The sequence below is a fragment of the Sminthopsis crassicaudata genome, chromosome 2 (assembly GCF_048593235.1).
Source record: "Sminthopsis crassicaudata isolate SCR6 chromosome 2, ASM4859323v1, whole genome shotgun sequence".
NCBI classification, from domain to species: Eukaryota; Metazoa; Chordata; class Mammalia; order Dasyuromorphia; family Dasyuridae; genus Sminthopsis; species Sminthopsis crassicaudata.
The window spans coordinates 556,682,781-556,754,869 of record NC_133618.1 but is presented as its reverse complement, the minus strand read 5'-3'; positions in this window follow the sequence as shown (position 1 = coordinate 556,754,869).

Sequence of the window (72,089 nt, the reverse complement as noted above, 5' to 3'; positions counted from 1 at the left end):
CCAAGGAGGAATTTAAAGACATTGATCGAAATTTGAAATCATAAGTAGTTCTTGAAGGTTTATAATTATTAACTGCTCAGTAGAATGAAGGCTCCTTTTAATAAAGATATGATGAGATGAATCATGCTGGAGAGCAGCCTCAGTAAATAAATGTACTAGACTTTGGAGGGCAAAGGGGCTCATTTATCAAAATTTAAAGCTTAAACTTTAATTTGTTTTCAGATTTTTTTCTTTTATGTAGTCAGAAAGTTAAAATTTTGCAAATACTTGAAGTCAGGTCACTATGGGAGTGATGGAACAGGGGAAACCAACTTAAAAGTGACCAAAAATTGATCAGAAGATTTTTCTTTGATACAAATAATTTCTGAATTTTTTTCACTATGCAAATATGGGGATTTTCTGAACTTATCCATAGGAACTACCTCCACCAATATGATCAACTGATATATTAAAAAAATATATAACTTCCCAATTTGTAGTTATTATTCTTTAATTTCCCTCATTATAAATTATTTGGGAATATTATTAGACCAAAGTGAAATGAGATCTCATCATTTATCTTTTTTATTTTAAAGAGACAAGCAAAAGAAAATTTCACTCAAAAAGGGGACCCAAAGCACAAATGCCTGAATATTAAGTTTTTTTTTTTTCTTCTCACTTTGTGCATTAACATTAGAAATCTTGGTCCAATTTAAAATAAAATATATTTTGCCTTTTATTTTAGTGAGGAAGGAATCAAAAGAATGAGAGTGTTGGCTTTTTTGGAGAGTATTTGTACTGTCTTTTCCTATACCTACCACTGAAAACATATTATCACTTACTTTAAGTAGAGTCAAGTTGCCATTAAAATATAAAATGGACAACTATAAATCTCTTTAAAAAGTTTTCTGCCATCCTAAATATCTTATCTAAGTAAATTATTTATACCCCTCCCTAAAAACACACCCAAATCAGATCTTATGAAGAAATGGGCTGCCTATGAACTTTGGGAGTGAAAGTCATGATAGTATTCCTCTGGTAAGTCAGAAATAGGGACTCCTCTGACTCTTGGGCCATATAAGGCCTACAAAATCATTTGCATAAGCTAGGTAGAACAACTTCCAACTACTTGAATTGTATAAGTTGACAATTTTGTATGGTCCAGGAATGTTATAATTATGCAAATAGATTTTAGGAGAAAAAAAGATTTCATAACCCTGCTTTAGAAATAGGTTAGTCATTATATGTATTGAGGAGCAGAGGACCATTTTTGCTATTATTCCAAATAGACTTGGAGATATGACACTGATTTTCAATTTATTAATCAGCTAAATTTGGACATATTTGATGTCATGGATATATTCAGCTGAATATTGTGATATGGTCCTGAGGAAAGTTGATCCTTGACAAGCTACGAAAAGAAGTACTGGTAATAAGCCTTCTCTGGTGAGGCCTATTGTCACAGGCTTGATGAATCCCTGACCTCAGCTCATTCCTGTTAATAATGCTAATTGTAGGGCAGGTAGGTGGTGAAGTAGATAGAACACCAGCCCTGAAATGAGGAGGACCTGAGTTCAAATCTGACCTCAGACACTTATCACTTCCTAGGCGTGACCCTGGGCAAGTCACTTAACTTCAATTGCCTCAGAAAAGAAAAAATTATGCTAATTATAACCTATTCATATTACTATTCAAAGATCATAGTTGAGAATGGACAGGGAAAGAGGCTTATCCCAATAGACTGGCCAAAAGGCAAATTGGTTTATGGCAAATCATGAAACAAATGAAAATATAAAATAATCTTCATTCCTGTGCAGGCATTTTCTGCAGCTTTAGTAATGGCAACAGAGTAATGAAAAGGAGATGAAGGTACTAGAACTACAAAGTGTTTATACTATCAATAAATATTATTTAACTATTAGTAGCCTAAATATCAGATTCTTGTTCAATGACCAAATGAGGTAATTCTTCAATAGTGTGAGGAACTGAATGATGCTAATGTTTACATATTCATGATAAAAGAAATCAGGAGAGATTAGGAAGTTGTATTTAAATGGAAAGATGGATCATAGAATTTTTTTTTGGAGAGAAAATTAAAGCATTTGGCAGATTTGGCAATTGCCATTATCAGAAGAGATAATTTTATGGAACATTTGCTTATTTCAACTTGTAGTGACTTCTGATGAGCATAAGAATAAGTAAAGACACTACCACGGAAACAGTAGAAGTTTACATATCAACATTTATTAATATGAAAAGATAAAATAGAAAAATCCTCTGATAACTTTACAAAAGTTCTTAAATCAAACTAATATTTGAAAATATCAATGCAAAGATGATATGGGGAAGATGAGGAAAAATATGATTGAAAAAAAAAGTAGAGAATTAAGAAACAAAGGGGGTCAAATAAATGTAGCATATATATAGAAATACTTTCTCCAAAAAGAGAGCCAAAAGATATGACAAGCATCAAATGATACCACAAAATTTACATTTACTCTGTTTTAACAAGAGGCAACTGGCATCTGATGTGAGAATTATTTACATAGCTTCATACAAGTAAGTCCACTTTGAAGGAAAAGGTAAAAAATTAGAAGATGAAAATAAATGGCTCTAAACTTTCCTACTGATAAAAAAAATGGAAATGAATTAAGGAACACTCATTAATTTGATTTATAACCATCTTTCATGTTTAGCTGAAATAAGGCTACAATGAAGAGGTTTAAATTATTTAGAGGGGCATCTAGGTGGCACAGTGGATAGAGCACCAGCTCTAAAGTCAGGAGGACATGAGTTCAACTCATTTACTTAACACTTCCTAACTATGTGACTCTGAGCTAGTCACTTAACCCCAATTGCTTCAGCAATAAATAAATAAATATGTAGAAACCTTTTCGATCAGCAATTATTTGATTTTGTTGCTAAATAGAGAGGTAGAATAACCAAAAGCAATACCATTTTAAAATAAAAATTAATTAACAACAGTTTATGAGGGGGATAGTGGAAGAATATGAGTAATACTGGTTTATTCAAGGATCAGGGGAGAGAAATACAAGTTTGAAAAAATGTTTAGTGTGATACCCAGTTAAGCCTAATTATCCCAAAGTATTTAAAGATGAAACAGGAAGGTATACTACAAAGAAATAAAAAAAAATGTCAATATTTCTTTGACAGACTGTTTTTCTTCATCGAGAGTGGAGCTACCACATTTGAACTCTAACATCATAGTCCTTGATGTGCTACAAGAGAAAGTGAAAAAAGAAGCAAAGAAAACAAAGATGGAAAAAGTTTCTGGACCATATCAAATAGTCACAGAGGAAATCTGAAGCTGCAACTATTTTAAAAGCAATAAGGGATCAGTTCCCAAGATATTGGCAAGATGGGAAGGCAATGAATAACTTGAAGAATTATGGTTTTTTAAGTAACTAATTAAAACCATCACATTGGTTTATTTGGGCTTAGATCAAATAAATAATCTACCTTTTACAGAGGTATTGTTGATAGTGCTCTTATTGTTTTTATATCATGTTATTTTAAGAAAGATGTACGTTTGTATGTATGTTATAATTTTATATCATTTCTCAGGTATTGATATTATCATTAATTTGTTCAAGAGGGCATTTTTGATTGGAATTATTATATTATGGTGATGATTTGGATAATTTTAAAATATATTAATTGAATAAAATCAAAATTCTGTTACCATGATAATATAACACCTTGCCTATATGCCTACAAAATCTGTATGAAAAATACATGAATCAAGGCATCCATGATGAAGATATGAGGAAGGAATGAGTGGGCTTTTATAAATGGTATTTGATATGACACATTGTTACAGTCAGATAATTAACTAAAAGGTGTAGTGAACACTATGCTCATTATTTGTTGACCATATAACAGTCTTTGGTATGATAGAAAAAAAGTTTTACTAACATATATCAGGGTTGTACAAGATTCTTTGAGATATAAAATAACAGGTATGTAATTATGATGGAATATTATTGTGGTATAAAAAACAATGAACAGGATGGTTTTAGGAAAAAAAAACAAAACTGGGAAGACTTAAATGAACTGATGCAAAGTGAAGTGAGCAGAATCCAGAACATTGTACACAGTAACAATAATATTGTATGATGGTCAATTGTAAATGATTTAGCAATTCTCAATAATACAATTATACAAGAACATTCTGAAATTCCAGCATTGATATGCAGATCATATCTGATATATCTGAAAATGAGTAATCGTTTCCCATAGAGTGAAGGTGAGCCAGGAAAAGCTTAAATAAAAATAGCATGGATTTTGTTCAAATGTTAGAAAATCCTTTGATAAGATTATTGCCTTTAGGTCTTTAGAATCTCTTAAGAAGGAACGTGTGTGTATACACATACACATATATGTAAAATACTTTGGAAATTTTTTTTTGTGTACATGTAGTTTCCAACTTTCTTATAGGCAGTTAAAATATTTCATAGTAGTAGTTTATTTCCACTTTTGTCTTATTGGTCATTATAAATTACTATGTTTTTTGATAAGGAACTCCCAGGCCAGGAAACTCCTTTCACAAGTATAGGTCAGCACTTAGACTATAATTTCTAGTCTCAGAACTCTGAGAAATTAAGAGATTTTGCCTAATTTCAACTCAATATATGTGTAAAGCAAGACTTAAGCTCAGATCTTCTTGGCTTTGAGAATAGCTCCTAAAATATTGTGCTATGCTTATTTCCTGGAAGTATTAAAATAGTATCTTTAACAAGATATACTATTTCATAGAATCTTAAAATATATTGTGCCACAAACTAAATACTCTCTATAAAAATGCTATCAAATTTAAGTTTGATAATAACAACTCAGGTTTGGATATTATTTCATAGTTTAAAAATCCCCTCCCTTACAAGTCTGTTCTCATTTTATATTCCCATTTTAGAAAAATTAGGTGATTTGTCCACAGTTACACAAGTAGTAAGTAACAAATATTGGATTTGAACATGTCTCTCCTGATTTAAAGCTTCATGCTTTCCCTACAATATCATGCTGAAGAATTCCCATGTGAGTATTGACTCTGTCTCCTAAAACAAGCATTATGACTGAAATATAGTGTTATTCCTTTGGGAATCATTTTCCTTTAGTATTGGCCAGACACCAGTTTTTAAATGGTATATGAACAAATATCTATTTTCAAGTTTGCCTTAAGAAGCTATTAAGGGACATTAATAAAACTCAATTTTAAAATAGATGAAATAAAGCTAAATAACACAAGATACAGTTGAGTGAATTTTCTTCTATTCATATCTTCAGAATTAAGAAGGAAAGTAAGGGTTAACCATAAAGTATTCCACCTTGAACCCCTGCACTCTCTTTATCTAGCACACCATAATAAAAGATCAAGAGTTCCTGCTTATTATCTTATTTTTCCTGCTTGTTCCACTAGGCTAAGGCCCAGACTAGTTATGGATTAACACTGTGATCAATAGTAAGCTTGCTGTCTCTCTCTCAGCAGGGGAAAATGAACTCAAAATGCAGTCAAACTCTTATTGATCAAGGATATAGGTCTCACTTTCATTACCTCTGTCTCCTGATAACCCACAAATAATGTGATGAGTTGCTAATCTCTCTGATTTTCAATGGACCCTTCACCCCTCTTGTCTGCAAACTACAGCTTTTATTTCCATCTGGATACTTTCTCAGTGTAATTCATGTAGCATTGACTCTCACTCTTTTTACCATCAGACCTGGTCAATCAAATCTAATAAAATCGCTCTTCACTGGAGATGATCCAAGACTCTTTATCATAAACTCGGTAAGCAAATAGATGTGTAAGCTGCTTCCACTCAAAATATAGTATGGCAAGTTCTCTTTGAAGAAGGATGTTAGTATTGATGGCAGCCATTTCAGAATTGGAACTGTCCATAACCAAAATTTAAAAAAGTTCTCCCAAACTTTTCTCAGCTATTCAGTCCTTTTTAATACCTGGTGAACATACTGAACTATTAAAGATGAAATAAGATGTCAGCACAACTTAAGTTAAATCTAGATTTATCTGTAAATACATGCACATATTATATATATATATATGTATATATATATATATGTATATATATATATGTAGGTCCCTATATATATAATATATGGATATGTAAAAGTAATTATATATGTATTCTCCACAAATATTTTACAGCACAAAATCTAGCATAATATAAAAATGGAAGTTATGTACATTGTCTTTTTTAGGGTCATTACTATATAATGCTATAGATGGTACAACCTATGGCATACAACTAAAACACTGTAGTCCAATGCCCTGGGAAAGCACAAGACATAATGAATAGAGAGGAGACTTCAAAGTGAACAAGATTTAAATTCAAGTCTCATTGCTGATACATACTGGCTCTGTGAACCTAGGCAGGTTAATTTAACCTCTCAGTGCTTAAGGAAACCCTCTCCATTATAGATTGCAGAGAAGGTACTGACCTGCATTGAAAGAAGGTATTTCTTCACTAGTGTTCCCTCCACTTGTGAAATCATATCACTAATCCCAATCCCAATTCCATAATCCTTACTTTGCTTCCCACATCTATATCACCTAGTAAAGAACCCAAAGACCTTTTAGAGAGGGGTAAGATTTTAGTGTGTAAGGTGATTGCTATTTTCTTTATGTGTCTGGAATGGCTCAGAAATTACCTATGAAATGGGCATAAGAAATAAAAAAAATGTAAAATTCAATAAAGTCAAGGTACCCTGAAGATGTAAAGGTATTGCTTCCTGTAGAATTCTACAGTGAATATTATGTATTCAAAACTTTTCTGGAGACTTTTTGGAAAACTTTTTTGTGTGTGTGTGTGTTAATAGTAACAAAAAAAAAATAACAATTCTAAGTCATATTAATTTTTTTCTTTCCTAGTCTTCTAAAATTATGTGTTTTAATTGGCAAGCAAAAAAGGAAAACAATACTTCTTTTTAAAGTATTATTGCTAAATAGCTTTACTGACCTCACTTTCATTCTTCTCTGTGCTCAGTCAGAGCATAGTCAGGCTGTGCTCCTGACTTCCTTCTGGAGCCCCACAATCAGATACCTCCTCTTCCCTCTCCTTTCCAGCTTCCTTTCATGTACTATCTCTTTCTCCATCCTCATGCTCTACTCCCAACTAAGAGGTATCCCCAGGATTTAGCACTGTGCTTGATACATATTAAGTGCTTCATAAATACTTGTTGAATTGACCATTGTCTTTTAATAAACTAACTCAATTTAACAATAAAGAACCATGACTCTATTAACTTTCACGTACCATAATGTGTTTGTCTGCTTTTTTTTGTTTGTTTGTTTTATCCTTAACTTTGTGTCTCTTACTCAAGTTTCTGTCTTATGAAAGATCAAAATACTCAAAACAGCAAAAAATGAAATTAAAGAAAGATTCCCCTGGAATTGTTTTTTCCTAGCTTAACCAATTTCCATTATTTATCTCTTTGAATTGAATCAGAGCATCTTGAGTAATTAAAGCAATTTGATGCAAAATTCGTGAGACCCCTCATAATAACATCTCTTTCAAGGAAAAAAAAAACCTATAATTTTAGCTGTAGTTTTAAAAAAATAAAACATCAAAGTGAACTAAATTTCATTTTGGTGACACAACCAACAGATGGCCAAGAACCACTAATGAAATGGAATAATTCATCAATAGGCAAAAAACTGTGAAAATAGAGTATTGCCTTAAAACTCAAGTCCAAGCAATTTGTATACTTGCTGAAGGAAGTGTGAAATATGACAATGGTACAAAGTCAGGAGATTAACATGATTGGCACTGTGCTCTTAAAGCTGAAATAATTGTAGGTCTCACTTTCTTCTTTTGTTCTTTAGAGCCTCATTTGGAATTCAACAGGAAAGTTTTCTTCCATCCATGATCTGGGGACTGACCAAAACTTTTACTGTATTCCTCCTTCCCTACTGACATATTTCCAGTGTTATGTTTTGTTTTTGTATAGTATTAAGTGGTGAGAAACAAGGCTCCACAATGCAAAGCATTTGGCTGTTTGGAAACCCTGGGCACTGTTTTTGATTTATCCTTTTTATATATGACTTTAAAGTATGAAGGGGGGAAAAAGGAAATATTTAAGAAAATTCATTTGTGTAAGTCCTGAAAGAAATCTTGTATTGTGGCACAATGTGAGAATATTACAACTGAATTCTCTCCTATCTGCTTGCTGGTTTTCTAATTGCATTCTGTTTCCTGGCTATTCAGTGTTATATACATTCAGACATTTATTTGATATACTTTTCAGTCTGGGAAGATACTATGAAGTACCTTTGATGTCAATATAATTGTTTGTGTGATCTGCAGCATGGATGTCATCAAATTTTATTAAACTTAATATAGATAAAACTAAGACATTATTGATTAGTTCTGCAGCGCAAAGGCCCCAGGTTTCATCTATAGTGGTTTTCTTCTATGGTAGTTCTCTTTATCCTTTCGATAATACTCATGCCCTCAGAGCTATTGTGGATTCTGAGTTTTCTTTTGAAGCCCACATCAATCATATAATTAAGACATCTTAATACTACTACAGCAATCTAGCCATATTGAGAGGCATGCTCTCTTGGTCGGCTTCTGAAATTTTAATTCGTCTTCTTTCATGTGGGTCATAATTACTGCAATTCTTTGTTTATGGGTCTTTCACTTAATATTTTTAGTTGATCCAAATTTCACTACATAGACTTTTATTTGGTTTTAAGCTTTTCCACCTTATTAATAAGATTAATTGGATTCTAATAAAATAAGCCAATTCTTTCCTCTTGCTTTACTCATCTTTCTAGTCACTATGGGAAGTATCCCTCTGATGTTTTACCTATGAATTTAAGTGATACAAAGATCCAGGTGTAATGGGAATATTTCAGTTGTATATCCAGATGTTATCAAATTGCCAGGATGTTTGGTATCAGGCAGGAAAAATGCCTGGTCTCTTGAACATTTTTCCCCTCCTTCTTTGTGTTTAAGTATATTTTAAAAGTATTTTACTTCCTCCTCTTTTAACCTAGGAAATTTATATTTTTGTAAATTTTCATCCATTTTGATTAGATTGCCAGACTTGCTGCCATAGAGTTGGGCAAAATTATTGCTTTAAGTTTTTTTTTTTTTTCCACTGGTGGTTAATTTTCCCTTTCATTTTTGATGGTGGTGATTTATCTATTTTGTTCATTTTTTTCATAAAACTCTTTGTTTTGTTTATTAATTCAATAATTTTTTTTAGTCTCTATTTTACTAATCTCTCCTTTGAGTTTCAAAATTTCTAATTTGGTATTTGAGGATTTTTAATTTGTTCTTTTTCTAGCTTTTTTAGTTATATGTCTAATTCATTGATCTCCTTTTTCTCTATTTTATTTATGTAGCTATTTATTCCCTCTCCTTTGTGTATGTGTGTTTTGGTCTTGTTAAGTCATATTTCTTAACAAGACCAAAACATACATACATGCACTCAGTGCCTTCTGCATTTTGTCAATATTGCTGCTTCCTCTGAATCTGTTTTTTCTATTGGAGATCCTTGTCCTGGCACTGCCACCAGGTCATTGTATTTTTGTGTTTTATGGTACAAAGCTTTTGGATCTGAATGAAATACTTGCATATCTACTCCAATAAACATTTGTTAAATACTTATTATGTGTCAGGCATTGAGCTAAGTGATGGAGATACAATTAATAAAAAGAAAAACAATCTCTGTTCTCAAGGGGTCTTGAATTTAAAGGGGGAGACAAACAAAAAAAAAGTTGGAAAAATAAGGGTGGAGTGGGACAGTATTGGGGTGAAATGCCATAAGGGTATACTTTAAAGGCATCTTGTTCTCAGAACATATATGTACTTAAGAAGACACAAAGTTGCTGCCTGTGGAAAATAATAACTTTGTAGTCTTGAGAGAGTTTGATTTTTGTATGGGCTAGAATAAAAATCTAAATCTTAAACTTTCACAATAAAATGATAACTTTTCCCCATTCATTATCCAGTATCTAAATCTCATTTTCATCAACAATGGAGATTATTTAATTCACATTAATTTGTGAGAAAATTTAGTCAAGAAGTATGTATGACAACCTAATTCTTGTTATGACCTTTTGAGATCCTTGATGTTTAAAACAGACAATATAATGGACATATTATCTATACAATAATCTATATTCTCCAAGTTCTGTTCTTATATTAGTGAGAGATGAATAGGTAGAAAACACAAGAATCACAGAATTGAAAGGGATGAACTAGGCCATCGAGTTCAAGATATGGTTAAAAAAAAATTCTTCCCACATCATGCCTGTCAAATAGTCATTTGTTTTTATCAGTACCTTCCAATAAATGAGATCCATTAACTCTGGAGGCAACCCAATATGACTTCTAACTAGTTATAATTGTTAGCCAGCATTTGCTTCTTTATAACTTCCAGCCACTGGTCTGAGTTCTACAGTAGGTCAAATACTACAAATTGAATCTCATTTCCACATGATAGACCTCCAATTACTTTAGATGACTATTAAATGTTCAGACTGTTTTTTTCCTCCCCCCAACCATACTGAAAGGTAGATTATGCTAATCTTTCTCAATTCTAGAACTGCCCCTCAAATACCTTCATTAAATTATAATTTGTTCAAGACTACAAATTCATTATTTTCTGTAGGCAGCAACTTTTTGTTCTTAAGTACATATATATTCTGAGAACAAGATGCCTCTGAGGTATACCCTTATGTCACCTCATTCTAATACTGTCCCATTCTACCCTTATTTTCCCAACTTTTTTTTTTTTTTTTGTTTGTTGTCTCTCCCATTAGATTAAAGTCTCCTTGAGAACAAAGATTGTCTTTCTTTTTATTAATTGTTATTTTTGTTATTCAAGGACATTTTCAGAACAATCCCATCTGAATCCAGTACCTCTATTTATGATGGTGATTGCTAGGTTCTCTTTTTAATTGACAGAATCATATAAAATAACAACTACATCATTATGCAGGTTATTGATCTCTATATGGATTTATGTATTCTGCAGGCCAAATCATGTTCTTTAAAACTTTAAGAACATGTACACATACTTTAAGAACACAGAGGCTGAGATACTACTGCAAAATGGCTGGGAGTTCTGATGTCCAACACTATTCTTACAAAGAATTTCTGTGTTTTTATTTGAATTTGTCCTCTGTTTGTCATTAGGTAGATCTGATGGTCTGAAACTATATTTTCTACCATTTCAAATTTCCAAAAAAACAATGTAGTTTTCTGTTTGCAGTGAATGCATTAGATTTTGGTGACTAGCTGATTTATAAGTCATTTATTATTTTTCTTATACTTTAAAAAATTATTATTATAACTTTTTATTGACAGAACATATGCATGGGTAATTTTTTACAGCATTATCCCTTGCACTTACTTCTATTCTGATTTTTCCCTTTCCTCCCTCCACCTCCTCCCCTAGATGGCAGGCAGTGTTATAGATGTTAAATATGTTATAGTATATCCTAGATACAAAATATGTGTGCAGAACTGTACAGTTCTCTTGTTGCACAAGAAGAATTGTATTCAGAAGGTAAAAATAACCTGGGAAGAAATACAGAAAATGCAAACAGATCACACTCATTTCCCAGTGTTCCTTCTCTGAGTATAGATGATTCTGTCCCATCATTGATCAATTGGAAATGAATTAGATCTTCTCTTTGTCAAAGATAACCACTTCCATACAATATTGTTGTTGAAGTGTATAATGATCTTCTGGTTCTGCTCATGTCACTCAGCATCAGGCCATGTAAGTCTTTCAAAACCTCTCTGTATTCATCCTGCTGGTCAATTCTTACAGAACAATAATATTCCATAACATTCATATACCACAATTTACCCAACCATTCTCCAATTGATGGGCATCCATTCATTTTCCAGTTTCTAGCCACTTCAAAAAGGGGTGTCACAAACATTTTGGCACATACAGGTACCTTTTCCTTCTTTAGTATCCCTTTGGGATATAAGCCCAGTAGAAACACTACTGGATCAAAGGGTATGCATAGTTTGATAACTTTTTTGGCATAATTCCAGATTGCTCTCCAGAATGGTTGAATTCGTTCACAACTCCACCAACAATGCATCAATGTCCCAGTTTTCCCACATCGCCTCCAATGTTCATCATTATTTTCATCATATTATCCTGACATATGTGTAATGGTATCTCAGAATTGTCTGAATTTGCATTTTTCTGATCAATACTGATATGGAATACCTACTTTTCTTATACTTAGTGAGATTTCTTATTTCATAACAATTAAGGCATGGCTTATCTAAAATAGCCAGCAAACCTTATCCCCTCCCAAATAAAATGTAGATAATGTGCAGATTAGGTAGATAGACTGGTCGACTTGGGAAAGCTAGGAAGCCCTCAGTTTGAATGTAAATATAAACATGCTGTGTCCTTGGGCAGTTACTCAAGCCTTTTTAGCTTCAACTTTCTTTTCTTTTCTTTTTTTTTTTTTTTTTTTTTTTTTTTTTTTTCCCCTGAGGCTGGGGTTAAGTGACTTGCCCAGGGTCACACAGCTAGGAAGAGTTAAGTGTCTGATTCCAGATTTGAACTCCGGTCCTCCGGAATTCAAGGCTGGTGCTCTATCCACTGTGCCACTTAGCTGCCCCTAGCTTCAACTTTCTTAGATGTAAAATTGTAATAATAATATCTGTTGCACCTACTTGCCTATTCTTCTTGTGATTATGAAATGGAGGCAATGCAAATTATTTTGCAAACTTTAAAGGGTTATGCAAATGTTAAGTTCTTATGATTATAAAGATTATCTTTTTTCTTACAAGATAAAAGTAGTTTAAAAACTCTTTTGTTCTTGCTCATTTTCTCTCTTTTTCTTGCTACTCCTGTACCACAGGGATATTTATATCTATATCTGTCTGTTCTATCTCTTTCTCTTTCTCATTCTCTCTGTCTCTGTCTCTGTTTCTCTCTCTCTCTCTCTCTCTCTCTCTCTCTCTCTCTCTCTCTCTCTCAGTCTTTCTCTGTCTCTCTCTGTCTCTGTCTCTGTTTCTCTCTCTGTCTCTCTCTCTGTCTCTGTCTCTCTCTGTCTCTCTGTCTCTGTCTCTGTCTCTCTCTGTCTCTCTGTCTCTCTCTCTCTGTCTGTTTCTGTCTCTGTTTCTCTCTCTGTCTCTCTCTGTCTCTGTTTCTTCCCTTCTTCTCTCTCTTTCTCTTCCCACCCCACTCTCTCCCCCATCCTCCTCTCTCTCTATATATTACATCCCCCTCCCATTTAATCAGAAAAAAAGAACAAAAGATGGTGTGCATAGTTCTTGTATCTAGGATTAAAAAAAAAATTCTTAAAACCTGATTCTACTGGCACCAGTTGACAGATATGGACAAGAATTCCCAAGAATGAAGGTTTATGGATAGGTTTCAATCAGCATTTATTACAAAGAATGGTTATGCACATTAATGAGATTATAGATTCCTCCAAGTATTGAAATGCAATGGATTGAAGCTAATGGCAAAATAATGTCTTTGGTAACTCAAAGAGTGATACAATCTTATGAAATTAGTGCATAAGTTTTTTTGGTAGTGTCAATAAACTGGAAATCGAATGAATGCCTATTAGTTGGAAGTGGTTGAATAAGTTATGGTATATGAATGTAATATAATGTCATTGTTTCATAAGAAGTGATAATCAGTCTGATTTCAGAAAGGCCTAAAGAGACTCTTATGAACTGATGCTGAGTGAAATAAGCAGAATCAAGAAAAACTGTATACAGTAACAACAAGATAATATGATGATCAACTGTGATGGACTAGGCTATTTTCAATAATGAAGTGATTCAAGGTAATTCCAATAGACTTGGGATGGAAAGAGTCATCTGTACCCAGAAAGAGAACGATGGAGACTGACTGGATCAAAGAATAGTATTTTCACCCTTTGCTGTCATTGCTGTTGTTGTTTACTTTTTTTTTCTCATTTTTTTTTCCTTTTGATTTGATTTTTCTTGTGCAGCTTGATGAATATGAAAATATGTTTAGAAACTGTTCATGTTTAACCTATGTTGAATTGCCATCTTGGGGAGGGGAGAGGTGGGAAGGGAGGGAGAAAAATTTGGAACAATTTACAAACAATTTACAATTTACAAAGGCAAATGTTGAAAATTATCTTTGTATGTATTTGGAAAAATAAAATATTATAAAAGAAATTAGTGCATAGTCAGTGTTACCGGTGTTAGTTTTTCTAGTAATTGATTCATAGTTTTTAGTTATTTAGAAATGTCTACATGTTTAGTTGGGTTTATATAATGCATCCTTTAGGGGTTTATAATGATGGTTATCTACTAAAAAATTCCATTAGCATGAACAAATCCAGAAGAGTCATTCTGTTATTCTTAAATTATCTGGACAACTATAAGATAAATTACATCACAGTAACAATGTAGAAATAGTTCTGCAAGCTAAACTGTTAAAAAGTTGCCTGAAATTTGTATATTCTGCAAAATATCTAGTGTATTAGATAATTTAAAAAACTACTTACTAATAAATCAAATAACTCCAATAACTCTATCTATCCATCTTTCTATCTATCTATCTATCTATCTATCTATCTATCTATCTATCTATCTATCTATGTTTCCATGGAAACATTCATCAAGATCTTAGGCAATACTGAGTTACAAGCTTAGGATACTGTAACTAGTTTATTGTTGCAGAATAAAAAAGCAAATCAAACAAGATTTTTTGGGAGTATAATTTCATTTGACTACTGAATTTTATTCTTTAACTTACAAAATAGGATTATACTTATTATACACTTTGTATTTTTGAATTAAAAAAAAATTGGCATAGTAGATAAAGACCTAAACAGTGAATTAGGAGAACATTTGTTCTGATCTCATCCCTGATACTTAATAGCTATGTGGCTATGGGCAAGGCTATTTAATATCTTTAATCCTCAACTTTGCCATCTGTAAATGGGTGATAATAAGATCTGTAATCTTCACCTGATAAAATTATTGTGAAGATGAATTAGAAAATATTTGTAAAGGGCTTTGACAACTTTAAAGAATTATGTAAATATAAGTAATTAGTCATGTCATTAAAATTACACTTTCTTTAACTGGATTTCATATTTATTATAATGATGATAATAACAATAATATAAATACTTTCAAATCAGATGGAGATATCAGGATTGAGGGATGTAACATTCAGGTTTCTATTCCCATGAAATTTTTAGTTCAGCATTTTATAAATGAAATTAAATGAGATAACACATGTAAAGCATTTATAATATAAATATTAGCTATTTTTTGTACATAATAGAATTTCAACAAATGTTTGAGCTGATCAACATAAAACAGGTCTTGAAGTAGCAGGCAGGTTTATCCTGATGGTTTTAGCACCTCATTGAGACAATAATGCCTCCAGTAAAATAAATGTAAATGTAAATGTATAGTTTTTGTAATTTCCTCAAGAGATCATCTGGTCCCCTGTTTTCAAGGTTATTATTATCTTCATTTTACAGATCAGGTAATAAAGACTCAGAAAAATTAAGTGTCTTGTAAAAGATCTTTTAACTTGAGTCAGGAGGTCCTAGAATTTAGTCTCTTTTGCTTTAATGTTTTGTTTTTCCCACTATGCCATAGTATTTTCTCTTCTATGACTTTTGTTATAGTAATTAAAAAAATAGTATCTGGCAGTATAAGACTAAGTTTAGAATGAAAAGATTACACATTTAGACTTTGAGTCTAATCCCTCTCATTTTAAAGATGAGGAAACTGAGACCCAAAGTGACCGGAATTCAAACTCTGGTCTGCAGATTCCAAATCTTGTATTCTTTCCAATGGACCATACTCTCTGCCCCATAATGATTACTAACAGAGGGATGACCTAATATCTATTTTCATTTCAGGATTTTAAATTTTTTTCTTCTTTTTGGTCATGTAACTTTTATATTTGGACTGCTAGGTGGTAGTGGATAGAGTGCCAAGTCAGGAGGATTCATTTTCATGATTTCAATCTGCATTCAGACTCTAGCTTTGTGATCCTGAGCAAGTTATTTAACCTTTTTACCTCATTTTCTCAATTATAAAATGATCTAGAGAAGGACATTACTTCAGTATCTTTGTCAAGAAAACTCCATATGGGGACACAAAGAGTTGGACATGATTGAAAAACGATTCAAACTTCCAACTTTTATATTCATAAAATTAGTCAAATTTTAAGTAATAGTTTTGATGATACATGCACATACACAAACCTATGACAAATGGTAATAAAATTCAATCTGTTCATTTAGTGAACATTTGCCACAGTAAAGTGGAAAGAATATTGTCTCTAAAGTCAGAAGACTTAGATTCCATCAATTGGAGAATGACCACACAAATTGTGGGATATAAATGTAACTGAATATTGTTGTACAATAGAAAATGACAAATATGAGTAATTCAGAGACATATGAGAAGGCTTCTGAAAAACTGATCATTGTGCACTAAGAAATTCAAAGACATTCCCTTCCACCTCCACTCTTCTACTTAGCAAGTCTTCTCTTATAATTGATTTTTTTTTGCTTGTCCATATACTTTATTTTTAAAAATAGCTTTTTATTTACAAGATATATGCATGGGTAATTTTTCTGCATTGACAGTTGCAAAACCTTTTGTTCCAACTTTTCCCCTCCTTTCCCCACCCCCTGCCCCAGATGGCAGGTTGACCAATATGTTAAAGTATAAGTTAAATACAGTATACATATACCTGAAGGTCTCAGTTTTCAAGGTTATGATTAACAATCCTGTGAAGTTGCTATTGTGGACAAATGACTAGATAAAGTCTAAGATACCTGATTTTAAATTCTTCTTTAAGGCACTTGGTAGCCATGTTGACCCAGTGTGCATTTAGCCTCTCTTAGCTTTAGTTTCTTCATATAACATGCGGAAAATAATAGCATACCTTACATTTTTTGTTGTTGTGAGGATCAAAGTAGTTAATATATTTGTAAAGGGCTTTACAAAGCTTAGAATGCATAACTAGCACACTTGTGTTATGATTGTGATTATGATTTAACCATATTTTTTGAAGAATTTTGAATTTATTAAAGCAATAATACTGAGTAGGTAATTTGATGAGGATTATTATCTAGCATAAATATTTAGTATGCAACTACTCCCTCTGATAAATATACCTGCAATTTATCAAAAACATGGTTTTGAATTTCATCTCTTTAGATACATTCTGCACCCTACAGCATTCTGCTATTCACTATGAGTATGTTCCATCCATAATTTATATAATCAACTACTTGCTATGATTAGCAGAAATGGAAGAGATGATATTTTTTAAAAGTCATCTTTTGCTTTTGAGAAAGTAGTGGGCTCTGAAATAGGTGCCATGCCACCAAGGTAAAAGCTATATCTGTCTTGTAATGTGCTCTCCTGGCAGTTACAATTACTAGTCTGTCCTAGACCCACCAGAGTACCTTTGACCACTGTCCTTTGCAGTGTGAGCTCTACCCGGCTCGCCTCCTCTGAGGCCTTCTAAGGTCTCTGGCCACAATCTCTTGAATCTATAGCTTAATAACCGGTAGCGCACTCAAGAACAATCACGTGTAATCTTAAAAGCCTTTATTATACCTACTCACATAATGCCCTAACTGATGCCCTGACTTGTTGGTTCCCTGGTGAACACCTGGTCAGAAGACCCATGTGTTCACTACCAAAATCCTTACCTCTTTCGGCTACCCATCTTGGCTTGGCCACCCAGGCTAGGAGCCAGGGTGAACAGCAGGAGGTTAAAGAGGGCAGTTGCTGCCTGCAGTGGGCTTATATAGGGCCTGTGAGGTCACACACACAGCCAATCAGCGAGAGAGTCACCCATTACGAAGCTATCTCAATATGGCCAGGATCCCGCCCAAGGGCAGTCCTAATATCCACAGAAATTATTTCTGGGCCTCAATCCCGATGCACTGTGTCCGCCCATTTAAAGGGCCCTTACAATTCCCTTTCTCTTGTTTTGCGGGAACCGCACATCTCACCAAGCTAAACTTTTAGCACCAGCTCTAGTTCACTTGATCCATGAGATGACAGAGTGTTATGCCCAAGGAGGTACAAAGCAGCAAATCAGTAAACAGAAGTATGACAATGAGAACCAGGCTCAACAGTGGCCCAAATGTTCAACCCATTCATCAAAGTCATACTCGAGATAATAGGCCAAAGAGGTTGGATGCCAATGAGGTAGGATGTCAACACTGAGGTGGGAAGTCAACAAGGTAAAACATCACAATTCTAGTTAACAAATATTAGTAGGTAGGTTGTCACAATTCTAGTTACATTTATCACAGTTCTAGACCAATTCTAGTTTCTTACAATTTTCTGTTGCACTTTTCACACTCCTAGAACAATTCTAGCTTATCACAATTCTCAATTGCACTTGTCACAATCCTAGAGCAATTCTAGTTTATCACAATTCTCAATTGCACTTTTCACAATTCTAGAACAATTCTAGCTTATCACAATTCTCTATTGCACTTTTCACAATCCTAGAGCAATTCTAGTTTATCACAATTCTCAATTGCACTTTTCACAATTCTAGAACAATTCTAGTTTATCATAATTCTCAATTGCACTTTTCACAATTCTAGAACAATTCTAGTTTATCACAATTCTCAATTGCACTTTTTCACAATTCTAGAACAATTCTAGCTTATCACAATTCTCTATTGCACTTTTCACAATCCTAGAACAATTCTAGCTTATCACAATTCTCTATTGCACTTTTCACAATTCTAGAACAATTCTAGTTTCACAGGTGCACATAAGCAAAGTCATGTCCAGTAACATTGTCTCAATAACAATGGCAGGTGGGTGTGTTGGTTTTTCACCCACTAATTTAAAAGCATAGTCCTTCAATAGAAAGCATAGGGCAAAGCCTCTTCCCAGGCCACCATATGGCAAGTGGCCACGGGAGAAGCAAGCAGGCCCATTGTCCATGTACAGTCTTTATATTGCATATCACCCAAAACAGTCCATTTCAGCTGCAACACTGGAACTGTGTCTGCTGTCTCTGGTGTCACGGTCAGGAGGGGCATCGCTGCCATCAGCGTCTGAAGGGCTGCGGACATCTGGCTGGTCTCTCTGGACTGTTGTCTGGTCCTTCTCTTGGATCCCCAGGTTACAAATGTCTCTGGTGGGGATGAACTCTGCTGCTGGATCTGCACCTAGGAAGGAATGTCCCCGGGGCCCAACTTGGGCCTTTCCAAATGCCATCCAGGCCTTTCCACATCACAGTGGAAACAAAGTTGTTGTCAAAAAGATTAACAAGTCAGACAAAAGTCAGTCTGTCACTCAGCTGCACTTTCTGTGTATGCCCGAAGTGCATTGCTAAGGTAAAATGCAAAGAATTTAAAAATGTAAAACCAAAATAATTTAAAAGTGTAAAACCGAAATAGATTAAAAATATAAAACCAAAATAACTTTAAAATGTAAAATCAAAATACTTTGAAGATGTAAAATCAAAAATGTTTAAAAATGTAAAATCAAAATTTAAAAATTGTAAGCAATCACATATCCCAAAATTCCCTTCTCTTGTTTAGAAGAGATCTTGGGGATAGTCTGTGCAGTAATGACTTTACTAGAACACTCGGCTATATCCCTGAATTCTTTTGCCTAAAAATCAAAGTTTGAGTTTCTGATACCGAATTGTACTCCAGGAGTGTGAATCAATAAATCTGATATTACTTTTCCTCCTGGGTCAAAGATCACACACTGTCTATTTATTCTAGTGATTAAAACAGCAATTTTCCAACCCATTCTAGACATAGACACTGTTTTATAAGTACCCGTAGGGGGTTGGGAAATCAAGCTCACCTGTGGAAGTGGAAAATCCACGAGGTAAGAAAAGAGGAGTTCCAACTCTCCAAAGACGATCCTAGCAGTTTTAAAAGTATAAAACTCCACTCTCTCTAACTGCAAGGTCTTGTCCCTGTAAGGTTTCTTAGAAATTAACTCAACTGTATTTTTAAAACTTTTCTGATTATACTCAATACCCCACAATTCCTTTTTGCCTTGGGGCATAAAGCCTACTCCTGTCCTTTGAAATGAAGACACAGGAGTTTTGAATGGATTAATGGGCAGTGCTGATAGTATTATCGCCCTTCCTTTTCCTCCTCCCCCTTCTCCCTTGGCCCAAGAAGGTGAGGCAGAGGGAAGAAGAATTGGAAAATCCCCCAAAGGCTGATTCCAAATCAAACCTGAGCTTTGCACATAAAAAGAACTAAACTTCTTCTCAATGGAAGAGTAATGGATAAATTCCTTAAAACAACAATGCAGGAGGTAAACCAACAAAATGCTAAGAAGAATTTCTACAACTTTAGTCCATGTGGTTCGTTTATTTCCTTCCTTAGTTTCAGCCACTGGTTTGAACTCTTCCTGTTCTATCTGTATTAACCTAGCTTTTTCTTCTTTCTCTATCTCCATCTGTAGTTTAACCTGCAATTCCAGCAACTCTTGCTGTGGCATTTTATACTCTCTACTGTCATACAATCGCATTAGCTCTAGGTTGCTCCCTCTCCGAGCTATATTTACTGGGTGTGGGGATAGCCTTCTGGGAGCTTGACTACAAGCTTCCTGCTGTTCTTCAGTGGCGATCTTTGTTAAAAGATCTTCCATCTGGCTCTTTAACTTCTTGATATAAGCATTATGTTCAGCTGTGTCCTTGAGTCTGATCCCAGATTTACCTGGGTCCATATTGCTTCTCTGTCTTCCCTCTTAAGTGGCGTTTCTACCGGATCTTTCAGAATCTTAATTCTGAATATTAAATATTTTCAAAACCTGATAATTCCTGATGCGTCCACCACGTTGGGCGCCATTTGTAATGTGCTCTCCTGGCAGTTACAATTACTAGTCTGTCCTAGACCCACCAGAGTACCTTTGACCACTGTCCTTTGCAGTGTGAGCTCTACCCGGCTCGCCTCCTCTGAGGCCTTCTAAGGTCTCTGGCCACAATCTCTTGAATCTATAGCTTAATAACCGGTAGCGCACTCAAGAACAATCATGTGTAATCTTAAAAGCCTTTATTATACCTACTCACATAATGCCCTAACTGATGCCCTGACTTGTTGGTTCCCTGGTGAACACCTGGTCAGAAGACCCATGTGTTCACTACCAAAATCCTTACCTCTTTCGGCTACCCATCTTGGCTTGGCCACCCAGGCTAGGAGCCAGGGTGAACAGCAGGAGGTTAAAGAGGGCAGTTGCTGCCTGCAGTGGGCTTATATAGGGCCTGTGAGGTCACACACACAGCCAATCAGCGAGAGAGTCACCCATTACGAAGCTATCTCAATATGGCCAGGATCCCGCCCAAGGGCAGTCCTAATATCCACAGAAATTATTTCTGGGCCTCAATCCCGATGCACTGTGTCCGCCCATTTAAAGGGCCCTTACACTGTCTACCACTCATATGGCTAATATTAACTTGGCTTTCAAAAGTGAATGGATCCTTTATAGTCATCTTTATTATTATTATTATTTTCAAATGCAATGCTTTTTATTTTTGTCAACAAACTGTGTCATTTGCTATAGTCTGAAAACTCCTGTTGTTTGAGGTCTTTATCAGAGTTCTTACAAATCAGGTTAATTGGGGATCAACAGAGCTTTTCTGTCTTTAATGAGGCCTAGTAGCCCAAGGCAAGGCCCACCTCTTGATAAGGGACTTTCCTTTTCCTTATTCTGGATTCTTTGATCAGTTAAAAAAAAAAAAAAACATGGAAGAACAACCACCGGGAATGTCATTGTTTTTTAATTGCCTGATTACCAAATGTTGGAGATAAAAGATAGATGTTCTCAATTAATAACATTTACATAGATTAGCATCACTAACAAGCCTCATTAGTAGCTGCTGACTTTTGTTTAGACTGTGTCCCCTGTCATTTGCACTCTCCTATAGTACAAGGGAATGTACCTTCTTTACTACAAACTGGTTTTTCCCCAATCTATTTCCATTAATCAAACTATAAGGTGTTTTAATGCACAGCCAGATTTTTCATTAATTAAGAGTTAACTATTACTGAATATAGATTTATTGAAAGGTTAAATACATTAAATGAAATTCCAACAAATTTTGAACTCAAGCTTCATTGAATATGCTAAAATACTTTTTTCCTCTACTTAATTATACATGTTTATCAACCCTCTACCCTCATTTTTTGGTAATAGACAAAACTTATCAGTATGATCAATATTTCCTCAAATGAGAATAAACATAAACTAAAACTTCCATCTATATTTACTTCTCTATAGTAAAATACTCAAATCCTCATCTGAATCTATATTTGTATCCACATCCATATCTATCTATACATTTACACCTACATTTAAATCTACGTGTACATCTATATCTACTTATGTATCATTATCTACATTCTATATGCATATATCACATCTATATCTATTCATGCACATTTTGTGGAAAAACAAAAATAAAAATAAAAAAAACAAAAAACAAAATCCTGGAAAGTTAGCATCCTGAAAAGTTAGAAATCGTGGAAATGATAGGAATAGAGACAGGATCAGTGATTTTATAGGCATATGAAACTCATGTATGGGGAAAGATCCACTTCCTATGCAGGCACTTTGTCACCTTCTTTGACATTTAATAATCTCAGAGAGTTGAGAATACTGTTGAGTTTAAGTGACTCAATCACTCAGCGTTACATAATAAGTACATGTCAGAACTTAGATTTAAAGCCAGGTTTTCCTGGCTGGCTTTCTATTCACATTCCATGTGGTCTTTTTTTAACTGTGATAATATTTACATATTAGGAAATTCAAAACCATCAGAAAAGGATATATTTAATTCATATGAATATTCTTATATGTACAATTCAAACCAAAAAGCTTATCTTATATGTCTATCTATCATCTACCTAGCATTATAGAGACACTGGCTATATCAAGAAGATGGTGAAGATCCTTTTCAAAATAACTAAATAAGGATTTTACATTTACCAGTACTTAAGGAGAAATAAAACATTTTTATATCAATGTATTTGCTTTACTGATAGGTTTATTTCAGGGTGCAATTAAAAAGAGTGAAAGTGTAGTGACACACAAAGTTTCTAGCTATATGAGGTATCAAAACAAAATTTCTAATTAAAGTATGCTGATAGAAATTGATCCTATAATCAATCAATAATGGAGTAAAAACATTTTTGGGAATAGAGCTCCAACTACTAGGCAGAAATGGATACCAATTTTGAAGGACCTTTTATTTATCTGAAAAGTTTTTCTATTGACTTGTGTTGAATTCTGAAATAGATGTAGCTTCCATTTCTACAAGGATATTGACATAGCTCACCAAAATCATGCAATAACAATGGGCAAAAACTCATAATCCAATTGGTGATAAATTTACTTAGAAGTAGTGAAGCCAATATAGTCTTATCCACTTTAAAATAATGCATAGTTACTAGATAATTTCAAGAGCTACAATGCCATTTCTGAAATCCTATTGCTTACTCATGAATTTATTTTCTAGAGGATTATTTTATCTTGGATATTTTAAAGGCAGAATCAGTCACCTCAAATACATGGAAGCATATAATTCAATATAGGGACTATGTTTCTTTTGATAGGAACTTCAGTTGACCATAGGGTGATGTTAGGTTCTTACTAAGTACTAATGAGATAATGAGATATTGGGTTTTTACTAAGTGCTAAGTCGGTACTTAACAATTTTCTAGTTTTGACCTTTCCTGGTAGTTTGACTTGTGAATTCCTGGGGAACGGCTTGCCGTGCTTGGGAGGAGCAAGCTCATTGGTTGAAGTGGTTCTTCCCAGAAGCTCTTGCATTATCCCACGTCCATTCTCTAGGAGGCTAAAGAGGGCAGCACTCCAGAGATAGAGAGTCTCTGCTTTAGACCAGGCTTGACGCAGCTCTCCGCAGGAAGGGAAGTCATTTCTCTGGACGAGAGTTAATGGCAACTGTCTGGAGACAACGGTTCTCCACAGGTAGAAGAATCTGTCCGAGAGATTTGAGTTGACACAGCAGATCTCCTCCCAGAGAGCAATCAGCAGCTTCTGGAGACAACTGCACATTACAGGATGACTCCAATTTTATTATTCTCTAGCACATATTGCTTACTCTAAGGATAATTTCAACAAATGCCTTATAATTACATAGCAACTGTCATTGAATGGCTTGAACCACAATTTATCCCCATTAATTTTCACTCTTTTTCTATTTGATAGAAGAAGGTAAAATTTCATATAACCAGAGGGCCTTGGGAAGTTATTCTTCCTAAGTTGTTGGTAAGGAAATTGAGAAAAATGGAGGTAATTTACCCCAAAGTCTGAGGAAAATGCGAGAAATAAGACAAATGGGTCCAAGATAAAATTTGCCTGATGTGAATGAAGTTTTAAAAAAATATGTTAAATAAAATTGGAATTTAGGGGCTAGGAATTTCCAGCAAGAATAGGGGGTGATATTTCTGTAGCATACATTTCTATCTAAACCAATCTTGAACAAACCCAAGTCTTCCTTTGTTCAGTATAAGAGAACACAATTTCTCATTTACTCATAACAGATAAGGTACAAAAGAGGCTCATGCCTTCCAAAATGTGTTCTGGAATCCTGTCCAGCTATCTAGCAGTTTTTCTCTTTGTCCATCCATAGTCAGTCTATGATTACCTTTCTTTTATGTACAGAAAAACATCTAATTTCTTATTTTGGGAGAATGTGGTTAGTCAAACATTTTTAAAAAAATCTAGTTATCATCATGATGCATAATAATCACTCCCTCCCCCAAAGAACTCAAATACAATAAAATAACACTAAATTATACTTGATGATTTAAAAAAGACTATTTAAGATCTTGAAGTATCTCCAGGTCATCAACATGAATTTAGTTATCATTGCAGAGTTAAGTGTACCTAAATGCTGTTTAATAATGATATTTAGTTAATAGAAATTCAGATGAATTTTTATTCAATTTCAAAATCAACACATACATACATATCATCTAGCTATAACTGTGACTACTGTGATAACTGCTACATCTCCTCACAATCTTCTAGTCAAAAAATTGGTAAAGACAAGTGAAGAAAACAGGTATGCTGCAATAGTCCAAGAATGATGTCAAAGTATTTTAATGCACTGGTTAAGGGAAAAATAACAACAACAACAACAACAACAACAACAACAACAACAACAACAACAAAACAACAGTTGCTTCCTAGCATTATTCACATAATACTTCTACAACAAAGTTCCATCTTGGATTAGTAAAACTGAGTCAACATTGATAATATCATCATTTCTCTTGTTGAACTTACAGGGTATTATGTTGTTATTATTATTATTATCATCATTACCAAAGTAGACCCTTGCTTACAGGGAATAAACTCTTAACATGTGAAATAATTGCAAATGTAGTGCCTAGTTATTAGTAACTGCAATTGGCTCTAAGAATGGTTTTGTCTATTTTTGTACAATGTTGAGTAAATCAGAGAATTTAAATTACTTGGCTAATTTGATTAATGTATTGAGTCAAATAAGATCATTCATGCCTCAAAAGTATATTTGGTATTTTTAAGTTTGAATGTTCAAATCCACAATTTGCCACATCTCCACTTTGTTTTGATTACTTGTTTACAGGCTCAGAGATATGGCCATTGCTGTTTTTCAGAGTTAGTTTAGCAGGAAGGTATGATGGGGTTACCTCTTTAAACAATACACATTAAAGATAATAATAATGATAGAGCATTCATCAAAGTTCCACAGTAAATTTTAGTTTAAGTATCTGTGTTTATTATACAACAGTAAATGTTTTCATTGAAGGAATGGAAAATATATTTGTGGAGAAGAATCACTAGCATATGAACATTTATTCTGGTCAATTTTTACATTATGTGAATTCATAAATCATGTGCTTCTTTTTTTAAAAAAATCAAAGGCTTTTTATTTCCTAAGTGAAGTATAGAAACTTAATATAGATAAGCTTTTGCAATGTACTACCAACTTCTATATATAAAAGTTTCTCTCTCTCTTTTTTTTAAGTCTTGGTTTACTTATCTCAAGAAATAATTGACACAATATGATTCCAGTATATACAAAGAATTGAAGCAGTCTTTTAGAAAATCCTTGTAGGAGCATTTGACATTTTAGTTCAATTCAGGGGAAAAAATATTAAGTGACTTTACATGTAAGGCACTGGGGATGGAAAAATGATTAAAGATATTCTGTTGATTTTAATTACAGTATCCTAGACATATGTAAGTTAATATGCTATGTCTTGAGATGTATGCATCTATATGTACATGTATATCTATTTACAGGGACATGTAAGTATTTCATGCAATTATTTATTTATAGCTCCAAATTGTCATAGTTTATGGTGCATATTCAGAGATATTATTTCTTTTTGAATCCAGTATGAGATCAGATCTGTGACTGGAAGGAGCTCTTAAGCTACTAGCACTCACTTTTCATTTGTTTAGAATAATATAAAAATACACTTGAGTTTTAACCTTTCTTATAGTTTTCTAATGCTGCACTTAATTGGTATCTAAGCAATCCTTGGCATGGAGTTCATTTGAGATTCTTAACATTTAATTTTTCTATATTAGTAAATCATTGGACATGATCTTCCTTCCTCTCTATCAGAAAATATATTGTTACTTACATGTTTCTACTCTATAAGTTTGCCTAGCAGCCCCAGATAGAGATTGAAATGAAATATAAAACTACAACAACAACAGCAACACATGACTTTGGGAAGCTAAAATACAACTACCACATACATATTGTTCATACGATAGCATGAATAAACATTATTCATAGTAAAAATTGGGGTTTAGAATGTGTATTTTTCAGGAAAGATATATAATTTGCTCCATTTTCAGTGATTTCTTTGGAGCAAAATAAAATAAAATTTGTAGAGTGCCTTTCAGTTTTCCAGAATAATGTTTAATACGGTTTTATTTCCATTTCTTTTGCTCAATTGAGTAACTCCAAAAAGTAAATGCCCACAGGAAATTATGACTTTCAACATAAACAGTCCACCACTGTTTTGGATCTATATTGAACTAGGGCAGCTTAGTAGATAAGGTCACTTCAGTTCACTTATAGGACCTCTGTCTGAACCAACTTCAGGTTATAACCTAATTGGCTTTTTCATCTTAGCTCAGTGTCTCCAGGTCAGAATATAGATCACTGCTAAAGCTTTAGGGAAGCTTCTAGCACAGATGCATGGGTTAGAAGATAGACAAGTCTAGTTTCTAGATTTGCTTTTACTGACCCCTATTCTTCACATGCACAAATATTCTCTCCCTGCCAAGGGAAAGAAAACACATTCTTTTGCAATCAATGTGCTTATTTTTTCCTTATGTGTCAGGGCACAAGGATAAAAATGAAGAATTTAAAAATGAATTCAATCAATATTATCACTTTGGTTGAAGTGTATATTAGAATTATAGTTACATGAGGTGAATTCACCCTCCCCTTCTCCAAATGAAATAGATGTTACAAGATCTTTGCATTATATAAACATGAGTACACTTTATTATCCCCATCAGGTGATGCATAATTTCCCCCTTTTCTTCCATTTACAATTAAGCAGCTAGAGAAATTGAGGCATAGAACATCTGTGTTCTTTGCACTGTGGAATGAGATGTTATAAAAACTGGAAAAAGAACTCTGAATTACCTAATAATTTACTCATCTAAACTTTTGGATGTCTATTTTGTGGAAAATATTCAAATTGCTATGATGATGACAAAGGCAATTTGGGGAACTCAGTGCTTTGATAACCTGACATAACAATATTTTAAGATTAATGGATGGCTAGCTGTAGTCTTGAAAAGCCCTTAACTTTATAACCAGTATCTGATGCTAGGGATGATCTTAAAAAAAATAGCTCTGTTGAAAAATGTGAAAGAAGAGGCTAAATTGGCAGGATTTATTGTAGCAAAGTCCTAGATGTCAATTAGACTTTAATGTCATTTAAAAATTCTAACAATTGCTGACAGTGGGAAAATATGGGATAGTGTTGAGAGTTTAGAGTAACAACATCAGTTTTCAAGCTCTGGTTTCATTATTACTAGTAACCTTTGCTAGTCTATTTCTTTATCTGTAAAATATATATGATAACAACAACAGCAATAACCACCATAACAACTGTAACAACAGTAACAATAACCACAAACATGACATGTTTAGATGGACTTTCAAGATTTTTAAAGCAGTTTCCTTATAATAATCTTAGAAGATAAGTTGGATATGCTTTATTATTCTCATTTTACAAAGAAATATGAGGATTAAATGAAATTATTTGCTTCATAAAGTTTCTAAGAGAATATAAGCTTCAGAGTGTTGTTATTATGGTCAAAATGTATTAATTCATTATAGGCTTTATTGGAAAGATGATCAACTGGACTGTCAAGTAGTCATGAATTTCTAATCCTAATCCTAGTGTTTTCTGCTATAACAGTAGTTAACATCACTAAGTCAAAACACAGTTATCTCTCAATGTGTCATTTTGACAATGTTTAAAGATTAAATTAACATTGTTCCTATTGACCATTAATGTATCTACATGTCAAAGTCTGTACTAGAAAGTAAAGGAGAAGAAAATAAATATATGGTATAGTCCCTCTCATCAAGGAGTTTTTAATCTTGTTGGGGAGACGAGTTATGCACATGAAAAAAAAAAAAACTATCTTCATATAATTGTGTCCAAATGTATGCAAAATATCTGCCTTAGTACATATTATATGTACTCAGGAAGTATGAACAAGAGGATTGAAAATTACTATGGAATTTCAAAATGTGTATTTATACAAATATTCTTCAGATTGAAAATTCACAAGTAACATTCTGTTGACATCTAATATTTGGTATGAATGTTTCATTACTGCCCTTTATTGAGTAGAATGTTGTGACTTCAAATATTCATGACTATCTCCCTCTACTGGTTGCAGTTCAGAGGCTAAAAACCAGAGACAACTTGAAGTCAAGTGATCCTTCATCCCTAAAGGTGGTGGATCTCTGTACAGCTGCACATGCCCGATCATTAATGTCTATGATGTCTGTTAATAATTGTGACACACACTTGAATTTATCAGTTTTGATAAGTGAATTCAATTGATGACATCAGCTTCATAAAGGTTGAAAGACTTCCCTCAGGCAGTAAAGCTAGAGACTGGGAAGTCCCTTGAAGTATGGAATTCCTTAAAACCCTCACATTCACCCATAAGTTTTAGATCTTTTGAGAATCGTGGTTGATTTTATGTTCATTTTTCAATAAAATATTATATGAAATATTACATTTGCATATTTTTTCTATTTTCACACATATGTAGAAAAATAGATGAGCTCAGAATGTTTAAGGAAGTATTCCCACAAAATACAAAGGTTTAATTTCATCAGGGAATTTCTAATTAATGATGTTTGAGTGGTTTTTAAATTCCCCAACCATATTCCCATCATCCTTACTTGCCACATGGGGAAGATTTATGCCTTAGGGCATCTTTCAGATGAATACTAGTTGCCACATTTATGCTTTACAGAACTACACCAGTAACACAATTATAGCAGAAAGGAAATCTCTCATTCCCATGGCACATACTCAAACATCATTCCATTATCCAGTCAATGATTCTTTGTTTCATTTGTCTTAAAGTATGCAGAGAGAGAAATAAGAATGATGATCCAATTGGCTAATAACGTATTTAAAATTATGTTTTCAATGAATATGTTCATTCCATAATGAAAATGAAAAATAAAATTATGGCATGGTATATTTTCCTCCCCAGTCATCAGAACAGAAAAGGAAAGAGGAGGTTGGACTATTTTAAACCAATATTGGCAGTAAAATAATTCTTCAAAAGTCAACTTCTCACCTGAATGAGGTGAACACAGTTTATTTCAGTGTCTTTTCATGCAGTAAAAAAGGAAATTTGCAAAATGGCTTCCTGGCTTCCTAAAAGAGTTAATTCATTGCAACAAGGTGAATAGTTCATCCAGATGCATAGATACATTTACTCACCATATGATAAGATTTCTATTTTTACTGCCAAGGATCTATCTGGTTACATAAGTACACAAAGGAACTTATGTTAAGTTGTATCGAGATAGTACAAATGAGATTGTAATGAAGGTGTAAGAATTTATATAATAACCAAGAAACTAGCATGTATTTCTTAGAATAATCTGTACCTCTAGTCTTATTTTGTGATGCCTTGTATATCTCTTTAATTATTTCATGGTGAACTGAGAAATTCATGTACACATACATAAGGATTATCAACCAAAATTAATTTGAATTTATATCAAACATGTTTATAGCAATTTTAGGAGGAAAGGTATGCTGTGATACAAAACCAATATAGATAAGTACTACTTCTCAAATTTTGGGAAGTGATAATTTAAACTGGTAAAAAAAATTCGTAATGGAGAGAATATCATTGCCTCATTAGGGAGTTGTTTCACTATTGCTGTAACTTTAATCTAAAAGTGTAGAGTTATGAATTCTGCATTGGAAATGATGAAATTATGACAGAAATGGAGAAAATTACTATTTATATAGTCCATGTAATAAGTACAGAAAAACCAAATATATCAGAATAGAAGACTATTGATTTACCAGTAATATAGTCTAGTGGGAAAGGGAAAAAAATTCAAATTCATTCCTCTTTATTATTATGATTGTTTACCACTTGCTTGATTCCTCTATAGATGTATTTGCAATTGAGTTCTTTGCAACTTTTCCACTAAATTCATTAGAATATATTAAAAATCAAGTTAATTCCATGATATTTTAAATCAAAGAGAAACATTTAGAACTATAGAGTAAGAACTTGTAGGTACTAAGTAGAAATTGGTTTGGCTTAGATAGGATTTCAAATGGGAAACTTTTAACTTGAATACTTCAACTTAAATTTTGTCTATATCTACATAGACATAGGAGAATTAAGGCAATTTATTGTTCAGGCAAACCGCAATTCCTTATGTTGAAGAAAAATTATTTGATTTTATTTGGGGCCTAAATAATCTACACTGATTACTAGTCCTAATAGGACTTACTAAATAGTTTAACAATCTATACTGTTTAAAACTATCTTAGATTATAATTTGGAGAAGAATGTTGTTTTCTTCTGTACTTTTTCTTTTTGGTACTTAGGCACAGAGTGTTACACAAGAAGTGGAAGAACAAAATTGTTGGCATATTTAAACCAGGAAAAAAAAATCAATGACTACACCAAACCATTGAGCAACTTTTGTAATGCTGATCTGATGAGATCACATCACTAATCTTACTGCCAAGTTGTTGCTCTATCTTTTTTTTTTCAAGAAACATTGCTCTTAGTGCCAGCTGATCAGTTCACAGACTCATTAAAAGTTTTACAACTTTCCTTTTGATAAGCTCAGTGAAATTATGGTTAAAATGACTTAAGAAGTCAGAACCATTAAATAACATGGTAGACATTAAAGAGGAATAACAAATTATTATTTAATGAGATGACAACCCTTTCTATTGTTACTTTATTTTCAAGTTACATTGAAATAGGCTCCCTGGTGTTTGTAGTTTCTGGCAATCTTTTTTTTTTCCTTCTCATCATTAATTCTTTTTTCCCCCTCTCTGCTAATCAGCTGTATTGCCATGTGTTTGAAAGTATGATTTTATACCATATTCCCTTTGGATTTGGGGGTTACTGGTAGACCTAGTCAAAGATATAGCCTATAGCTACGTCAAGGGGTATGGCTTATGAACACCAAAATATTCACCACATATCATTAATGTGAATGGAACATTTCTAGGTTAGAGTTCATTGAGAATTTCCATAATTTTGATGAGGAATGTGCCAAATAAGATTAAAGAGAACTTCATGTCATATAAACAAATGAAAATATCTTATGTGAATTTTCTGGCAAAAGCTTGAAGCAGGTAGCTAATATTGTTTTGGAGTATCCTCATTTTTGAGAGAAAAAATAAGACAGTACTCTTAGATCTTAAGTAAATAGAAAGATGAAAATTGCAAGAGCAACTCACATGTACAAATAAGTTTGTTTGTTTGTTTTTTTAAGGGAAAAATGTAGACGCAACAGAAACCCAAGAACTGTGATTCAGAGACTGATTCTGTCATGTCATATCACACACACACACAAGCATACATATATACATATACATACACACAGAGACATATTCTATTTTTATTAAATTTTATCTCAAGCATAGCTTTCATTTCAATCTTCTTCAAAGATTGTGTTTATAATTTTGCTAGTCAACAAATTCTTAAAACTATATTATAGGAAAGAAAGCAAGCCAAGGAGAACAGAAGAACATTGGCAAATGGATGGATTGTTTACAGATTTAATCTCTACTTAGTCATGTATATATTTTTCTTTTAAACCTTGACCCAAATCAACACAATGTGGAACACTACATTTAACCTATCCATCATAAATTGATAGAATAATGCATGAACATACTTCTATTTGAAAATAAAACAACATGAATATTTTGAGGCAACAGTAATAGGAAGACTTCAAAATCTGACCCCTCAGCAATCCATGGCCTTCTTTTCTCAAAGCATAGCTAACACATTGTCCTAACATCTTAATGGAATATATCTGTACAGAAACTCTCAAACATAATCATAACTGAAAAGAAATGTTGAAGGTTGAGGCATAGATCAGTGACTAGTAGAAATAAAAGAATATTCAACTCAATTGAAAATTGATGACCTACTATGTAACTCATGCTGTTTTTTGAACTAAGGATGTTAGGAAAGGGAAAAAAAATGTATAAAATGGTCTGTCATAGAAATTTCCAATCTCTTTCAACAGATAGAGATCACATGCATCCAATAATTAGAAAAACTATGTTATTAAAAGGTAAAATGTACATATAGATCATGTGTATGGAAACATATAATTATAAACACAGATGTATAAATGTATATGTATATATATGGCTAATATGTAGAACAATTGATGTACCTTAGAATTAAGGAAAATTTCAAGGAGGTATTAGGACTTTTGATGAGTCATGAAGGTAGGATTTAATTAGGCATATAAGGAGAGGTATAGATGGATGGATAGAATAAAGTAAATTGAATCATGCTATATAGTGGAGACAATATAGTGCAATGGTAAGAGAACTGAATCAGGAAATTGGCTCAGTCACTACACTGAGCCAACCATTTCAACTTTCCACATTTTGGTTGATTTGTGGTTTAAATACTATGAGTGGCATAAATGATATATAAAGTCTCTTTCAGTACTAAGATTGTATGATCGAAGATCTTTGACTTCAGAGTTCAAGGCAAAGAGATCAAAGATTGTTTAGTTTAGGAAACACAGTTCATTTTGGCTAGATCACATTAAGAATAACAAGAAATAAGTTTGAAAACATGTTTAGTTCAGGGAACAGCTAGTAGTTCATTTTGGTTAGAGTACAATAAGAATAAGTTTTAAGAAATAAGTTTGAAAAAATAGATTAGAGAGAAATTGTATAGGTTTTAAATGTTAAACTGACAGTTTTATTTTATTGTGGCGGCAGAGCACATTTTTTTTGAGTAGAAGAATGACAAAGTCAGGGCCATGATTTAGGAATATTAATTTCATAGCTAGGTAGAGGATGTTTTGTAGAGGGGAAAGATTGGAAGCAGGGAGATAAACTAGGTAGATATTGTCACAGGCCACAGGACAGATGATAAGAACCTGAATTAGGGGATGGCCTATGTGACTGTAGAGAATGGAGTACATGAAAATAATAGCTATGGAAGTACAATACTTAAAACTTGGCAACTAATTCAATAGAGTCTGAAAAATGAAGAATGACTCCAAGTCTATAAACCTGGATTATTAGAATTACAGTAGTTCTCTTAACAGAATGAGGGACATTTTTAGGAAAGATGAGTTTTATTTTGGACTCTTCAGTTTGTGCTATCTATGAAAAATCCAGGTAGTGATATCTAATAGACATTTTGGTTGTTATAGTTGAGTTAAAAAGGGAGATGAAAGTTAAATATGTAGATTGTGGAGTCGTCCTGCATAGAGATGATGATTAATCCAGGGAGAGTTGATGATAACATAATGAGAGACAATAGCAGGGTCTAGGAAAGAACTTTAGGGAATATTTATGGTAATGGAAAGAATTCATACGGATGCTTTTGTAAAAACTTGAGATGGAGCAGTCAAATCATTAGGAAAACTTGGAGAGGGCAATATCATGGAAGCCAAACAAGTAGAGTCTCTGTGAGAAGAGGGTAGATAACAATGATGAAAACTTAAGGAAGTCAGTAATATGAGGTTTGAAAAAAAATGTCCTTGGATTTAGTAGCTGGGACTATGGAAATCCCTTAAAGAAAACATTTCTTTCAACTCATATGGGATGTATTTAAGAGTGCTTTCATATTCTGATTTCCCCCCCTCTCAATGTTCTCCAGGTGATCAGTGTGTTTTTTTTAAATTTTCTTGGCCAGAAATCAATACAATATTTTAAATTTGGTATGACCATGGCAAAAAATAGAGGGCCTTTTGCTTTTTGAGTAGTGGAATCTGGAATGTATGGGGTATTCAGGAAGGGTTTGCACTTCTTGCATGATGACTTGTTGAGATCTTTTTAAGATTTCTCATCCACCATTGGTGTTCACCTTCACCCAGTTCTGAGCTGTGACTCCAAGAAGCTGTAGCATGTATAGCAGCCATATCCCTGCAAAATTGTCTTAGTAGATGGGCTAATCCAGGTTGAAGATAACTGACAGGTCTATCCAGAGCATGTGAAAATTTCACAAAGAATGTGAAATGGGGAGATAAGAACAGTTTGTTCTAATAGCCATGGAGGCAGGTGAAGCAGATGCTAGGATATACTTAGAACTTGGTAAAACATCAAAGACATCAAGGTCTTGCATCATGGGCCATTGGCACTCCTGACTTTTATCTTACTACTAAACTTCAGTGACACTGAGAGAGAGTGAGGCTGATGACTGTGCAACTCTGCCTCACTTAAATACAGTTTACTTGAGGGTTAAAATATCTCCTCACAATATTTTTGGTCCTCTCTGAATTGAAGGATAAAAAACAACTGGAAGACAATGATCTTTTGATAAAGACCAGGATTCTATTAGCTTTTTTTTTTTTTTTAGTCTACCATGTTGTTGACTCATATTGAAACTTTAGTACACTAAAATCTTAGGGCCTTTTCCATCCAGACAAACTGCTATCTAGTCATACCCAGCTATGTAGCCACAAAGACACAATGTGCTTCCTTTCCTCAAATTTATAATCTTGGAGGGTATAGCAGTAATATATTCAAGTGTGCATAATATATTTTCTAGGAATCATAAAACTATAAGATGATAATGTAAAGATTGATGGATTCTAGCTGGGAAGATATGAAAGGTTTTGTGGAGAAGGCAACATTTGATAGGATATTAAAATAGGTGGATTTTGATGAGTAGAAAATAGAAGTGACATACTAGAGAGAGGAATATTAATGAGCAAAGATTTTAAAATGGTCAAGTCCTGTGCTTATTTAGTGAATGGAAAATAGCCTCATTTATCTACAAGGAAAATAAAAAAAAAGTAAAAAAAAAAACTAAGAAGTGAGAAAGTGAAAAAAGACTAGAAAATGTGGGAAATGTAAAAAGTGAGAAAAATGCTAGAGTAGTTGGTTGGGGGAACATTACACAGGGCCTTGAATATTATGTTAATAATAATTGACTCATTTGATATTTTAAAGTATGCAAAATACTTTGTTATTTATTATCTTTTTGGAATATTATAATAACAACCCTGTAAAATAAGTAGTTTGAGTGTTGTTGTTCACATTTTGTAGATGAGGAAACTGAAGCTTAGAAGTTACATGATTTGTCCATGGATATATACTTTAGTAAGGCTCAGAAATTAAAACTCATATTTTGCTAACTCCAGCATGCTCCCCAAAATGTCTTTCTAATATATTTTGACATTATCAAGTAGGCATTGGAGAGCTATTAAAAGTAAAATTTTTGTGTTAAGAAGATTAAATCTTTGAGCATTGCAAAGGTGAATCAGAGGGGGAAAGAGACTGGAAGTAGGTTTATAAATTAAGGGTCTTTTAAAGATTGGCCATGTGAAAAGTTACAGGGATTTGAACTAGGATAATGCAAGGAAATGAAAAAGAAGGGTTAAAAACCGTAGTCTTATAAGAATATTATCAGAAAATGAAAGTAACCCATCACATTTCCAGAGCTTATTCAGCAATCTTAGCTATACAGGTCATAGTTGAGAGCCAGGAAGATTTAAAATAAACAAACAAACAAAAAACCAAAACAAAACAAAAAAACAAAACAGCTCTGGGAAGCTAAATACAGAATGTCCCTAAACACTTGATGTAAAACTATCAAAATGAAAAAGCTTCTAAGTTACTAAATTTAAAACTGTACTAACTCTTTTGAGATAGTCATTACTCCCCCCACCTTAGTAGTATTTTATTTTTCCAAATACATGTAAAGATATTTAAAAAAATTCATTTCTGCAAGATTTTGTGTTCCAAATTCTTTCTTCATCCTTCTTTTACTACCCCACACTAAAAACATAAGATATACATGCACAACCCTTTTAAACATATTTCCATATTTATCATGTTGTACAAGAAAAATCAAATAAAAAAAGAAAAAAAAACAAAAATCCAAAAAAGGCGAAAATATCATGCTTTGGTCCACATTAAGTTTCCATAATTCTCTCTCTGGATGAGGCTGTCATTTTCCATCCCAAGTCTATTAGAATTGTCTTAGAACACTGCATTACTGAGAAGAGCTAAATCTATCATAGTTGATCATGACATAATGTTGCTGTTGTTGTGTACAATGTTCTCTTGGTTTTGTTCACTTCACTCAACATCAAAGACTTGAGCTTTTCTGAAATCAGCCTGCTCGTCATTTTTTACAGACCAATAATATTCTATTATATTCATATAATTTATGACATCATTCTCTAGTTTATGAGTATTTACTCAATTTTCAAATCCTTACTACTACAAAAGGAACTGTTATAAACATTTTTGCACATGTGATACCTGTACTTCTTTTACTTTAAAATGAAAGTTTTTTTTTTTTTAAATAGATCATCTTTCTCCTACACTTCAATGACAATATTTTTAGTTTTCACACTAACTGTGTCTGCTTTCTTACTACAATAGGTTGTTAATCTTTTTTTTTTTTTTAATTTTTATTTAATAGTTTTTATTTACCAAATATAGGCATGGGTAATTTTACAACATTGACAATTGCCAAACCCTTTGTTCCAATTTTTCCCCTCCTCCCCTCCCCCCCCAGATAGCAGGTTGACCAATACATGTTAAATATGTTAGAATATAAATGAAATACAATATATGTATACATGACCAAACAGTTGTTTTGCTGTACAAAAAGAATCGGACTTTGAAATAATGTACATTTAGCCTGTGAATGAAATCCGAAATGCAGGCGGACAAAATTAGAGGGATTGGAAATTCTATGTAGTGGTTCATAATCATCTCCTAGAATTCTTTTGCTGGGTATGGCTGGTTCAGTTCATTATTGCTCTGTTGGAACTGATTTGGTTCATCTCATTGTTGAAAATGGCCATATCCATCAGAATTGATCATCATATAGTATTGTTGTTGAAGTATACAACGATCTCCTGGTCCTGCTCATTTCACTCAGCATCAGTTAATGTAAGTCTCTCCAGGCCTTTCTGAAATCATGCCGTTGGTCATTTCTTACAGAACAAAAATATTCCATAACATGCATATACCACAATTTATTCAGCCATTCTCCAATTGATGGGCATCCATCAGTTTCTGGCCACCACAAAGAGGGCTACCACAAACATTCTTGCACACACAGGTCCTTTTCCCTTTTTTAAGATCTCTTTGAGATAAAAGCCCAATAGTAACACTGCTGGGTCAAAGGATATGCACAATTTGATAACTTTTTGAGCATAGTTGCAAATTGCCCTCCAGAATGGCTGGATGTATTCACAATTCCACCAATAATGTATCAGTGTCCCTGTTTTCCCACATCCCCTCCAACATTCTGCATTATCTTTCCCTGTCATTCTATCCAATCTGACAGGTGTGTAGTGGTATCTCAGAGTTGTCTTAATTTTAATTTCTCTGATTAATAATGACTTGGAGCATCTTTTCATATGACTAGAAATAGTTTCAATTTCTTTATCTGAGAATTATCTGTTCATATCCTTTGACCATTTATCAATTGGAGATTGGCTTGATTTCTTATATATTAGAGTCAATTCTCTATATATTTTGGAAATGAGGCCTTTATCTGAACATTTGAGTGTAAAAATGTTTTCCCAGTTTATTGTTTCCCTTCTAATCTTATCTGCATTGGTTTTGTTTGTACAAAAACTTTTCAATTTGATATAATCAAAGTTTTCTACTTTGTGATCAATAATGATTTCTAGTTCTTCTTTGGATATAAAGTCATTCTTCCTCCACAGGCCTGAGAGGTAAACTATACTATGTTCCTCTAATTTATTTATAATCTCATTCTTTATTCCTAGGTCATGATTCCATTTTGACCTGACCTTGGTGTACAGTGTTAAGTGTGGGTCAATGCCTAGTTTCTGCCATATTAATTTCCAATTTTCCCAGCAATTTTTGTCAAACATTGAGTTCTTATCCCAAAGGCTGGGATCCTTGGGTTTGTCAAATACTAGAGTTATTGTCAATAACTAGAGTTATTGATTATTTTGTCCTTTGGACCTAACCTATTCCCCTGATCAACTAGTCTATATCTTAGCCAATACCAAATGGTTTTGGTAACTGCTGCTTTATAATATAATTTTAGATCTGGTACAGCTAGGCCACCTTCATTTGATTTTTTTTTCCCATTAATTCACTTGAAATTCTTGACCTTTTGTTTTTCCATATGAACTCTGTTGTTATTTTTTCTAGGATATTAAAATAGTTTTTTGGGAGTCTGATTGGTATAGTGCTAAATAAATAGATTAGTTTAGGTAGTATTGTCATCTTTATTATATTTGCTCATGCTATCCAAGAGCATTTAATATTTTTCCAATTGATTAGATCAGACTTAATTTGTGTGGAAAGTGTTTTGTAATTTTGCTCATATAGTTTCTGATTTTTCCCTTGGCAGATAGATTCCTAAATATTTTATACTATCGGTAGTTACTTTAAATGGAATTTCTCTCTGTAGCTCTAACTATTGGATTTTGTTAGTGACATATAAGAATGCTGATGATTTATGTGTATTTATTTTGTATCCTGCAACTTTGCTAAAGGTGTGGATTATTTCTAATAGCTTTTTTAGCTGAATCTTTGGGGTTCTGTACGTATACTATCATATCATCAGCAAAGAGTGATAATTTGGTTTCCTCATTACCTACTCTAATTCCTTTAATCTTTTTCTCCACTCTTATTGCCAAAGCCAGCATGGTTGTTAATCTTAAAGGTAAGAACAGGTTGATATTTCTTAGTATCTTCAGCATATTCTGGTACTCTAAAGTAATGTCTTGCTCTGTATCTTGCATCTATCTTAGGGATGTTTTTCAGCATTATTTAATACCTTTATATTTAAAGACTATTCAAGAGGGAGACAAAAGACTAGATTTTAGTCTTTTTAAAATCACTAACTAGTTGCATTACTTCGAACATATCTTTTAATCTTTTTCTATCAATTTAATTTGGCCCACATTTATTAAGTTGTTACTGTGTGCCTAATAATGTACTTGGCACTAGAGTTGTGAAAAAAAAAGATATTATCACTGTCCTTAGGAGCTTACAATATAATGGAGAAATTTGTAGTCTGTCAGGGTCTTTTTCTTCACCTCCATTAGAGGTTGGATTAAGTGACTTCTAAGATAAAAAATTTCCCTACTGTAAAATTCTATAATCATAATCTCCTAAATCTGTTCCCTCAAAAAAAAATCCCAAGTAATCTTATTTTAAAAATCCAATGGATTTTTCTTCATTATTATCTTTCAAAAATAGTTTATTTAGATGAATGCAAGGTTGTTGTGAAGTCATTTTTAAAGTTACTTTCTAGGATCATACCCATTTTAGATATACTGTGGCTTCTTCAAATCACATTGTTTTATTTTTTTTTTAATTTTATTTATATATTTTTTGACAGTATATATGCATGAGTAATTTTTTTATAACATTATCCCTTGTATTCATTTTTCCAATTATCCCCTCTCTCCCTCTATTCCCTCCACTTGATGACAGGCAATCCTATACATTTTACATGTGTTACAGTATAACCTAGATACAATATATGTATGTAAATGCCATTTTCTTATTGCACATTAAGTATTAGATTCCGAAGGTATAAGTAACCTGGGTAGATAGATAGTAGTGCTAACAATTTACATTCACTTCCCAGTGTTCTTTCTCTGGGTGTAGTTGTTTCTGTCCATCATTGATCAACTAGAAGTGAGTTGGATCTTCTTTATGTTGAAGATATCCACTTCCATCAGAATACATCTTCATACAACATTGAAGTGTACAGCGATCTTCTGGTTCTATTCATTTCATTCAGCATCAGTTGATGTAAGTCTCTCTAAGCCTCTCTGTATTCCTCCTGATGGTCATTTCTTACAGAGCAATAATATTCCATAACCTTCATATATCATAATTTACCCAACCATTCTCCATTGATGGACATCCATTCATCTTCCAGTTTCTAGCCACTATGAAAAGGGCTGCCACAAACATTTTGGCACATACAGGTCCCTTTCCCCTCCTCAGTATTTCTTTGGGATATAAGCCCAATAGCAGCAATGCTAGATCAAAGGGTATACACAGTTTGATGAACTTTTGGGGCATAATTCCAAATTGCTCTCCAGAATGGCTGGATACTTTCACAACTCCACCAACAATGTATTAGTGTCCCAGTTTTCCCACATCCCCTCCAACATTCATCATTATTTGTTCCTGTCATCTTAGCCAATCTGACAGGTAAATCACATTGTTTTTAACTGGCAATTTTTAACATTTGAAGTAAACCATGGATTTTTGGCATATTCTTTACCCTTCAAGCCTTTCATTGGTTATATAAAAAGAAAACTGAATCTGGAATGAGAAAACCTGTGTTTGAATGTTGTTTTTGCACTTTCTATTTATGGACGTTTGGGCAAATCATTTCAACTTTCTGGGCCTTAGTTTCCCTATTTCCTTGGTTCTCCCAACTGAGGGAGGTGATCTGGAAAATGTTTAAGATTCCTTCCATATTTTAGAACAGGATCCTAAGAATGCTTCACATGTAAATGGGGATAATGTGTAGCAATCTGGACATTCACCAATATGGAACATGTTATTTCCTAACAATATTGCAAAAAGAAGATACTAATATACTTAAAATTTGTCATATTAAGAAAGGGAAATCAGAAATAGTTCCTGAGTTTACAGAATACATAACATAACAAGAAAAACAAAATAAATTTCTTTAACTTACTCTTCATCTTTAGTTTGTCTAATTCCTACAAGAGGGTAAATCTATTATCCTGAGCTGAAGATCTTCATCAACCTGAAGCTAATGCTAGTATAACTGTATATATGTCATGTTACTGAAGCCCTCAGATAATGATTGTGACCAATTATATAAGATACCATTACATAAGTAATCACATACGTTACATTTTTGTCCAACAGTGACAAGAACTTGAAAGATCACAGCTGTCTAATAAAGAAAAAAAATCAGATAATATAAATGGTATTGGCTGACAGAAGATTATACACTAACCTGGGAAGGAAATTTAGTGGGTTAATTTTTTTGTCTTCTTAGCCTTACTTCATCCATTTTCTATTTCTGTAATTTCTTATTGACACGATAATGGCATTTGAACATGAACATGTAAAGATGTTCAGTTGTTAGTTAGCTTTCTCCCCCTCCCTTCCCATCCTTCCACCACTGCATTTCTAAGGTGAATCTTCTTATTTTGGGGCTACAGACTGTTCAAACTTGAATGTATCTTCTGAATTACAGGGTGACAATGACAGTGTTCTTATCTTATCTTGTCAGTAAGTGGAGTTATAAGTTGAAAGTAAGACTCCTTCAGAGGCATTCATTTTTTGAATCTTTTTTTGAGGAGAAAAAGTCAAGTGTCCTGAATTAAACGCAACATGTTTTAAGATGTTACTCAGAATGGTGATTATTTAATGTTTCATTCATCTGAAGAGGATTTTTGAAGCAGGTTAGTGATGTGAAGCTGCTATCATCTCTCAATTGCAATAAAACAACAAACCACTGCATTTGATATGTAGAGAAAAAGTGCTACACAAAGTAATTCTCAATTATTGAGATCAATTCTGTTGTCACACAATCTGCCAGAAATTCTTAAGAGCAATATTGTGGTTACCCCTTCCATCAAAAATCAAATACGAGAAAAACATTAAGCTTAAAAACATGTGAAGGTATAATTCTGAAGCTAAATTAAAAAAGATAATGTCTAGGACCATTTGAATTTCAGGAATAAAGTAATGTTTTAATATCATGTTGTATTCAATTGGTTGCTGATAATAATGTTTTAAATAAACTGTTGATTGCAGCAAATTCCTTGAACTTTTAGATGTTTAACAGTAGGTATGAACACCTTCTATTTTGTGGTGGTATTCTATTCTCAGTTAGTGGGACACACACACATACACACACATATATACACACATACACATACAAACTGTTTATAATGTGCCAAATAAAGCAGTGAAAGTGTAAGCAAGTGTTGTGAGCATAAGTGACAGTCAATCTCAAGTAGAATAAATAATGCATGTGAGACTGGCTAGATCCAGCTGTCTGGGTACAATTGTTTGGCAAGCCCTTGACCCTTCTCTTGTCCAAAGTGGTAACTGTGTACATGAGTTTGTAATGGTAATCATTTTGAACTTTGCAACTAGCTTGTTCTCATCATTCTTTTGCTAGAAAATATGTCAAATCATTCTTATGACAAAATACTGCTGATGGAACTCAAAGTTTTAAATAACTTTGCCTATCTATGTCATGGTCAGATTTTCTGATTTGTTAGCTAATGCTTCTTCACATTCAAAATTGTACAACTTTCTCTATTTCCTCTATCACATCTTACTCAAATCACTGTAGGCAAAAGTTATCCTTGAGAATAAGTATCACAACAACTATGAATCAACTTTGAATAGAATAATAAGAAATTATTTACCTCTAGTTATAGGTTTGAGAGAGAGAGAAAGAGAAAGGCAGACACACACACACACACACACACATACACACACTCACACACATCAAAAGAGACAGAGACCAGGACAGAGAAAGACAGAGAGACAGAGACAGAGAGATACATATTCACAGAAATAGACAGAGATAAAGATAGACACAGAAAGAAACAGAGAGGCACATAGAGAAAGATAGAGACAGAGTTAGAAAGGCAGAGAGAATTTTATGGTTTAGAAATAATATCCAAAGATATTCTTCAATTCTGACTGCTGCTGGATAACTAACAATCTTTTTGTCTTTTATCTGTATGATGAAAAAGCTGGATTATATGTTTTTCAAAAATTGTTCTAGTTTTTAAATCCTATGAGTTTTACTGCCTATGTTATAAGCAAGATGTATATGTAATAGCTATGGGACAAAGAAATGGATCAAAAAAGTTTGCTAAAAAGAAATTTGTCTGAGGTTAGGTTGGTAGAAGAGCAGATAAAACCATCCAAGCAAATATCACTGATTATATTGGGATCTGATTTAATTTTTATAATTGTTAAAATTTCTTCCCCAAATACCTGCCATTACTCAATACATCTCTAATCCTAAATTTAACAATTAAGTTTAATCTTTTTGAGTGAAGACTAGTAAAGTCAATCATGAAGTTTGATAACCTGTATTTAAATCTACTTTCTGACCATAAGGAAATTATTTAACCTCTCAATATCACCAGGGATTGCCTCAAGACAATAAGTTACAGACAGATGATACATCTAATTTAGGGAGTTCCTTATGCATATGAAATCACATATCTGTTCCAAACATTAAAAAATGTTTAGCTATGTCGTTATAATTATTGACACAAACAATTATGAAAATATTAAATAAGAGCACTACATTAAAAACAATTGGCCTTAAAAAGATCTCAAGTTTGACTTGTGAACTTGTGAAGAACCATGAAGATATATAGATGTATAATTTTTGCCAACATACGTCATATGGTCTTGTTGAATAAAGGACAATGATTTCTTAGGGTTTTCCTAAACTCCTTAAATTGACTTTTATGACCACATGTTACCACATGTGGTATAAATAAATTGAGTGTAGGGGCAATGAAAAAAGATAAACATATAATTAAAAACAGCTCAGTAGATACATGTGCTTATTCATTTCAGTGATGACATTCTCTAGTTTATGGAGTGGTTATAGACCCACAATATATCGGAGTTGACTGCATGCCATAAAATACATCAAGGAAGCCTAGATCCAAATTATTATATACTAACAATAAATCCATCCCATTAACAATATTAATATTATAACTATAGATGATTTTAAAAAGTGCTAGAATTTATCCCTGAATAAACTATTACCTTTTAGTAAGAAACAATTTTTTTTTTAGCTTTTAAGACCTCCCATGATTTTCCTTCTGTTATCTGTAATTTGAACTGAGGGATTGTGGCCTTGAAAGCTTCTATCTTGATTACTTTTTGTAAGCCTAATAAGAGACATCAGTCATACCATTTATTTGTGAAAATGAAATTTTCATATATTGAAGGTCAATTTTAGTTGAACTAATATAATAAGCAAAAGTCAAGGTTTCTTTACCATTAAAATTACCCATGGCATGACTCTTTGGTATTCTACCCTTACCCTTGAATCCTGCTGTGTATGTTGTATGAAGGATAGCAAATTTGCAGTAAAATATGATGATGAAGGCATGAGGGTTTTAATTTTCCAATGGAAACATTTATTCAAACAGGAAAATATTTTCCCCTAAATATTTCATTGAAATATTCTGATAAAAATATACCTCAGTTTGAGTTAAAAGCTAATTTTTCATCTGCCATGATTCTCATTTCATCTTATAAAGAGATCCAAGAAGTTTCATTTATCATTCATATCAAGTTAAGGCTAATAAATATTCCTTTGGGTATAAACATCATCAGACATACTCATTTCACATAATGGATTGGCATGCAGAAAGGAAATTGGAATCATTGAGTCTTGTTATCTACTCTGTTGGGCATAGAGTGGACTATAGTAAATCTGTGATGATAAGTCCTCTGTGGGGGATGAATATTCTTCAGAGTTTCTATTTGCAGCCATAATACATAATGACAGTTTTTTTCAAGGGACTTAGCTTATTATTCAACTGCCAAGGTTTGGTTGAAGATAAGAGTTTAGGAAAAGCATGGGCAGGAATCATAACTCCATGGTTCTGAAGGAATTGATGTTATATATTCTATATCTTAAAGGGAAGAATCAGGTTAAACAAGTAATTAAATGAGATTTGTCAAAAACTAGCTTCTTTTACTGATTGGTATATCATCTTGATAATTGATATTTTAATCTATGTATATATATATTCAATCCAATCTGATTTAGTGAGAAAAAAATTATGTTTGTAGCTATCATTTGTCTAGGCATGACGGGAGGGGAAGAGGAGGAATGAAAAAAGAGATTCAATTCCTGCCTCTAAGAGCTTATGCTCTTATAGATTGCACTAAACTTGAGCCATCTACTGACATATTTTCTGGAAGACATTTCAATCTGAAGGCTTCACTGGCATCTAAAACTCAACATGTTCAAAAAATGAGCTTACTTTTCTTCCCCATAAATCTGTTTTTTTCTTTTTCATACTTTATTGCTTCTATTAGTGGTACTGGTACTTAGCAAATCTCTCATGTTTGAAACTTCCAAATTATTTTTGATACTTCCCTTAAATCCCATATTCAATTTGTTGCTAAGTCCTGTTGATTTTACTTCCTCAATAACTCTCACAAACAATTTCTCTGCTTTGCTTTTACTGTAACCTCCTTAACATAGGCAATAATTATCACCTTCTTACTCTATTGTAAGGATAAATTTTTTTTTAAATCAGGCCTCTCTACCTCTACTTTTTTCTTTTCTGCAAACCATTCTTCCTAACATTTTTCATATCCGTTATTCTTATGCAATGATCCATTAATTTCTTATTTTTCCTAAAAATCCTTAATGACTTTTTTTGCCTATTTGGTAAATGTCTTGGTACTTTTATAAATGTTTTTTGTTGGCTTTAAAAACTCCCCATGAGGAGAAAGCTACCTTAAGCTGAATCTTTCGTCTTACAACTTTGTGCAATTTCTTCTGTCTTTAAATTAAATTGGACTACTCTTTGTAGCCAGTATATAATCAATCTACTTTTGCCTCTGCTTTTGTTCATACTGCTTGTACAACTAGAAAATTCTTCCTGTGCACTTTGGTATATTTCTACTTACTCTGTAAAGTCCACCTCAGACATTGATTCTTCCATGAAGCTTTCCTTAATTCACTCCTAGTCAAAACCATCTTTTCTTCCTTTTTACTTCACAATCATTTAATATTATTTCTTATTACAATGATTATAGGTATGCACAATTTAGATGATTACATCTAAACAATGCATTGCTTGATGACCAAAGTCTTCAGCAGCAACCACACTTATCAGGTCAGAGTGCCTAAGTCTGAGAGAGAACCAGCTGTGACTGTAAGGCCATAATCAAAAGTGATGTCAGAGAAGATGTGATACATATTTGTGGATGTACTACTCATATTCCAGAGAAGCATAACATAAAGAAGCACATAGTAGTCTCTATTAAGGAGGGTGACAAGAAGTGCAACCTCACCTAGAACTACATAGTTTGATAGTTATAAGAGACATGAATGGTTAAATACACCATCTACTATGCTACCTACTTGATAGATTCATCTATATAAAGCCTTTAGCCTAAATCATAAATGCTAGAGACTCAAATCTTCAGCTTTGCTTTGGAAATATCTCCCTCCCTAAGTCTTTATTGAATTGATGTTGTTGCATCCCATGTGCCAATTTGTTGTGGTTACAAAACAATTAGCAAAATATCTTGCATTTGACTTATTTTCTATTCTATACTCTTTTGTTTTTCTCTTGCCCCACAATCTCGATTCTAAAAAAAAACAAACTAAGCAAATCTGTTAAAAGTTTCTGTTTTAAAACAAATTTTGTATTGTCCCCAGAGTCTTGCAAAGTGCTCTGTATGGAATGGATACATAATAAAAGTTTGTTTAATTGAAATCAATTTAAGAATTCCTCTCCCCCCTTCTCTCTCTCTCTCTCTCTCTCTCTCTCTCTCTCTCTCTCTCTCTCTCTCTCTCTCTCTCTCTCTCTCTCTCAATTCTCACATAGATATTTATATATATGTATATGCAATTGTAGAAATGTATTATATACTTTTTTGCAGTTGAAGATTAGAATGGGGGTGATCAGGGAGAAACTATGTTAAGTTTGAAGAGAAAATGGAATATGAATTGGAGTTTGAGCTGAATAGGATTTTGAATCAGGCAAGAGAAATAGAATAATCAAAGGGAAGCAAAGATAGAAATGGAAGAATGAATGTGTGGATATTTAAGCATTTTCACATGAAAGACAATATTATCTTTTGCTTAGAAATAGAGATAATGGCTGGACCTGTGATTTTATATAGGGAATTCCCAGGTGAGGAAGATCCTACTCATATATATATATATATATACATTTTTTTTCTTATGTACATTTTTTTTTTCCTTATGACTTAGAACATTAAAATTTCCAAGTACAATAAGAGCTTGAATCAATTCCCAGGTCAGGCAGCCTAAAGTCACAGGAAAACTTGGTCTCTAACTTCTGGGTCAGCTCTCTATTTGTTCTGTCATATTTATGTTGAGACTGGATAAAGCAACAATGAGTCAGTCAATGAACATTTATTAAGTGCCTATTATCTGCCAGACGCTGCAACAATTTCATTTGCAGTAGGAGGCCAAGATGCAGACATTTCACCAAGTTAAACATAACAAAGTAATAATCCCCTACAGTGGTCCTCAAACTTTGTAAATAGGGGGCCAATTCACTGTCTCTCAGACTGTTGGAGAGCCGGACTATAGTAAAAACAAAAGCTCACACTCTGTCTCCACCCTTTAGCCCATTTGCTAATCTGGCAGGCTGCATGTGGCCCTCGAGCCATAGTTTGAGAACCCCTGCTAGAGTAAAGAAAAATGAATTGGGTGACAGTGGGCAAATCACTTAATCTCTCTAAGCTTCATTTTCCTTATCTGTAAAATATTTATACCTTGTTACTCCCAAGGAAGTTGTGAAGAAAAACATATATAAGCCGTTCAATACTGTATAAATGTGAATTGTGATTATTATGGTATTTGTTCTTCCTTTTTCTCTCTGCTAATTTATTGTACTGGGGTCCCAGCATAGTGGATATTATGGACAAAAAAGGGAATACCCCCGTGAACTGTGTGCACCTCTTATCTACCTTTTTGAGGATCATCAGAATAACTGTCTGGGCAGCTGTCAGAGCACATAGCTGTATTGTTTTCAGCTGAAAGAGGAGGTCTGACTACCCAATCTCCAGCCATGAAATTTTGCTGACTTTGCATTTGCCTGAAGCAATTGTCATTATTAAAGCACCACTCTCCCTCCTCTGCAGAATGTTCCTGACCCTTATCTTTATGGAATCCCTTCCTCCCATGCTCCCCTAGTTTTTGACCTGTTCCTGAAGAACTCAGTATTTTCTACCTGAATCCTGGGTATCTTGCTGCTTGTTGAATTTTCACCTTTGAATCATGGCCTTGCTTCCACTTCATCTGTTAATTCCCTGACTAGAGGCACTTGTTTCGGGGTCACACCTTCTTCAATGTTTTTGCACCACACTTACTTCATTCCTGGTATCACAGTCTCATTTATACCCCATCTTCATAATACCCTGGGAGGAAGATTGTTAAACCCATTTTGCAAATGAGAAAATTGAGGCAAAGGTTAAGTTATTTGCACAGAGTCACACATAATCTATTTGAAGATAGATTTGAATTTAGGTCTTCCTGACTTTAGATCCAACATTCTGCATCAACAAGTTGGCTATGGAAGTGCCATTTTTGAAAAGAACTATTCCAATTTTTCTTTCCAGAATGGTTAGACAAATTCAAAGCTATATCAAAAGTATATTGTGGTACCTGTTTTTCCATGGCCCTTTCATCATAATTTTCAACATTTGCTATTTTTTCCAATTTTCTGGATATGAAATGAAACAGCATTTATTTTCTGAATTTTCTGAATCAACTCTTTCCCATCTTGGGTTTTCTTCTTTTTTTTTTTTTTCTATTGATTTTGTTCATATAAAACATCATTTGACATAACTTAAATAATCAGTTTTTTTTTTTTTTGATCACCATTATTCCATCTTTGGTTACAAATTCTCCCCCTGAGATATAGTTATCAAAGATGCTTGATCTTATTATCTATTTCTTTGTGGTATGAACTTTAATGTTCATATAATACATTCATTTTAATGTTGTTTTTTTATGGTATTTGTTATGTTGGTCTAATGTGTTTCTCTTTTACTAAGCTATTGCAATATTTCCAGTATTCTTCATGCCTATTTCCTAGAAGTATAACCTTTGACATTCAAAGCTCAGAGAGAACTAGCCTCAGACAAGCAATGATGCATAGATTGGAAGCATAACAGGAGAATGACATTTGTACTGAAGATGAGTGGCAAGTTGCCTCTCCAAAGAGCAGAGCCACTAGGGGCAAGAGTAGCTAAACTCTTTGAAATAGAAGGTCCTATTGAAGGCTTCTCCCAGTCCCCTAAGAGACCTTCTAAATCTCTCTATTATTTCAGAAGTCTATATATTCCTGACAATTGAACTTGCACATTTATAGGCAATTCCTCCAATAGGACTCTATACAGGATACTATCTATGACTATGGTGAATACTTTTAGCAAGTATCTGACTCCCAGTTTTATGTCTTTTTTTTTATACTGACAATCAGAAGAGAGACACTTTGAAAGGTACCATGGCATAGTGAATAGAACACCAGATTTAAGGACAAAGAATCTATGCTTGAATCCTATTTCTCCTTACTATTTGTGTAACATTGGGTAAGTCACTTAACCTCAATTTTCTCATCTACAAATGAAGGTTCAGTAGATGGTCCCTTATAACTCTAAATGATTCTAAGATTATTAATGCATTTGTAATTATCAAGGAGTCTTGTGTGATCTTATATATGGAATATATTTAATTGGAGGAATACATTTAGGGCTGGATTTTGTTCAATAGTAAAAACTTTTTTGGTAATGATACAAGAAGAAACATAGAAGAATGCTGTTTGGTTTGTTTTAAAATAGTGGTGTCAAATTCAAATAGAAATGGGGGTTATTAAGCCATATATAAAGATCCCTGTGGTCTTCAGATTGATTTAGAAAACCACATATTGATATTATATATGTTTTGTTTTTGCTTATTTTGTTAAATATTTACCAATTATATTTTAATCTGTGCTATACGTGGGAGTGTTGTGGGCTGTATGTGGCCTCTGGACCACATGTTTGACACCTCTGCTCTAGAGAATCATAAATAGAAAACCCATCTGTTTCCCTCTCATATTTTTATCAAAGTTATTGTCACTATGCCTATAGAGATTTTATGCAAAAGAGTGGATAGGCTTATGGATTTAGTGGTTATCAGTATCTTATTTAGTATTCATTTTTTTGATAATGATATTTTCCATTCTTTTGCAATCATAAATTTCCTTGAGAATTAACCCCTAAGGGCATTTAAAATTATATTGCATCTGGTATTTATTTGGTCAAGTCCAGCTGTTCTTCTGAACTTTATTTTTGAATGTTATTTTAAACTTCCTCATGAAGCACATTGATCACAAGATATTAGTGTCCAAACGTGCTAGATCCATTGTCATCAATAATAAGGATATATTACCATAGAAATATGGTCTAATCTGTGCCTTTTCACATGTAATATGCACTTTTTCAATTTTGGTATAACTGCTTTTAGTATGACATAGCTTAGTTTTGCTTTATGCTAATTTCTACCTAATAGGGTAGATAATAATACAAATGATTCCACACAAAGTGGATACTACATTGAGAGACATCTACATTGGTGAAAGACATGCACTGATTTCAGGGTTTTGTGCAGAAATACTATTGTTATATTTAAATTTCCTGCTATGACAGTGTCTTTCCATGATCTATTCAAATATCACAAATGAATGAACAAAAAGAGGTATTCAAGTGCTTATTTATGCTAAGCAGTAGGGACATAAATAGAAAAGTAAGACTTCTTACTCTCAGGGAGCTGAGATTCTAATACCTCTAAAAGGTTTAGAGACAGAATAGCACAGTATTCAAATTATTGAAATTGGAGCTACGATGACCTTGATTCAGATACTACCTTAGATATTTATTGAGGTAAAGGCACTATTCTTTTATGATTCTCAGTTTGCTCATCTGTAAAATGAAGAAGTTGGATTCAATTTCCTCTTAGGTTTCCTTCAGATCTAAATCTATGATCCTTTATAGAGGAGCTAAAAAGGCTCAATAGCTCACTTGGCAAATAATTGTTCCATTGCAATATAGAGAAGAAATGAAGCTTTTATACAAATGGGTCTTTAGTATCATTTCAATTGTTAAAACCATATCTCTTTCTATTATTTAACCATTTGATACTGTCAAATTATTTTGTGGTGAATACTTTCTTTTCCAGGTATTCTTTAGCTATGGGTCCTAAGGAGGCAGGGACATCAGTTTTGGCAAATAAAATTGTTTGGTTGTATGTTTCAGCTGTGAATTAAAGATTATATTGCCAGGAAAAGCTTATTGGAAATAGTTGCTATTGGCTGAGATAATCTATACATTGCATTACAGAGTTAATTGCTGAGAAAGTTGAGTTCAAGATGCAGAATGTTTCAACTGGATGGAGTATAATATTCTATTGGCATCCACTTTATACACACACACACACACACACATATACATACACACACACACACACACACACACATACAGAAGAAATTAGAACACATCCAAGTTGCTCGCTAATTCAACCAGTCATATCTATTATGTTTTTTCCCTTTAATTTTCTATATCCTATATACTCATGTTGTTGCTGTTGTTGTTGAGTCATATAGTTGTGCTGGGCTCTTTGTGACCTTGTGGACCTGGCATTCAAGCCTTTTTATTCTCCATTCTCTCTGAAATCTGTCCAAGTTCATATTCATTGTTTCCATGACACTACCTATCCATCTTATACTCTGATGTCCTCTTTCCTTTTTGTCTTCATTCTTTCCCAACATCATATCTTTTCCAATGAGTCACAGCTTCTCATTATATGGCTGAAGTATTTAAGCTTCAGCTTCAGTATTTGACTAAATAGATTGAGTTAATTTCTTTAAGTACTGATTTATTTGATTTCCTTGCTGTCCAAAGGACTCTCAAGTCTTCTCTAGAACTATAGTTTGAAAGCATTGATTCTGTGACACTCAGCTTTCCTTAAAGTTCAATTCTTACAGCTGTACATTATTATCAGAAATGCCATAGCTTTGACTATATAGACCTTTGTGATCAAGGTGATCTCTATATTTTTTAGTATGCTATTCAGATTTGCCAATATTTCCCTCCTAAGAAACAAGCATTTTAAATTCCATGGCTGCAGTCACCATCTGCAGTGCTGGTGAGCCCAAGAAAGTAAAATCTGAGACTGCTTCCATTTCTTCTTTTTCTAAGTGTGAGGAAGTGATGAGATCAATTGCTAAGATGTTAGTTTTTTTGATGCTAAGCTTCAAGCCAACTTTTACACTTTCCTCTTTCACCCTTATCAAGAGACTTCTTAATTTCTCTTCATTTTTTGCCATTAGAATGGTATTCTCTGCACACTTGAAATTGTTGATATTTTTCTTGGAAACCTTAAGTCCAGTTTTTGATTTAGCTAGCTTGGCATTTCACATGATATACTCAACATATGAGTTAAATAAATAAGGTGATAATATACTGTCTTTTCATACTCCTTTTCCATTCTTTAACTAATCAGTTGTTTTATGTTCAGTTTTAGCTGTTGCTTCTTGGCCCATATAAATGTTCCTGGGGAGACAAGTAAGATGATCTGGTACTTTCATCTCTTTGAGGACTTGCCATGTTTTGTTCTGATTCACATAGTCAAAAATTTTAGTGTAATCAAGGAAGCAGAAGTAGATTTTTTTTCCTGTTATTCCCTTGTTTTTTTCCATAATCCAGGAAATGTCAGCAATTTAGTCTCTAGTTCTTCTATCTCTTTGAAAATCAGCTTGAACATCTGGTCATCCTCAGTTCACATATTGCTAACATCTAGCTTGAAGAATCTTAAGCATAACCTTGCTGATGTGTGAAATGAGTGAACTTTTTGTAATTTGGACATTCCTTGATACTGCTCCATAACCAAATGTGTTGTTGTGGAACCTGACTTTGGATATCCTACAGAGCAGGTACTTTGGCAAGCACTCCTGAAAATTAGAACTCCCTCAGTCACTCAGTGTTAGTTATATCTGCTGGGTCTCATTTACCAGCAGCAAGCAAAGAATGCTTATATCTAGGCGTAACCATCTGTGGTCCAAATTGGTGCAAGCCCTGTATTTAAAGACAGATTTGTCTTTGACAATTTCTTAAACCCTATTTTTAACTTCATTGGCTCCCTACTGCTTAATAGTATTCTATCTCTGGAATAGAAGCCTTGGGTACAAGACACAAGACCTTGTTTACAACTCTGCATGGCCTCGCCCAGTCGTTTTGTTGGCTACACACACACACACACACACACACACACACACACACACACACACACACACATATCTAATACAACTTCTAGTTCTATAAAACTAGATGACTAACCAAGGATCCAGTGAGGAAGATGGTAAACTTGTTACCCCTGCTAACTTTTCTTTTTTTCCATGTGGCAGTAATGGTGGTCTTTGTTATGGTTATGGTTCTATTCCTGTTGTAGTGGGATAATAAAATTTTTTATGATCATATATACTCATCAAATGCCTTATTTTCTGCTTTGCATAGGCTCTCCTCCTAGTGCTGACACCATTTGCCTGTTATTTAAAGAAACTACTAATTCTCTGATTTTCTTCTCTTAATCTTTATTGGATTAGTGCACCTAGTTTATACTTTAGGATTGTATTATTTACTACCAGACAAATGAAATTCTTCTTGCTTTTGCATATCACCTTCAATTTAATGGACAAATTGCAGATACCAGATCCTTAAATATGTACTAAGTTGTATCACCAAAATGATTTGTTCACCCCAATGGCCTATTGCTCTGTGTATTATTTTTCTTTAATATCTCAATTTACAATTTATCTCAACATATTCTTTTAATGAAATTTATGTTTTTTTAACCCCTGATTCTTGTCCATATTTACAATTTATGTCACATGGATAAGAGAATATAAATGGTTTGAGAGCAAGGACTTTATTGTTATAATTCTTGTATTATCAGTGTCTAACCCAATATTTTCCAATATTTTTCTCACGGTAAGTACTTGATAAAAATTTGTTGAATTGATTTTAATGGCTGATGATTAGTTAGGGGAATTGCAACACAATTCTTAGATAGTCATAGGCAAGTATAAACAGGAAATCAATCAACCTTAAACTCTTAGAGAGTTTATACAGGTTAGGAAACAAGGTTTGGCTGTATGGCTGCCTTAAACATGTATCCTAGAAGTTCTCAAACTTTTTTAGTCTCCCTTTATATTCTTTTTTTTTTTTTTTTTTTTTTTTAGGCTGGGGTTAAGTGACTTGCCCAGGGTCACACAGCTAGGAGTGTTAAGTGTCTGAGACCAGATTTGAACTCTGGTCCTCCTGAGTTCAAGGCTGGTGCTCTATCCACTGCGCCACCTAGCTGTCCCCTTCCTTTTATATTCTAAAAAAATTATTAAGGACTCCCTAGAGAACTTTGTTTATATGAATTATATATATCAATATTTACTGCATTAGAATAGTATTATTATGAAAGTTATTTTGATACCATGAACCCCCTGAAAGTATTTTTGAGATCCTCAGAGGTCCCTGGCTATATTTTAAGAAAGACTAATGTATACAGATAGACATTCTAAGAAGCTGGTTGACAAGAGTAATGAATATGTCCCTAATAAAACATGCAAATAGTAAGCCCTGTAAGTTAGTCGTGTATTATACTAGCATCTATAATGCTAGTTTATCATACTGTCCTATAATGTATCGATTAGGTTTACCTCTTTTGCTTCCTGTATAACCTGTTTTGACATTGGTCTTTGGTAGGAGAATCTTATTTCAACCAAATCTTTATCCACTGAATTCTTGCCAACCTTAATAAAGGATAAAAAGGAAGAATATATACTTTAGAATATGAGACTTGGCCTGCAGAAGTGACATGGTCTGGTAAATTTGGACAGTTACGGGCTCAGTGAAACAATAGTGAACCCTGAATGCAAACTGAACAGCCTTCATTCTATTATTTTACTGATCTTGGATATTGAGATCTGGGAAGTAGTTCAAGTAGGAGGAGGAGTAAGAATAGCATCTGCAGTAAGGACAGGGTAGAGGGAACATAGCTAGCATGTCACCCAATTAAAAAAAAATTTTGTTTTGGACTGGTATATCCTGGGAAGCAAATTGCCATTATTGAATCACTATATCATGGATTCCTTTTTAAGGCATTCTTCTCATTAGTTTTTTTGTATTTTCTTTTGTACCACTCAATTGTTTTTCTAGTTTTTCCTTTATCTCTCTTACTTGATTTTCAAAATCCATTTTGAGTTCTTCCATAGCTTGAGACCAATTCTTATTTTTCTTGGAGGCTTTGAATGTAGAAGTTTGACTTTGCTATCTTCTTCTGAGTGTGTGTTTTGATCTTCTTTTGTCACCATAGTATCTTTTAATGGTCAGAAACTTTTTTTGTTGTCTGCTTATTTTCCTAGCTTATTATTCAGCTTTTAATTCTTTGTTAAAATAAGGTTTTGTTTCCAAGATGTATCGATGCAAACTTTAATAGTTTTGTTTAGCTGTTTTCAGCTTCTAGGGACCTGACCACAAGTACTCTTTTTTGCCCTGGATTTGTTAAAAGTATCCCTGCCCCTCTGTAGCCGTAAGATTTAGTGTGCTAAAGTAACCTGCTTTGCTGGTGCTGGGATCTGGGTTAGGGTGGGGTGCTGCACTGGTGTGTCCTGCACTGGGATTTCACACTGGACTCCCACCCTATTACCACAGACCTTTTCTATTGATCTTCCAAGTCTTCTTTGGTGCTGGTCTGGAAGCTATGAAATATACATACATACATACATACATACATGCATACATATATATATATATATATATATATATATATATATATATAATATTTGCTTTTTTTTTTTTTTTTGAGAGGTAATTTGGGATTAAGTGATTTGCCCAGGGTCAGACAACTAGTGGTAAGTATTAAGTATTTGAGATCACATTTACACTTAGGTCCTCCTGACTCCAGAGCTGGTGCTGTATCTACTGTACCATCTAGCTGCCCCTCATCTATATGATTTTTTTTTTTTATTCATTTTTCCAAATTATCCCTTCCCTCCCTCCACTCCCTCCCCCCGATGGCAGATAATCCCATACATTTTACATGTGTTACAATATAACCTAGATACAATATATGTGTGTAAATACCTTTTTCTTGTTGCACATTAATTATTAGCTTCTGAAGGTATTTACTTATACTTATATTTACTTATATTTACTTTACTAGGTAGATAGACAGTAGTGCTAACAATTTACATTAGCTTCCCAGTGTTCCTTCTCTGGGTATAGTTATTTCTGTCCATCATTGATCAACTGGAAGTGAGTTGGATCTTCTTTATGTTGAAGATTTCCACTTCCATCAGAATACATTCTTATATAGTATTGTTGTTGAAGTGTATAGTGATCTTCTGGTTCTGCTCATTTCACTCAGCAACAGTTGATTTAAATCTCTCTAAGCCTCTCTGTATTCCTCCTGATGGTCATTTCTTACAGAGCAATAATATTCCATAACCTTCATATACCACAATTTACCCAACCATTCTCCAATTGATGGACATCCATTCAACTTCCAGTTTCTAGCTACAACAAAAAGAGCTGCAACAAACATTTTGGCACATACAGGTCCCTTTCCACTCTTTAGTATTTCTTTGGGATATAACCCCAATAACAGCAATGCTGGGTCAAAGGGTATGCACAGTTTGACAACTTTTTGGGCATAGTTCCGAATTGCTCTCCAGAATGGCTGGATTCTTTCACAACTCCACCAACAATGTATCAGTGTCCTAGTTTTCCCACATCCCCTCCAACATTCATCATTATTTGTTCCTGTCATTTTAGCCAGTCTGACAGGTGTGTCATGGTATCTCAGAGTTGTCTTAATTTGCATTTCTCTGATCAGTAGTGATTTGGAACACTTTTTCATATGAGTGGAAATAGTTTCAATTTCATCATCTGAGAATTGTCTGTTCATATCCCTTGATTTACCAATTTATCAATTTGGAGAATGGTTTGGTTTCCTATAAATCAGGGTCAGTTCTCTATATATTTTGGAAATGAGACCTTTGTCGGAACCTTTACTTTTAAAAATATTTTCCCAATTTGTTACTTCCCTTCTAATCTTGTTTGCATTAGTATTGTTTGTACAGAAACTTTTTAGTTTGATGTAATCAAACTCTTCTATTTTGTGATCAATAATGATCTCTAATTCTCCTCTGGCCATAAATTCCTTCCTCCTCCACAGGTCTGAGAGGTAGACTATTCTCTGTTCCTCTAATCTATTTATGATCTCATTCTTTATGCCTAAATCATGGACCCATTTTGATCTTATCTTGGTATATGGTGTTAATTGTGGGTCCATATCTAATTTCTGCCATACTAATTTCCAGTTTTCCCAACAGTTTCTTCCGAATAATGAATTTTTGTCCCTAATGTTGGTATCTTTGGGTTTGTCAAAGATTAGATTGCTATAGATTTACCCTTTTTTGTCCTTTGTATCTAATCTGTTTCACTGATCTACCGTTCTATTTCTTAGCCAGTACCAAATGGTTTTGGTGACTGCTGCTATATAATATAGCTTTAGATCAGGTACACTTAGACCACCTTCCTCTGACTTTTTTTTTCATTAGTTCCCTTGCAATTCTCGACCTTTTATTCTTCCATATGAATTTTGTTGTTATTTTTTCTAGGTCATTGAAATAGTTTCTTGGGAGTCTGATTGGTATAGCACTAAATAAATAGATTAGTTTGGGGAGTATTGTCATCTTTATTATATTTGCTCGGCCTATCCAAGAGCACTGAATGTCTTTCCAATTATTTAAATCTGACTTTATTTTTGTGGCAAGTGTTTTGTAACTTTTCTCATATAATTCCTGACTATTCTTTGGTACATGGGTTCCCAAATACTTTATACTCTCAACATTTGTTTGGAATGGAATTTCTCTTTGTATCTCTTGCTGTTGCATTTTGTTGGTGATATATAAGAGTGCCGAGGATTTATGTGGATTTATTTTGTATCCTGCCACTTTGCTAAAATTCTGAATTATTTCTAATAGCTTTTTAGCAGAGTCTTTGGGGTTCTCTAAGTATACCATCATGTCATCTGCAAAGAGTGATAGTTTGATTTCCTCATTTCCTACTCTAATTCCTTGAATCTCTTTCTCGGCTCTTATTGCCGAGGCTAGCGTTTCTAGTACTATATTGAATAGTAATGGTGATAATGGCCAACCTTGTTTCATTCCTGATCTTACTGGGAAAGGTTGCAGTTTATTTCTATTGCATATTATGCTTACTGAAGGTCTTAAATATATGCTCCTGATTATTCTAAGGAATAATCCATTTATTCCTATACTCTCAAGAGTTTTTAGTAGGAATGGATGTTGGATTTTGCCAAATGCTTTTTCTGCATCTATTGAGTTTTTATTATGTTTTATTATTAATTATTATTTAATTATAATTATAAATATTATTATTTATTATTATTAGTTTTTTATTATATGGTTATTATTAATTTGATTATTAATATGGTCAATTATACTAATAGTTTTCCTAATATTAAACCAGCCCTGCATTCCTGGTATGAATCCTACTTGATCATAGTGTATTATTCTGGGGATGATTTTCTGAAGTCTTTTTGCAAATATCTTATTTAAGATTTTAGCATCAATATTCATTAAGGAAATTGGTCTATAATTTTCTTTCTCAGTTTTCAATCGACCTGGTTTAGGTATCAGTACCATGTGTGTCATAAAAGGAGTTTGGTAGGACTCCTTCATTCCCTATTTTTTCAAATAGTTTATATAGCATTGGGGCTAATTGTTCTTTAAATGTTTGGTAGAATTCACATGTAAATCCATCTGGTCCAGGGGATTTTTTCCTGGGGAGTTGATTAATAGCTTGTTCTATTTCTTTTTCTTAAATGGGACTACTTAAGCAATTTATTTCCTCCTCTCTTAATCTAGGAAGCCTATATTTTTGGAGGAAGTCATCCATTTCACTTAAGTTATCAAATTTATTGGCATAAAGTTGGGCAAAGTAACTCCTTATTATTTCTCTAATTTCCTCTTCGTTTGGTGGAAAGATCCCCCTTTTCATTTGTAAGACTAACAATTTGATTTTCCTCTTTCTTTTTTCTGATCAGATTTACCAAAGGTTTATCTATTTTATTGGCTTTTTCATAAAACCAACTCTTGGTTTTATTTATTAATTCAATAGTTTTTTTACTTTCAATATTATTGATTTCTCCTTTTAATTTTTGTATTTCAAGTTTAATTTTTGGTTGGGGGTTTTTAATTTGGTCTTTTTCTAGCCTTTTAAGTTGCAAGCCCAATTCATTAATCTTCTCTTTCTCTATTTTCTTCAAATAAGCCTCTAAAGATATAAAATTTCCCCTTATTACTGCTTTAGCTGCATCCCACAGATTTTGGTATGATGTCTCATCATTGTCATCTTGGGTGAAATTATTAATTGTTTCTATAATTTGCTCTTTAACCCAGTCATTCTTTAAGATGAGATTATTCAGTTTCCAATTACCTTTTGGTCTATTTATCCCTAACTTTTTACTGAATGTAGCTTTTATTGCATTGTGGTCTGAGAAGAAGGCATTTATTATTTCTGCCTTCCTACATTTAATTTTGAGATCTTTATGTCCTAATATATGGTCAATTTTTGTATAGGATCCATGAACTGCTGAGAAGAAAGTATATTCCTTTCTATCGCCATTCAGTTTTCTCCAAAGGTCTATCATACCTAGTTTTTCTAATGTTCTATTTACTTTTTTAATTTCTTTCTTGTTTGTTTTGTGGTTTGATTTGTCTAAATCTGAGAGTGCAAGGTTGAGATCTCCCACTATTATAGTTTTACTGTCTATTTCTTCTTGCAACTCTCTTAACTTTTCCTTTAGAAAGTTAGATGCTATACCACTTGGTGCATATATGTTTAGTATTGATATGGCTTAATTATTTATGCTACCTTTCAGCAGGATATAGTTTCCTTCCTTATCTCTTTTAATTAGATCAACTTCTGCTTTTGCTTGATCTGAGATAAGGATAGCTACCCCTGCTTTTTTGGCTTTACCTGAAGGATAATAGATTCTGCTCCAACCTTTTACCTTTACTCTATATGTATCTCCCTGCTTTAAGTGTGTTTCCTGTAAACAACATATTGTAGGGTTCTGAGTTTTGATCCAGTCTGCTATCCATCTCCGTTTGATGGGAGTATTCATCCCATTCACATTTACAGTTAAAATTACTAATTCTGTATTTCCTGCCATCATATTATCCCCAGATTATGCTTTTTCCCTTGACCCCCCTGAACCCCTTCCCCAATATTTAATTTATAGACCTCCCTTGTGACGCACAGCCCTCCCTTTTTTTTTTAGTATCCCTCCCCCCTCCCTCCACGTCCCTTCCCTTATTCTCCTTTTCCTTTTCCCTTTCCTCTCCCCCCTTTTAATGAGGTGAGAGAGAATTCTCTGAAAAACAAATATGACAATTATTTACTCTTTGAGCCTCTTCTGATGAGAGTAAGATTTACACAATGATTCTCCCCCTCTCTAAATTCCCTCAGATATGGTGTATTTTCTATGCCTCTTCCTGGGATGTAGTTTCCCTCTTTTTATCACACCCTCCCCTTTTTCTGATACTACCCCCTTCCCTTTACTACACCCCCTCCTTTTTTTTTCTTTTATATCAGTAAAATCAAATTATCCATGCGTACTTTCTATATACCCACAACAGAGATATAGTTCTCAAGGGTTCTGTGTACCTTTTTCTGTTTCTCTTCAGTCTTGTGGATGTAGATCAAATTTTTTGTTTAAGTCTGGTTTTTTTCTTAGAAACATATGGAATTCCTCTATTTCATTGAATGACCATCTTCTTCCATGGAAAAAGATTCTAAACTTAGCTGGGTAGTTTATTCTTGGTTGCAATCCTTGATCTTTTGCCTTTCGGAATATCAGGTTCCAGGCCCTTCTATCTTTTAATGTGGAGGCAGCCAGATCTTGGGTGACCCTTATTGTGGCACCTTGGTATTTAAATTGTTTTTTTCTAGCTGCTTGCAGGATTTTCTCCTTTGTGTGGTAATTCTGCAGCTTAGCCACAATATTCCGTGGTGTTCTTTTTTTAGGGTCTATTTCAGAAGGAGTTCGATGAATTCTTTCAACATCTACTTTCCCCTCTATTTCTATTATCTCTGGACAGTTCTCTTTGATAATTTCATGTAAAATAGAATCTAGGCTCTTTTTTTCATCATAGTTTTCGGGGAGTCCAATGATCCGCAGATTATCTCTCCTAGATATATTTTCCAGGTCTATAGATTTTCCCAGTAAGTAGTTGACGTTGTTCTCCAACTTCTCATTTTTTTTGTTTTGTTTGACTGATTCTTGGGTTCTCTGTGAATCATTCATTTCTATTTGTTCCATCCTGACTTTTAAGGAGTTATTTTCTTCTTTCACAGTTTTTAGTTCTTTTTGTAAATGCCCAATTTCGTTTTTAAATGAATTATTTTGCTCTATTGAATTTTTTTCCATTTCCCTAATTTTTTTTTTTTTTTTTTTGAGAATTATTTTCTTTTTCCAATTCAGAAATCTTATTTTCTTGGGACTTTTTTATCTTCTCCAATTCAGAAATCCTATTTTCCTGTGATTTTTTTACCTTTTCTAATTCACTAATTTTGTTTCCCTGCATCTCCTGTGAATTCTTTATTTTTTCCAACTCCAATTTCAGGACGTTGTTATTCTCTATCATAGCTTCCCTTTCCTTTCCCCATTTTTTTTCAAACTCCCTTAATTTTTTAATAGTCTCTTCAAGGAGAGAGTTATGTGATTGGGGGCAGGAATCGTTCCCCTTTAGGTTGTTATCTGCTGACTCTCTGCTGTTAACTTCCTCGGGGTTGGATACCCGCTCTTTCTCTGTGTAGAAGGAATCTATGGTTTTTTTGGGCTTCTTGCTCATACTTAAGAAATCTTTTGGGGTCTGTCCCTGGGGTAGGAAATTATTTATTTATTTCTTTACCAGATTCCTCCCAGACCAGATGGATGCAGCGGCCCCGCGCCTGAGCTAAGAGAGCTCTGGGAAAGAGTTCCCCATCCCCTCCCTGGAAATGCCTCAGAGGTGACCAGCACTGCTGTGCCCTGAGGGCGCTGTGTTTTAGCGGCTTCCCTGAGGTTGAGACTGAACAGCAAAGGCGACTCAAAGCCTAGCCTATGCGTCCTGGTGGGGCGTGGATGTCTGCAGCAGGTGACGTGAAAAGCCCCTGAGCTCAAACTGGGAAGTGTCTGCCAGAAATCGAGGTCCCTAGTTCAAAGGTTCCGCTTCTCTGGGACTTCCGTTCCACAGCCTCCAGCTGAGCCAGGCACTATGAGTTACCGCCCCGCCCACTCTTCAATCTCTTAATTACCCCGAGGCGAAAGCCTGGATTGCCTATGTCCCGGTGCTGAGATCACCCCTGGGATCCGGGAAGATCCAATCTAGTTTTAAATTTTAAAGTGGCTTATATTTCTCCTCTGATCTGCTGTTTTATAAGCAGAGAAGAGCTAACAGCCTGTGCCAGATTCTTTTATGTCAGTGGATTCTCTGATCCCAGAGCCCTCCCCAGCGCGACCGGCGCAGTGTGCCACTACCCCACTGTCTGTGCTGGCCTCTCTTCTTCCTCCCCTGGGAGCTGACCTTTCCTGCTGAAACTCCAGATTCTCTTCAGCTGGTAAGTCGTGCTTCCAGTCCTTGTGGATTCTATCAGTCCAGCGCTATTTCTGAAGCTGATTAAATCTAGTTGGTTGTGAGGGAAGAAAGGAGCTTACATAGTGGCATGTATCTTCTCCACCATCTTGGCTCCGCCCATCTATATGATTTTTTAATTATATTTTGAATTTGAGTAGCATTTTTCTATTTGCCTAGGTTTGCCATTTCACTTACATCCTAATGATTAGATAATTTATTTATTTATTAATTGGCTAATTCCTGTCACCTCTTCTTATTGTTTCTTCATCTCTTTAGAGGTAAAAATCACAGACTCTCACAACTGAAAGGAATCTCAGAGACCAACCCACACCAGAACAAAAATTTTCTCTACAAAATAATGGGATCACAGATTTAGAGCAAGAAGAGACCAGCCCTGTCTTTATTTTATAAATGAGAGAATTGAGACCCAAAGCAAGTAAGTGGTTTATTTTCTTAAGTAATAAGTAGAGGAGATAAGATTTGAACACATGTTTTTAGATCTGAATTTCAGAACTTTTCTTGCTCTATCAAAATGCCTCTCATACATACATGCCTTTGCTTGAATAACTCTAAGGATGAAGAATTTGCTGTTATCTGAGGTAATCCAGGAGAAACAGAATTCAGACAGATCATAGCAGAATTTTCTTCATTCATTAGGCAATAAACTAGCCATTGTTTTCATTCAAAACCTTTTTCCTAGGTCAACTAAAGCCTCCACTTTCTTCCCTTCAATAAAATTTTTGTTTGAGTAGAAGGTTTCCAATTCATCAATTTTTTCCAAAAAACATATATATATATAATTATGTAAAGTTAGCATTAAACTAAATAATTGTTACTTTGGGTGAGTCCTTTAGAAATCACAAATAGTGAGAGAGATGGCTACCCATCATTCCCGGGGATATGTAAGAATGCACATTGATAAATATATAATTTAAATATTGGTATTCAGTTAATGTTAAGAACCTTCATAGGCTATTTTCTTGTAGATTAATAAGCAACTTTATTCATATGAATATGAGAAAACATATAGAATCAATCAGGGGAAAATAGTATAGGAAGTTGACTCAATTAGACCAAAGGTCCATTGGAGTATTAGAGTCTGAAGTACTGACAATGATCTTATGAATTCAAATGTCTATTAAAGAGCTTGCCAAATGGATTATATTGAAATAAGAGAAATTATCTGTACAGGAATTTGGTAGTTTAGTTTATTCACTTTGTCTAACATAAATGTAAATAAATTTCTCCCCTCATTTTATTCTATGTAATCCATTCTAATTAGTAATCAGGTAAAGTTATCTACTTGTTTGTATGATAACAATTGATAAAGATGGTTACCCAAATAATTTTTCTTAAAAAAAATTCAATTGATGAAAACATTAAGAATTATATAAATTAAAACCATTTTTCCTCAATAGCTATTAAGGATAATGTTTGTGACCAGAGATTTTTTTGTGTATACTAAAGATATTTTCCGCATAAAATGAATATTTGCAGTTCACATTTCAGACTATCACTATCATTTGTTTTCCTTTTCTTCCTCCTCCCATCAGAAATCACTAAAGAAAGAAGATATCAGGCTGACTAAAAATAGAAATGTATAGATTGAACTTTTGAACTATGAAATCTAAGAGGAAGTGATCTTCAGGTTAAAGAGAAGCTTATAATAGATTCTAAATACTGAAAAAGGGAATTTGCTAATTCCGGCATTGTCTGGGAGCAATAAGAAATTATGAATTATTGTTGAAATGCAATGATTTCAATACTTTGTTTTCCTAAATAATTTTTTTTTTAAATCATCACTGAAGATGAAGAGCCCTCCAATGGTTCAGAGACGGCTTGAAATATTTCAAGGAAATTCTCTTGTAGTTAAAAGACTTTATTAATGCAAAAAAAAATGTGGCTAGACTCAGAGGAAGGTACAACTGAGGTCTAGAAAAATAGTAGAGGGATGGGAGGGCTTTTAAGGGGGATTTTTGAAGGGCTGCCAAGTCAGCTGACTCATAGTCCAGGATAGGAAAATGCAGATGTGGGTCTATGTATTCTTTCAAGAGAGAGTTATGTAATAAGGTCAAAGCAGATCGGAGCCATAGCACACAAAAATAACCTACTAATAGGGACATTTCCTTGTACACTTGGGTGTTATAAGAGTGTGTCACAAGGTCTTAGTTTCTAGAGAGGCTCTGAGTTAGGTCTCTGGGGTCCATCAAAAGGAACAAAACAGAGTTAACCTTAGCATTAGTCAATAGTGACATTCTTTGAACTTACATGTAGTTTCTTTTTCTAAAGGGTTAAAAAAAAGCATGACAATAAGTCTAATTATTCCCTTTGTTCTTGGGAATTAGAGTGAAGAAATAAGAAAAGATCAAGAAACAGGGCTTAATCTGTGAAGAGAAAACTCTACTGTTGCATCTCTTCCCATTTATTAGCGACTTACTGTGTATAAACATTATGTTAGATACTAGATATGAGAACAAAATTTGGCATATTCTTTCAAGGAATTCTTGAATGTGTTCAGCTATATATCCAATACAAAAGATATCTTGACAGTTCTTTTCCTTCCATACAAAATAAAACAAATAAAAAAAATAGAAACCTTTCCTCTATGCTGCATATAATTTTATACATAAGTCTGTAGACTGGGCCTAGTCAAAACTCTGAAATATACAAAGATTTTCAACCTCTTCCCTCATTCCTGTATTTCATTCTCTTAAATCTATAGAGGTCTCCATCAAGCAAGGTGATATCTCTTTACAGCTATCTAGGCTTGAGGCATAATAATTTTTTTTTTTTAAATTAACTTAAAGATTGGATCTTCTCATTTGGGCCAGGTTGGAAGAGCAGAGATCCTTCAAGACCCAAATTCACTGCTGATTGGTACTGGAATTTTGATCTATGTTGTTTGCAAAAGGTGGTTCCTGCTCCTAAGACAAACTGGTGGTCCCTGATCCTAAAGACACTAAAAATTGAAATTGAACTTAGTGCAGACACCTAATCTGTATCACCTATTTTAGTTTAGAATCTGAGCTCAAGAATTGTACCAGCCTTACTCTCCTAGTAACTGGGATTATAGGCTTGTATTACCATACCCAGTGGTATCAATGTGTTCCAAGGAAAGTCTTGAAGTTAAAAGATACTAATGTCTACTGAGGGACAGTAGCTGATATAGTAGATAGAGTACTAGTCCTGAAGTCAGGAGGACACAAGTTCAAATCTGTTGTATGACCTTGGGCAAGTTACTTAACACTGGTTGTTTCAGTTACCTCCTCTGTAAAATGAGATAGAGGAGAAAATGGCAAATCCCTCCTTTATCTTTGTTGAGAAAATCTCAAATGGGATGACATTGAGTTAGACATGACTAAAATGATTGAACCACAACAAATGTCTAATGATGATTAATTAACACATGCAAATAGAATGTTGAGTTGTGGTCTTTTGGAATTTCAAATGGAAGTGGGTTTGAAAGTGGGTTTTTTCTCTTTTGAAAGTGGATTTTCTCAGAGATCTTTAAATCAGCTTTTATAAATCAGCTCTGCATAGGTGCCTGAGATCAACAGGCATTGTGAAACATCATATAAATAAAATAGCTGAAGAGAATTGGAATGGAAGGTTGAGAATTTTATTTATTTCCCAAGCTATCTCTTCCCTACATTGGAAAAGAGCTACAAATGAGAAATAAGGCTATTTGAATATATAATATGTTTAAGAGTGGCCAAACAATAAACTAGACTTTTTATTTTTTTATTTTTTAAAGATATACCTATCTGTGAAGAGGCTTATCAGCAGTAGTTTTACTCTATGGTGATGCATTATTTTGATGGCAAATCACGAAACAAAAAGCTCTTTTATTTCTTTTTTATTATAACTTGTTATTGACAGTACATATGCATAATTATTTAGAACATTATCCCTTACACTCACTTCTGTTCTGATTTTTCCCTTCCGTCCCTCTACCCCCTACTCTAGATGGCAGGCAGTCTTATACGTGTTGAATATGTTATAGTATATCCTAGATACAATATATGTGTGAGGAAGCATACAGTTCTCTTGTTGCAGAGGAAGAATTGAATTCAGAAGATAAAAATAACCTGGGAAGAAAAACAAAAATGCAAACAAAAACTCTTTTATTTCTACAGTGGTGATAGCAGAGTGGTGAGAAAGGTCTGATAGAGAGAGTCCTATGAATCATGCAGTTTTTTTTGACTATCAGTACACTTTAATTTGATTGTTGCTGCTATAGTTATAAGAACATTGTACAATGACCAATAAGTGGACATGTTTCTGGAGTTGCTAAATTTTATCAGTCTGGACATTCTTGCCATAATTAAAAGGGTAAATGCCTAAGTGGAAGGTGAGATAAATAAAGAAGTTGGCAGGCTGAGTTTTATCATGGTCAGAGAGAAAAGGAAGCAATATTGCATTGAGAAAATGTATGAGGACCTTTAGCTCATTGGGTGGGTTCTCAATAAGGAAATCTATAGATGAACATGAACAAATATAATAAGATAAAGAAGCATATTTAATTTGAAATCTGTACTAATAGAACATATATTCATATCAGTGAGATCACAAGTCTATTGAAATTTTGAAGTAGTTGCTTAGTAATACTGCAGGAGTGCACATTATAGAGTATAACCAAAAGTCAAGAAAGAGATACATGGTTTTATAGGTAGAATGTATCATATTACTAGTGATGAATGGAATGCAATAAATGATTAAAATATATCATCCAAAAATATTTGATTGAAATTAGTTGGATCTGTTCTTAGCAAGCTCAAGAGATATCAAATGGACAACTCACATAATGCACTAGTATCAGTGAAATTTTGTAAAAACCTAGATAAAAGGTTTCTAGTGTACAGGGCAGATCCTGAATAAAGGATTCATGGGAGGACACAGACAATAATTACACAGGATATGAAGGCAATTTGTACAGCTGAGGGAATATGTATAAGAATGAGATCACAGGGTCAATGATGTAGTAGAATAACATGATCATAGATCAGGAATTGGAAGGGATGGTGAAGGCCACCAAGGGGAGTCAGGCTTTCTCCTTTTACAGAGAGGAAGCTGAGGTCTTTAGAAGTTAAAGTTATGTGGCCAAGGTCACACAAATAAGTGGCAAAGCCAGGATGTGCACTCAGGCCCTTGAGCTACAAATTCAATGCTCTGTCTACTGCATTACTGTTTTTATTCTTTAGTACCACTCTGGAAGAAGCTCAGTTCTGTCAAAAATTTTGTCTTATAGCTTCAGCGTTAAGGTTTAAGTTTAACATTTGCATGATGCTAACTATATTTCAGGTCAACTACCCATTCAAATATAGTGTAAGTGAAATGTTCACTTATTAACATGAAGCTAATCATAGAGTAAGGACAAGGTTCGGTATTTTAAAATGTTAAGGGTCTCTAAATTTTAGGTATTTCTTCAGCATTTTATGATTCAAAAGTATGAATTCCATTTAATTAGAATACTTTGAGATTATTCATCATTTATTTGAAAAAGATACCTGAAGAATAAACTGACCCCAAAATAACATGATTCAATAGCCACTCCTATACATTGTAATAATAATAATCAATGGTATGCCAATAAATATTTAGGAATCAGCTCTCAAAAAAAATCTACCAAAATCTAAACCAAAACAAAAAAACAAAACAACCCCACCAAACCCACATGACATTTTTTACTATTAACATTTTCTCCATCTCTTACTTATTCTGTTATTTTTCAGTTATGCTCAACTATTTGTAACCCCATGGACTATACTGAGCATGACATTTTATTGGCCAAAGATCCTGGTATGGTTTGCCATTTTCTTTGCCAGGTCATTTTATAGAGAAGGAAATTGAGACAAACAGGATTAAATGACTTGTCCAGGGTTACATGACTAGTGAGGCTCAATTTGAATTCAGGTCTTCCTGACTCCAGATCTGGCACTCTATCCACTGAATCACCTAGGTCCTCCTTTTATTAAGTATAGAAACCAATAAAACAACAAATCAAGCCTCAATTCATAATAATGTTTGTCCCTTTCCAAGGTATTAAAATATTCACACTGAAAATTCAAAAGCAGGTCTTTAGGAATCAGTTCAAAACTACTCCACACTACTAATCTAGTGATTATAATTCACTTGTGTGTGGTGCTGTATAGTTATAGGATGCTTTCATATACAATTAATTGAACTCCAATAATAATCTTGTGCAGTGGAAATATCATTTGATTTGGATTCAGAAAACCCAGGTTCAAATTTTGACTCTGTCATTTACTATTTATATGACTGTGAGCAAGTCACGTGGTGGAGATCTTGTTTTCTCATATATAAAATCCTGAGATTAGATGAAATGATGTGCAAGGTTCCTTCTAGCTCTAATCCTATGATTTAATGAAGATTTATTTTGTAAATACCAAATAGAAAGCAAAGATAGGATTTGAACCCAAGTAGTTGGATTCTAAGTCCACCACTCTTTTCACACCCCATAGATTGTGTCAATATTAAATTACTTAGAGAGACTTTTGAGTCTCAGTACATACTTGATCTTTGTTCTTTGTTCTCCAAGAGGACCAATAATATCAGACAGGGAATGTGTATCAATTTTTATCAATGGATGCTTCTTTTTTTCAAACTGTAAAATGATCTTAAAACCTGTAGGCGGATCATCTGAGAGACAGATGAAATATGACTTTTTGAAAGTTTCATTATATGGTTCAATATAGAAGCATCTTTTCCTTTATCATGTCCTGTAATAGTTAGTCCTAGGTATATTATCATATAGTTGATGAAGGTAGGGCATAGCTTTTTTTTTCCTTATTTTTCCTTCGTTCCTTTGTTCCTTCATTCCTTCGTTCCTTCTTTTTTTCTTCCTTCCTTCTTTTTCTTTCTATTTTTATCCCTTTTCTTTCCTTTTTTGGAGGCAATCAAGTTTAAGCATTTTGCCCAGTTACTCAGCTAGTGCCTAAGTGCAAATTTGAACTCAGACCCTCCTGACTCCAAGGATAGTGCTCTATTGTGCCACCTAGATATCTCCATAGCTTTTATTTGTAAAATATTTGGAACTTTTGGAGTTTGGATGTAAGGATTCAGCAACAGGGGCAAAGATGTAAGAGTTTACATATTTCAGACATTTTTGTCTTTCATTTTTAGCTTTATAGACTTATAGAGAATTATGCCTTTTAGAATTTTGCTCAGTATAAATGGTCAATAAAATACATTAATCAATTCAATCAAATAAAGAAATGCTTATTCTTCTTTTAGGAGTCATGGAAAAGTTTCACAATCAGCTTGGTGAGTTTTTAAAGATTGGTTTCTTGAAGATAAGCCATACCCCTGTGGGCCTTTAAAAAGTAAGAGTAAGCCCTGAGGAACCTGTAATTTCTGACAGTTAAAAAGAGAATTATGGAGGAAAATGCTGGCTCTTAAAAGGTAACTGCTTTTTGCTTTTACATCTTTTTCTTGTGCTTCTTAGAAGACTTGAGGGAAAAGATATATGAGAGAAGATTTCTCTCTGCACCAAAAGCATTTGACAACTGACTCTTGGAATAGAAGATACCCCATCCAGCAGAAAACAGCTGGCTCAAAGCAGCAAGCCAGAGGAAGAAGCATATCCAGGGAACCTAGTGGAGTGAATTGCTCAATAGCAACAACAAACCAAAGTAGCACAAAGTAAGGATACCTTGAGAGGAAGCAAGGCATTTGGATCCTGAAGTATCAGAGTTTAGAGCTAGCTGCCTTGACTTTATGTTTCCTTTGTCTGGATCTCCTTACTAATATATCCTATATGTGTACCTACTTTGTTGTTGTGGGAACTTGCAGACCACTATAAGGGTAGAGAAGTTTTATTATTACTGTTTTTCTTTTTCAATTTCTAGAAATACTTCTATTTGGGGCTAATTGTGTTCTCTTATTAATAAAAGTTAAATGGACCAATTGGAATTCATACCTTATAGTTTTGAAGGTACTGTTTCACATAGGATATTGAAAATGAATTAGTTGTCTTCTTTGGAATTCAACCTGGATACAGGATGGAACCCTACATTTACAATAGCTCTGTGACAAGGTAGATATTGATATATCCATTTCAGAGAGAGACTGAGAAACAAAGAAAGACAAAAGGAGAGAGAAAGACAGGAGAAGCAGAAGCAAAGACAGAAACAGATACAGAGATAGAAACTAAGAGACACAGAGAGTGAGACACACACACACACACACACACACACACACACACAGTCAGAGAGAGACAAAGAGATATTAAAGTATTTGTTTAAGGTCACCAGCAATGCTTGAATCATAGATTCTTGAATCAGATTTGGCTATCTTGACTTTTTCCATTCATTGAACTTCCTTGTTCTGTATTTAGGTGAAACTATTCCTTTTCTGTATGAATTTCTGAACTATTTACTTTAGATATTCCATGTGGATCTTTTGCTTTTTTGGTTAAAAGGTGTAAAAAGCCAGAGCCATTGTTTATAATAAACATAAATCAGAGAGGAGAGGGAGGGAGAGGAGAAAGAGAAGAAATGAGAGGAATTAAAGGGAAAAAGCATGAATATCATATCTGCTCTGTGCCAGACACTATTTTTTGTTGTTAAGTCATTTCCAGGAGTGTCTGACTCTTTCTGATCCCATTTAGGATTTTCTTGACAAAGATACTAGAGTGGTTTGTTATTTCCCTTTCCAGCTCAATTTACAAATGAGGAAACTGAAGTAAAAAGCATCAAATGACTTGCTCAGGGTCACACAACTTGTGAGTGCTTGAGCCTAGATTTTAACTTGGATCCTCCTTGACTTCAGGGCTGGTGTTTCTATTCACTGTGACATATAGTTGTGTCACAAATGAGTATTGAGAAAATTGTAGATTTTAAAATATTGCAAATTGATCATTT